The sequence below is a fragment of the Sminthopsis crassicaudata genome, chromosome 1, assembly GCF_048593235.1.
Source record: "Sminthopsis crassicaudata isolate SCR6 chromosome 1, ASM4859323v1, whole genome shotgun sequence".
NCBI lineage: Eukaryota > Metazoa > Chordata > Mammalia > Dasyuromorphia > Dasyuridae > Sminthopsis > Sminthopsis crassicaudata.
This window is the reverse complement of record NC_133617.1, coordinates 130,657,263-130,729,351: the sequence shown is the minus strand read 5'-3', so window position 1 is coordinate 130,729,351 and position 72,089 is coordinate 130,657,263. Positions and strand designations below refer to the sequence as shown.

The 72,089-nt window shown below is 33.3% G+C and overlaps 1 long non-coding RNA gene across 1 annotated transcript; it reads left to right on the top strand.

Annotated features, from left to right (window-relative positions):
* Positions 1–16,288: 16,288 nt before the first annotated feature.
* Positions 16,289–66,233, top strand: LOC141552913 (uncharacterized). Its single transcript, XR_012485254.1, has 3 exons — positions 16,289–16,917; positions 61,392–61,645; positions 64,229–66,233. It is a non-coding gene; the product is annotated as an uncharacterized LOC141552913 (long non-coding RNA).
* The last annotated feature ends 5,856 nt before the right edge of the window (positions 66,234–72,089 follow it).

Sequence of the window (72,089 nt, the reverse complement as noted above, 5' to 3'; positions counted from 1 at the left end):
CACAGGAAGGTGGTTAGAACCAGTGGCTAACCTACATAAGGAGAAAGCTGCCTTAGCCATGCCTAATCAATGCCCTTTGCATAGTTTTTTGGGATCACATGGTTTTTTTGTCACTTCCTCTTATCACTTGCTCTCCCACCCTACACATTGGACCATGGGGTAAACAACATGAAAAAGGTTGCTACATCATTACACCTCAATAGAAAGAATATTAGAATACTATGATCAGTCACCTTGGACAGGTCACTTAATCTTTCTTGCCTGAATTTCCTCATCTGTAAAATGAAATAATTGGGATAGATGGTTTCGAAAGTAATTTCAGTTCTAAACTTTGTAATCCTATAATAATTTACTATAGAGTCATTTTGCGCCAAATAGAAGTTGCTGCCACACCCAATATTTAGTTTCACAGATAATCAAATAACCTAAATATTTTCTTTCTTTCTACCACTTAGTTTAAAAGGGATGATGCTTTTAAAATACTAAATTTTAATTGAGAAAGTCAAGGAAATATTATGGAAATTCATATTAAGTCTATCTACTCAGTTCTGAGAGTAGTTCTTTATGCACATTTTGAAGTAGTGCTGGGGCAATAAAAAAGAATTCTTTTGTGACTTTGTGGTCTGTTTTTGTTTTTAGGTATATTAATGGGACTTGTCTGACACACTCTTTAAAAAATTAGGCATTAATTTTCTTCAGTGCTGATTTCACAGTTGGCACAAATGCAGGCCAATGTATTTTTTCTCTTTTTTTGCCCCCTTTCCTTCTAGCTTTTTTCTCTTTTTGTTATTTTTCACTTTCTTCCTTCCTCATCTCCCTTTTATCTTTCACCTTCTCCTCCTTATGTTTCTCATCTGTTTTTTCTTCTTGTTCTCCTCCTCCTTCTCTTCTCCCTCTTTCTTTTTCTTCTACATTAACTGTCAGCAATATTCATGCTTTAAAGTCCCTGCTAAAGTCAAATGTCTCTTTCTTATCTTTCTTCCCCTAGATACTAGATTCTTTTTTTTTCCCCTCTTCTCTCTCTTTATTCTATTTCACTTGACAGTCTCATCATTTTAGATCTATGCTGATAATTCTTTTTTAATTTTTTTAATTTTAATTTTTTATTGTAGCTTTTTATTTACAGATATATGCATGGGTAATTTTATAGCATTAACAATTGCTAGAGAAGTTGACAATCAAGCCCTGTACTTCTCTGAGCTCTCAGAGATGTTTGTTGATGGTTTGGATATGAAAAAGTTACTCATAATTGTCTCTGAACTCTTGAGACAAAATGTTCAAAGCTCTAGCTGGGGATGATATCATAGGCGGTGACATTCTCTTTGCAATAGAACCACGTGTTGGACCCTTTAGATAAGTGAGACATATAAATCAGACAATTGAGAATTAAGCTTTGGGAAATTCTCATGGATTAAATGAGTCTAATTTGGATTAAAAAGCCAATCAATTCTTTGATTTTACCAGTATTTGTTGTTGATGTCCTTAACCTTGAGGTGGGGATGTATAATTCTAATTGTCTTTAATAATCACTATGGCTCTTTGTCACTGAGTTCTTTCTAGCACAAGGTTGTCAGCTTCATTTTTATTTTGGTTGGTTAGATCACAGGAAAGATATCTGTGCCCTCTCGAAATAGTGCCTCACAATGGGAATTTGGGGAGGTTTCTATCTTTCTGGTATAATATGTTTTTAAGAGTTCAGGTTATAGCAAAAAAACCTGTTCTGAAATTGAATGGGACAGGCAAGAGATCATTCATAGGGCATTAATCAGGAGATATTGTCAAAGATCTCTAGAAATACAAGAAGCTGATGTGTTCAAGGGGGTTAGTCTTCAGGGTTAGGGCATATGACCTCAGAAATACCTCCCAAAATTCATTCTGTCATTGGACCACTTAAAAGAATTTTCTTAGCCAATTACTAGGACTTCCTGATATGATAAAATGAGATGTTCAGTGAATTTCCTACTTAGCAGTAGAAGAAAAATATAATGAAATTGTGCCACTATTCACATGTTTGGTCACAGGTTTGAAAGAAAATTAAGTTTAAATGCTTACAAGTTCCTCTTGAGTATTGTTATAACAATATATGACCATTTATAGATAGCTTTCTCAATCTGCAAATTTGGTCATGTCTTAATGCTATAAAACTGTAAAGTCTTTTAAAGCCATTAAGATTACTGGATCTGATTTCAGATAAGCAGAATATATAAATATTTTCTCAAGTAAGAACGAACTCTACTATTTTATTCTTCTTAATAAAATACACACTCTCAGATTTTTCTGATCCTAAAGTAGAAGACTTTTTAATGGATTTCACAGTCTCCTCTTAAGTGACTGGACCAAATACAGTCAATTTTATATCTCCATTGCAGTGCATGGACCTTTTAATTGGTTTTAAGTGTATCATAATGATTTTCTTTTTTTATTCAGGATTGACCTACCTATTTGCAGACAGTTACCTTTTTGCAAAATGACATGTTTCTGCAGGGGGCCAGAATACATTTTCTCTTTTTTGAATAAAATAGACAAAAACTGAGTTTGGAAGGAAAAAAATGTGTTATTTGCAGTATGTAGTAAGTATTCTCAGGTATTGTATAGATGCCTTATTGCTCACCGATCAGAACTTTTCTTTCAATGTCATCGCCTTAACAAAACTTGTATTACTCTTAGAGTAACTTTTTGATAAGCTATCAACCTTTTCCTTTTATATTTGCTGCCTCAATGACAACACATTAACAATACTAATTGCTATTATAGCAGACATTTATATGACACTTTCAGATTCATGAAATACTTCACATATCTAAACTTATTTGATTCTCACAATAATGCTATAACATAGAAGCTATTATCTACTTTTTATGGATAAAGAAACTGATATTTAAATAGATTAAATGTCTTGTCCAGTATCACATAGCTAAGGAAGTCTCTGAGACAAGATTTTAAATCATGTTTTTCTGATTTTAACTCTAACACTCTATTTACTGTCCCACATAGCTATAGGTCAATCTGTTGCCAAGTACTGAAGATTTTGCTTGCATAGCAGAGAGAAGAGATGTCCCCTTCTCTCCTCTAACATTCCTTTAAACCTCATCATGTCACAACTGACCTATTGAAAAAGCCTTCTAGTTATTTTTCCTGTCTCAAGGCTCTCCTTGCTATAGTATATTCTCTGCTTATCAATCATATAAATTTTAAGAGGACATCTTTAGTCATATCACTCTCCTATTTATTCAACTCCACTGGCTCTGTATCACTTCCAGGATCAACTATAAAATACTTGTATATGTATACACATATATATATCTATATTCACATGTATGTGTCTGCATTTTTACTGATATATTCTATAGCTTACATCATCAGTTACCCCAATATCTTATTTTTTCTCTCTCTCTCCCTCAGAGAACTATCCTATATAACAAACAGTATTTATTTTTTTAATTTACTTTTTATTAATTTTTATAATTATAACATTTTCTTTGACAGTACATATGCATAGGTAATTTTTTTTTTTTTTTTACAACATTATCCCTTGTACTCCCTTCTGTTCCGAATTTTTCCCCTCCTTCCCTCCACCTCCTCCTCTAGATGGCAGGCATTCCCATACATATTAAATATCTTATAGTATATCCTAGGTACAATATATATGTGCAGAACCGAATTTTGTTGTTGTTGTTGTTGCAAAGGAAGGATTGTATTCGGAAGGTAAAAATAATCTGAGAAGAGAAACAAAACAAAACAAAACAAAAAAACAATGCTCACAGTTTACACTCATTTCCCAGTGTTCCTTTTCTGGATGTAGCTGATTCTGTCCATCATTGATCAATTGGAATTGGATTAGCTCTTCTCTAGATTGAAGATATCCACTTCCATCAGAATACATCCTCATACAGTATCATTGTTGAAGTGTATAATGATCCCCTAGTTCTACTCGTTTCACTTAGCATCAGTTGATGTAAGTCTCTCCAAGCCTCTCTCTATTCCTCCTGTTGATCATTTCTTACAGAACAATAATATTCTATAACATTCATATACCATAATTTATCCAACCATTCTCCAATTGATGGACATCCATTCATTTTCCAGTTTCTAGCCACTATGAAAAGGGCTGCCACAAACATTTTGGCACATACAGGTCCCCTTCCCTTCTTTAGTATTTCCTTGGGATATAAGCCCAGTAGTAGTACGGCTGGGTCAAAGGGTATGCACATTTTGATAACTTTTTGGGCATAATTCCAGATTGCTCTACAGAATGCTTGGATTATTTCACAACACCACCAATTTGTTCCTGTCATCTTAGCCAATCTGACAGGTGTGTAATGATATCTCAGAGTGGTCTTAATTTGCATTTCTCTGATCAATAGTGATTTGGAATACTTTCATATGAATGGAAATAGTTTTAATTTCATCATCTGAAAATTGTCTGTTCATATCCTTTGACCATTTATCAATTGGAGAATGGCTTGATTTCTTATAAATTAAAGTCAATTCTCTGTATATTTTGGAGATGAGGTCTTTATCAGAACCTTTAACTGTAAAAATTATTTCCCAATTTGTTACTTCCCTTCTAATCTTGTTTGCATTAGTTTTGTTTGTGCAGAAACTTTTTAATTTGGTGTAATCAAAATTTTCTATTTTGTGATCAATAATGGTCTCTAGTTCTCCCTTGGACACAAACTCCTTCCTCCTCCACAAGTGTGAGAGGTAAACCATCCCATGTTCCTCCAATTTATTTATGATTTTGTTCTTTATGCCTAAATCTTGGACCCATTTTGATCTTATCTTAGTATGTGTTGTTAAATATGGGTCCATGCCTAGTTTCTGCCATACTAATTTCCAGTTTTCCCAGTAGTTTTTGTCAAATAATGAATTCTTATCCCAAAAGTTGGGATCTTTGGGTTTGTCAAACACTAGATTGCTATTTTTATTCACTATCTTGCCCTGTGAACCTAACCATGCCACTGATCAACTAGTCAATTTCTTAGCCAATACCAAATGGTTTTGGTGACTGTTGCTTTATAATATAGTTCTAGATCAGGTACACTTAGACCACCTTCCTCTGAGTTTTTTTTCATTAGTTCCCTTGCAATTAACGACCTTTTATTCTTCCATATAAATTTTGTTGTTATTTTTTCTAGGTCATTAAAATAGTTTCTTGGGAGTCTGATTGGTATAGCACTAAATAAATAGATTAGTTTAGGGAGTATTGTCATCTTAATTATATTTGCTCAGCCTATCCAAGAACATTGAATCTCTTTCTTGGCTCTTATTTCTGAGGCTAGAGTTTCTAGTACTATATTGAATAGTAATTGTGATAGTGGGCAACCTTGTTTCACTCCTGATCTTACAGGGAAAGGTTCTAGTTTATCACCATTACATATGATGTTTACTGAAGGTTTTAAATATATGCTCCTTATTATTTTAAGGAATAGTCCATTTATTCCTATACTCTCAAGAGTTTTTAGTAGGAATGGATGTTGGATTTTATCAAATGCTTTTTCTGCATCTATTGAGATGATCATATGGTTTTTATTAATTTGATTATTAATATGGTCAATTATACTAATAGTTTTCCTAATATTAAACCAGCCCTGCATTCCTGGTATAAATCCCACTTAGTCATAGTATATTATCCTGGGGATGATTTTCTGAAGTCTTTTTGTTATTATCTCATTTAAGATTTTAGCATCAATATTCATTAAGGAAATTGGTCTATAGTTTTCTTTCTCAGTTTTTGTTCTACCTGGTTTAGGTATCAGTACCATGTCTGTGTCATAAAAGGAATTTGATAGGACTCCTTCATCCCCTATTTTTTCAAATACTTTACATAGCATTGGAGTTAGTTCTTTAAATGTTTGGTAGAATTCACCTGTAAATCCATCTGGTCCTGGGGATTTTTTCTTAGGGAGTTGGTTAATAGCTTGTTCTATTTCTTTTTCTGAGATGGGACTATTTAGACTACTTACTTCTTCCTCTGTTAATCTGGGCAAGCTATATTTTTGAAGGTATCTTCCATTTCATTTAACTTATCGAATTTATTGGCATAAAGTTGAGCAAAGTAGCTCCTAACTATTGCTCTAATTTCCTCTTCATTAGTGGTGAGTTCTCCCTTTTCATTTTCAAGACTAACAATTTGCTTTTTCTCTTTCCTTTTTTTAATCAGGTTTACTAAGAGTTTGTCTATTTTGTTGTTTTTTTCATAGAACCAACTGTTAGTTTTATTAATTAATTCAATAGTTTTTTTACTTTCAATTTTATTAATCTCACCTTTTATTTTTTGAATTTCAAGTTTTGTGTTTGTCTGGGGGTTTTTAATTTGTTCCTTTTCTAGCAATTTTAGTTGTCTAAATGTCTATGATTTGCTGTTTTACCCAATCATTCTTTAGTATAAGATCATTTAGTTTCCAATTATTTTTTTGTCTATTTTCCCCTGGCTTTTTATTAAATGTAATATTGATTGCATTGTGGTCTGAAAATGATGCATTTACTATTTCTGCCTTACTGCATTTGATTTTGAGGTTTTTATGCCCTAGTATATGATCAATTTTTGTATAGGTTCCATGAACTGCTGAGAAGAAAGTATACTCCTTTCTGTCTCCATTTACCTTTCACCAAAGAGCTATCATATCAAACTTTTCTAGTATTCTATTTACCTCTTTGACTTCTTTCTTTTTTTTTTTTGTGGTTTGATTTATCTGATTCTGAGAGTGCAAGGTTGAGATCTCCCGCTATTATAGTTTTGCTATATATTTCCTCTTGCAGCTCTCTTAATTTCTCTTTTAAGAATTTAGATGCTGCACCACTTGGTGCATATATGTTTAATATTGATACTGCTTCATTATTGATGCTACCCTTTAGCAGGATATAATGCCCGTCCTTATCTCTTTTAATTAGATCAATTTTTGTTTTTGCTTGATCTGAGATGAAGATGGCTACCCCTGCTTTTTTGGTTTTGCCAGAAGCATGGTAGATTCTGCTCCACCCTTTTACTTTTAGTTTGAATGTATCATTCTGTTTCAGGTGTGTTTCCTGTAAACAACATATAGTAGGATTCTGACTTTTAATCCAGTCTGCTAACTGCTTCCTCTTTATGAGGGAGTTTACCCCTTTCACATTTATGGTTAGAATGACTAATTCTATATTGCTTGCCATCCTGTTAACCCCTGCTTATACTTTTCTCCTTTCTGTCCCTCTTATCCCCCTACCCAGTATTAAACTTGTGAACACCACTTACTTTTCATAGCCTTCCCTTTTTAGTATCCCTCCCCCACCTTAATGTTCCTCCCCTTATTTTACCCTTTTTCCTCACAATTTCTGTATTCCATTCCCCTTAGCTTACTCCTTCCTTCTCACTTTTCAATGAAGTGGAAGAAGTTTCACCATAAATCAAATATGTCTATTGATACACACTATGTGCATCTCCCTCCTTTCTTTCTCTCAGATATAATAGGTTACCTTTGCCTCTTCATGAGATGTAGTACCACCACTTTACACTTTTTTTATGATATAATTTCCTTTCCACCTCTAGTTTCTAGGACAAATTATACATATGTTCTTTACATATTTTTATGGCAGAAGTATAGTTCTCAAGATTTCTTTTTACCTTTTTAGAAATCTCTTGAGTTCTGTATTTGAAGATCAAACATTTTATGTAGGTCTGGTTTTTTCATCAAAAATAGATGGAATTCATTTATTTCATTAAATGTCCATCTTCTTCCGTGGAAGACAATGCTCATTTTTGATGGGTAAGTTATTCTTGGCTGCATACCAAGTTCCTTAGTCTTTCGGAATATCATGTTCCAGGCCCTTCGTTCTTTTAATGTGGACGCTGCTAGATCCTGGTTTATCCTTATTGTGGGTCCTCCATATCTGAATTGCTTTTTTCTAGCAGCTTCCAGTATTTTTTCCTTTGTCTGATGGTTCTTGAACTTGGCCACTATATTTCTTGGCGTTTTGATTTTAGAGTCCCTTTCAGTAGGTGATCGATGAATTTTTTCAATGTCTATTTTAACCTCTGTTTCCAAAATGTCTGGGCAGTTCTTTTTGATAATTTCCTTGAAAATAGTGTCCAACCTCTTTTTTTCCTCACATTTTTCAGGGAGTCCGATTATTCTCAAATTGTCTCTCCTGGATCTGTTTTCCAGGTCTGTTTTCTTTCTAATAAGGTACTTGACATTCTTTTCAATTGTTTCATTTCTCTGGTTTTGCTTGACTACTTCTTGGTTTCTCCTTGAGTCATTCATTTCCACTTGTTCGAGTCTAATTTTCAATGATGTATTTTCTTCACTCACTTTTTTAATATCTTTTTGTAATTGTCCAATTGTGTTTTTAAGTGAGTTTTTTTTCCTATGGAATTTTTTTCCATTTTATCCATTTTGTTTTTTAGAGAGCTGTTTTCTTTTTCCAGCTCACTAATCCTGTTTTCCTTGGAGTTGTTTACCTTTTCCAGTTCACTAATTTTGTTTCTCAATGATTTGATCTCTTTATCCACTCTGGATAACTTCTCCAGGCTCTCTTGCCAAGCTTCCCTTTCCTTTTCCCATTTCTCTTCTAGCTCTCTTGTGAGAGTCTTTTTGATTTCCTGTATGAGTTTCTTTTGTATTGAGGAGCAGCTCATATTCCCCTTAGGGGATTCCTCTGGAGACAGTCTGGTTTTGATCTCCTCAGTATTTGAAGTCTGCTCTCTCTCCATACAGAAGCTGTCAGTGTGTAGGGCCCTTTTGAATTTTTTGTTAATTTTGTCAGAGAGGAATCGAAGAAAACAAATTGACAAGAGAAACAATTGGTCTGTTTTGGGGGGGGGATGGGGCTGGATGGTGTTAATGGGCTTCCTCTACAGACTGGGAGGGAGGGCAGAGGTGAGCCCCTAACAGGACAACGATGGCTGTGCTGTGTCTGTGCTCTGAGGCTCTGAGAAAGCACTGAGTCACTCCAGGTGTGGGTGTTCCAAGAGAAGCTAGCTTTCCAGGGTTTTATTCTTCACCTCTGGTGTTTACAGCTCTCTCAGCTACTCCTCGCTTGCTGCCAAGATGGAATATCCACACTGGGGTAAAAGTCTTTTTGCTGAAAGGCAGAGATCGTACCCCTCCCCTCTCTGGTCTGAGCTGTGTGAGCTGTCTGTCTCACTCTCACTGCCTGCCCTCAGTCTGCACCCAGTCTGTTCTACCCTCCCCAGAGCAAACACAGACCTTCTCTGGTGAATTTTAAGGATGTCGTTTGTTGGTGATTATTTGTGGGTTTCTTTTCTGGGCAAGCATTAACTCTGAGCCTTGTCATGAACTACGTCCTGAGAGAAAACACGGACCTCAAGCAGCTGTCTGCCTCCACACTGCCATCTTGGCCGGAATTCCCCTCACAGTATTTTTTAAAGAAGAAAAAAATCAGCATAACTGACTGATACATTGAAAACATCTGAAAATATGTGCAATATGTAAAATTTGTGTGCTCCCACTTCCACGAAGATATGAAATGGGGATGGTTTCTCATATATTTTTATTCATGTCATATTTGATCTTTATAATTCTGGTATCACTTCTGATCTTTTGATACATGGTTGTTCTTTCCATTTTTATTTCAGATGTATTTTTTTGGCTCTGCTTTCTTTCCTTGTATCAGATCATGTAGACTTTTCATGTTACTCTGTATCTATCACATACATCTTACAGAAGTCATATTTTATTATATTAATCTGCTATAATTTGTCTAGCCATCATCCAATCTACTGTGCAGCTAATTTTTTGCTATCTCAAAAAGTGGTGCAATAAATATTTTGGTATGTATGGAGATTTTTCCCATTTATTGATGGTTTTCTTAAAATGTAATCTGAGTCTAGAGTCTCTAGTTTTGTTGTTGCTGAATCATTATCAGTTGTGTGCAACTCTTCATGACTGCATTTTGGGTTTTCTTAACAAAGATACTTGAGTGATTTGTCATTTTCTTCTCCAGATCATGTTATAAATGAGGAAACTGAACCAAACAGGGGTAAGTGACTTGCCCAGGATCACACAGCTCTTATTTTAAACAAGTAGGTAAGATTTGAACTCTTCAATGATGAATTTTCTTGACTCCAGGCTGAGTACTCCATCTACTGCACCACTTAGTTACCATTAGATGTCTTAGTCAATTTATTTGCATAATTCTAAATTATTTCCAAAATAGTTGTAAAATCCTATGATTCTGCCCAATAATATATCAGAGTGCTTCTCTTTCCACAAACCTTCTGACTTTGGTCATTCTTGGTATCTTCATCAATTTTCAGGTTTTGACGCAAAATGTCAGGATAATTTTTATTTTTATTTTTATTATTATTAAAGATTTGGATCATTATCACATTATTGCATATATTTTGCAATTATTTTGAGAGCTAATTGTTCATATTTTTGACTACTTATTCACTGAAAATGTCTATGAATACACTCACAGACATATATACACACAAACACACAGATATATGTACATGTATGTGTATATGCATATATGTGTATGTGTACATAGATTTATAAACACAATAGATATATGCATACAATTTGCAATACACACATATATGTATATTTATGTAAATATTGTATATATAAATATATATATATATATATATACACACATTGTGTGAGTATAATTTTTCTTGATATTCTAGATTTTTTTATTTTTCCAAGTAAAATTTGCTATTACTTTATCAAGTATTATAAAGTACTATCTGCTTGGTAATTTTATTGATATAACATTAAAAGTAGAAATGAACTTTGGAATTATTTCTAATTCTATCATATTGGCATAGCCTACACCTTAAGAATTGATTATTCTTCTCACTATTTGAGTTTTTCTTTATTTCTTTAATTGGTACTTTGCAACTGACTCAATGTAAGTCTTTTATGTGCTTTGGTAGGTCAATCTCCAGATATTTTATGCATATTGTAGTTATTTGGAATGGAATTTTCCATTCTATTTTTGTTTCTTGGATTTAAAAAAATATAATAGTAGAAATATTATTGACTTTTGAGGGCTTATTTTGTAATTTGCAAAGTTGCTGAAGCTATTAATAGTTTCAATTAATAACTTTGCTGATGGGAAAGCTAGGTGGCACAGTGGATAGAGCACCAACCATGAAGTCAGGAGGACCTGAGTTCAAATGTGACCTCAGATGCTTAATACTTCCTAGCTGTGTGACTCTGGGAAAGACACTTAATCACAATTGCCTCAGCAAAAAATAAAAAAAACAAAAACAGCAACAACAAAATAACTCTGCTGATTCCCTAGGATTTTCCAAGTATACCATCATGTCTCTAACAATTAAGGATAGTTTTATCTACTCTTTTCCTATCTTTTCCTCTTTGACTCTTATTAACTATTATATTGCTATTGTTAGCATTTTCAGAACTATATCAAATAAAAGTAGTAAGAGAGTGAACACCTCAAAAAATTGGGGGTAGCTAGTTGGTGTAGTGGATAGAGTACCAGTCCTGAAGTCAGGAGGACTTGAGTTCCAATCTGTACTTAGACACTTAACACTTCATACTTCTTGACTCAGGAGGACCTGAGTTCCAATCTGTACTTAGACACTTAACACTTCATACTTCTTGACTCAGGAGGACCTGAGTTCAAATGTGACCTCAGATGCTTAATACTTCCTAGCTGTGTGACTGGGCAAAATCATTTAACCTCAATTGCTTCAGGAAACAAAAAAGACTGAACATCTTTGTTTCAACTTCCAATTTGTTGGGAAAGGTTCTCGTGTATCCCATTGTATATGATGCTTATTTTTAGTTTTTATATGATATCAATACAAGGTCCTGCTATGCTAATACTTTGTGGGGGTTTAGCCTATTATTGTTTTTTTCTTTATCTATTGAGATTTTTAGGTTTTTTCTATATCTATTGAGATGATCATGTGATTTTGGATGTTTTACTTTTCAATATGATTATGTTGATTGTTTTCCTAATGTTAAATCATCCTTGAATTTCTGATAGAAAGGCCACTTGGTCAAAATGAAGGACTTCTTGGGTAAATTGCTGTATTTTGCTTTACAGGGCACTGTTATAAATTTTTGAATTGATATTCATTAATATTATTAGCTAAAGTTTTCTCTGTGTTCCCCCCCCCCCTGTTTTGATTATTAAGGCTATATTTGTCTCATAAAAGGATTCTCATAGTATGCTTTCTTTCAGCTTTTGAGAATACTTTGTGAAGAATAGGTACTAACTGTTCCCCAAAAGATTGATAAAATTCTCTCTGAATCCACCAGGGCCAGTTTTATTCTATGGTAGCTCCTTTACAACTAATTCTACTTCCATTTCTGCAGTGGGGTTATTTAAGAATTTTAACTATCCTTCTGATTGGGTATTTCATATTTTTAAGATTTTTCTCTATTTCTTTGTGTTCTCAGCTCAGTTAGCACATAACTCTGTGTAACATGATCAGATAATTCTTTTTCTTCTGGTTTTGTTGTGATTTTGCCGTGCTTACTTGTTTATTTTATTGATTTTAATAATTTATTGATTTTTGCCCTTTTCTTTTTAATCAGTCTATCTAAAAGTTTATCAATTTTATTAGTCTTTTTATTTTGTAATACTTTTCCTACTCAATAATAGAAAGATATCCTTAATTTATGGAGTCATAGGTCACTCTTTAGAGTGACACAATGATTACATATAGCTTTGTCACACTCATAAATTGCATTAAACTTTAAAATTGATGTGTGAAAGTGTAGCCTGTTCCAGGAGTCATCTACATAAAGAAAGCATTGTCTGCAGAGAATTCTAATGGGGTTGTAAAAAAAATTCTTTGTTGAAAATTTGGCAATTGAGAGTTTTTAAAATTAAAACTTATGCCAGATTTTTAAACTTGTAGAAGACTCAAGTTCATTAATTTTTAAAGATGCTTTTTTGAGCTCTTATAATGAGGTGTTTGATCATATTTTATATTGAAGTGGCTAATATGACTAAAAACATTAGTCTTTTCAAAAAAACAACTTTTATGTCAAAAGGAACTCTGCAGGGTAAAAGCTTGATGAGGAAAAATGAAGAGAATGATGGGTAAAGTATCAGAATTTGTCTAGACATTTCTCACTGTGCTGTACCATTGGAAAACTGAGCTAGACCTTATCTTGTATGATACTTGATGATGTGGAGAGAAGGAACATAGTAAAGTGTTACTGGCAATGCAAATATAATAATAATAATAATAACCAATATTCAGATAAAACTTTTAAGTTTTGTAAGAGGCTTTACATTTTATTTGATGCTATTCCAAGATAAATGCTATTATTAGTCCAATTTTACAGATGAAGAAACTGGAGAGAAATTAAATGATAAAATATCCCAGGATCATGTAGCTAGTATATATCTAAAGAGAGATTTGAACTCAGATTGTCCTTACTCTAAATCTGATATTTTCTGCACTTTGCTAAGTTGCCTCTCTCTATACATATGAAAATGTAATAATGAAATGTGAAGGCAATAACATTGGGTTTGCAATTTTGACCATATTTTAAAAAATTTCCTCAAATGTGTTCTTGCCATAAAGATCAAATCAAAATTCAATGAGTTAAACATTCTATACATTCATATGATGAAATCACAGTTAAATACTAACATATTTCACTCAAGTATTCCCTTGAAAGTGTTTTTATGCATTTTTCCAGTGCACATGTATCTTTCCTTCTCCTTTCTTAATGCTAAACATTCTTTGGGCTGTTCAGAATTTTTTTCCAAACAAAATATGAAATCATATGTTGCAGATGTGAAAAATACTGGGTGAACTGTTTTGAATAAAAATTGAGTGTGATTTAAAGGTTAAAGTAAAGCACTAGTTAGTAGTTAAAATTTATAGAATCTACATATGATTGAGTGAATGTTACTGAACATCCCCAAAATACACAGTATAAAAGAATGTTACAGACCATAAAAAATTCTATTGATTTGTTATAATCTTGGGGATTTTATTTTTTAGTCTTTATAGATTTGCTTATCCATTTAAGATAGATTTTATTGATTTCAGTTTTGATATCATAGTCATTTTTCCCACCCTACCCCCCTCATCATATTCAGTTGAATCCTTTCTCATAACAAAGAAAATCAATTAAAAATAGTAAGTAAGGTGATGCCTCTGATAATAGTGGTAATAGTGTCTAGTCTCCCACTTCTTAGACTGAATTTGTTTTTATTTTGTTCTCCATGCGAGAGTTCATTATATGGAGTGTTCTAAAAATCTTAGTGTACTTTAAGCTATTAAACCATTTAAATGTTTAAAGCTTAAATCTACATTGAAATTTTTGGGATACTTTGTGTGAGGAGCTTTGTGGAAAGAAAACTCTCTACTAAGAAAGATCAGCAAGTATTATGTAATTAGAGAGTCATCTGTGGGCACTAAGAGGCTTATTACTTGTTCATGTTTATATGTACAGAATATGTCAAAGATGAGACTTCATTGCAAGGCATCCTGACATTTAAAGCTAACTCTTTTTATATCCATTGTATGCTACTATCTTTTTACATTACATCACCCATCTTTCTCACTATGGAATTCCTTATATTAATTAAGTAAAAGATCCAGTCCATATATCAATCCTACTTTTCCTCAAAGCAAATATTAAGTATAAATTTAATTACATTTTCATTAAATTAATATTTATAGGAAGGAAAATTTTATTTTTAAGTGATTCATACACATGTATAATATATGTACATATCTGTGTCTGTATCTCAATATATTTCCTCATAGCATTAGATTTAATATATTTTATGCAATATACTCTGTACTTTATATATACTGAGAGCTACAGAAGAAAAAAAATAATACATAATAACTTGGTTACCAATGATTTAATGACTAGAATTGTAATTGGATTTTCTGAAAACAAAAGTTTTCTTTAGACTAATAGGAAGAGCTACTAAAAATATTAGACCTTCTGTTTAATCTATTCCTTTAATCTCAGTAGTACTCAAGGTAAAATTGTTCTCCTATCATGGAATCCTGGAATTGAAAAGCAATTAGAAGTTATTTAGTCTAATCTGAACTAGCTGAGGATATCCTCTACAATACCTTCAATAATTATAAATCCAGGCTTTGCTTAAAGACCTCTGTGAGAGGGAATCCATCTTAAAGCATTGTGTGTTCATCTCTACTGATCCTTTGGTGGAATCTATTAATTAGGCTAGTGTCTAATAGAATTAACTTTTACAATATAAAAATAACTAGTATTTTTGTTTTTGGTGTGAATTAACAACTTACTCAGGAGAGTCCAAAAAAAAAATACAAACCTTGTCAAAAAGCCATATTATGGTTTCCATTAATTATCGTTAATTTTTTTTTGTACCAGTAAACAAGAATTGAATAGAATGAATATTATTTTTTTTAAAATAGGAGCCATTAATCCATACATAAAGATCCCTGCCTACATACTGATTTATCTTAAAAATGTAATGTTAACTATATATTATTGAATTGTGTTTATTTTGTTAAACATTACTTAATTATATTTTGATCTGGTTTTTCTACCAGGAAGGAGTGTTGTCTGCCACATGCACAAAGGTGTGTTTGACACATCTGGTCTAGAATATTATGACCACTGCAAGTTTTGAGTAAAAGCAAAAGATCATTGCTAATATGTTTTTCCATTTGTTTAAGTTTAGGTAAGAAGTCAGAATTTTATGCTACAAACATATGATATAATATGATATAATCCACCATATAATATAATATGATATAGTATAATATAAAGTAATATAATTGCATATATACATAACCTCTCCATTAGTCATCTAATTAATTTTATTATCACTTCATATTTTATTTTTTTCTTTGGCCTTAGGAGTATTACCAAGGAATTTTAAAATTCATTAGTGTCTCTGAACACTCACAGAAAATCTATAAATGATTTCTTAATGATTATCACTAATCAGTATTAAGCTTTCTTAGTATGGATAAACATTATCCTATGAATATTTTTTATTTTAGTAATTTAAAAGAAAAATTTGATAAAACCATTTTCTTTTTAAAAGAAATATAATTTTTAAGATAAGATATAAAACATTTATTATAAAACAAACCAAGGATAATGAATGCATTAAATTAAATTAAATTCCTTAGATCTTTTGTGTTTGTGAATACAGGTTGCGGTATTACAAAACAAAGACAGTGAGAACTGCTCTAGCTTAGCCAAAAGCAGGGATGAGAACAACTTTGAACTGGTTTTGCAGTTGAAAAGCTACAATGACTAGGAGAAAACTTGGCAATTTGGATTTGAGCAACCTTAACCAGAGGCTATCGCAGAAGGGAAACATTATAATCACTTTGAGGTACCACATCTCATGCCAGCATTTGTATCAATTATGCAAATTCTTCTTTCTTCTGTCGAGCCTCTCACTGAATATCTTTTCCTGTTAGAATTCTTACAAGGTGCTAAGTCACCTTAATGGATAGAGACAATAATTATCTAATTTAGCATGGTACTTAACAGTTCTCTAATTCAGTAATATATTTCCTAGAATTCCACAAGATTCACACCTTTAAGAAAACATACTTTTAAGGAGCTCCCACAAGCCCAGGGAAAACCCACAATCCCACTCTTGGAGAAGGAGTCAAGATTCATTCCCACTTCCACCTTTGTGCTGAAGCTGGGAGAGACAAAGGAAAAGCAGCAAGAGCTCTTGGAAACCAAGGAGAGAGAAAGGCCTCCAGAAAACTAGCCGAGCCCCAAGTGAAGGAGATAAGATTTTGGAAGAGACAATAAAGGATTTGGACTTTAACTACTGGCTGCATTTGAGGTGATTATTGAAACTGAACTGAAACTAAGGCTGCCTCCAGAAGCTCCCCAAGAAACCTACTCCCAGAGAATGATTATATTTTTAAAGAGAACGACATTGCATTTTCTTGTGTCAATCTTATCGATTTATGGAATGGAGCTTTCAGGATATATTAAGGTAATATTCCAAAGAAAACAAAGTGAAGTTGTTTTTTTGTTGTTGTTGTTGTTGTTTGTTTTTTTTTTTTTGCCATCTTCCCTCTTCCTTCTACTTTCCTACATACTTTGTCTAGGGGTGCTGGCATCAGGACACTCACCAAGTTCAATGCCAAGACTCATATGCAATGTAACCACCAAAGGAAAATGGTTAAGACAAACTATTAACAGGAGGAACTAAAAAGGAGACAGAAAATTCTTCTGAAATCCTTATAGATCTAATGTTACATTGATGCTATAATGTTTCAGACTTTATTAAGCAACTGAAAGTTCTGCTATGTAGATTTATAGAAGAGGCTAGAAATTTGCTTCCAGAATTTCATAAATAGCCACACTTTATCAGCATAGAATTGTATTTGTACATGACTTAGACATTTAGACAAATGATTCTGAGCATTTGAAATGATCAACCTATATCAGTCTCAGTATCACAAAAAAACTTGTTTCAGCCAATATATCCATGGAGTTGTGAGAAGTTTTTTGCGCATGTTAATGCTCAAATAATAGAAGTGTAATGTTCAGACTAGCTTTCTGGGGGACCTCAAGATCAGCCCAAGTCCTTGGTCTTAGTGGAGAAGTGATGAAGGCAGGACAGCCACCACCAGCCGGTCAAAGATGGAATGTCTGTAATTGACTTTATCCTCAGTTTAAATACCCTATTACAATTACATCAATTGTAGAACTATTATATCACCTTGCTAAGTACTAAGTATATGTAAACTAGATCACCATTGTCTCATAAATTCCATTGAGTTAACACCTTGTTTCAAGTATATGTTTCCAAAGTTCCACCCTCTACATCTGCTTTCTTTTGTTTTAGAACACAGTTAGTCACACCCTCCCTGACTTCTCAGTAAAGGAGGTGAAAACACCGAAGAGGAGGTGATCATGCCCTCGCTGACTTCTCAGGGAGATGAGAACACCAAACCAGATATTGTTAGCAGGTTTCCTCTGGGCTGAATGGTCTTATTTGAAACAGGTATTAGTAATATAACTCAGGCTAGTAGTGATGTAACAAACAACATGAATCAACATGAGGAATTATACATGTCTATAAGTCCTAGAAGGAGGGTATAAAAATAACAATCACACATACACCTTCTTCAGCAGCCAAGAGATAGTCCAAAACCAATCTATTGTCCATTACTTCATGTATCAGGAATCCAATGATTACTGCAAAATTTGAAGTCCTGAAACAGTCTCATCATGTCTCAGGAAATTTAATGATTCCTGCTGGTTTTAAAGTCCTGCAGCAGTCTTATCATGTCTCAGGGAATCCATTGATTATTGAGGATTTTGAAGTCCTGCATCAGTCTCATTAACAATTTTTTATACTCATGAGGCAATTTCCATAATTGCCATGCTCTTTCAGTGGTGGGCACAGTCAGTGATGGAATCATCTGATGTTTCTTGGGACTTCTCCATCTCTCTCAGATAGACAAGGCAATTATGGCTCATTGGCACCTATCTGATTCCTTCTCTATCTGTAGAGATACAAGCAAATCCTCTCCCCTAAGCAGTTAACCTACCTGGTCCCTTCCTTTCACCACTTTCTGGATCTCTCTCTACATCACCTAGTGATTATCTAAAGATAGTGGGGCTGTTCACATAAGACACTGCCCTTCCAGTGAGTTATAAAACCTATCTGCCAGAGCCAGAGCATTTTTATCAAAAATCAAAAAGTTAATTGTATAAAGAGCCAAATTTAGAAGTCTCTAGGGTTTCCTGTAGCTCCCCTTTCTTTTGTTTTTGGAGGAGTTTCTTGATGTCTCTGTTCTCCTCTCTACTATTTCCTGTCCTTGAGGATTAAAAGATATGCCAGTGGTGTGTAAAATCTGATACTGTGCAAAAAAGTGTGTAAAATATTTAGAAGCATATGCAGGCCCATTATCTGTTTTTATTGCTTGTGACATACCCATAATTGCAAAAGCTTGTATAGGGAATTCAGTGACCACTTGGGCTGTCTCCTTTTGCTGCTGGTATTGCAAAAGTAAATCCTGAAAAGGTATCTACTACAACGTGGATAAAAGATAGATGACCAAAAGATTTCTAATGGGTCACATCCATTTGTCAAATTTCATTGGGTTTCAAACCATGAAGATTCTTCCCTGGAGGGAGTGTAGGAGTGTAGAAAGGAAGGAAAGCTATACAGGCTTTTACTATGCTCCTAGCTTCCTCTTTTGTTATCTCAAATTGCAAATGCAAAACTTGACCAGACTGATGATATTTAGAATGAGATTCTTGGGCTGCTTGAAATAAAGGAGTATTGGCTAACATGATTAGAAGGCTATCTGCCTTTGAATTTCCATCAAAAATTGGACCTGGAAGTCCACTATATGAATGGACATAGAAGATATAAACCTTACCTGGATGCTTTTTCACTTGTTCTTGAAGTTCCTTAAAGAGTTAATATATATTAGAAGCTACAAATTTTATATGGGCTGTGGCAATTCTTTGTACCACACCCACTGAATAGGCTGTATCGGATATTATATTTACATCACCTGGATAATAAGTAAGAGTTAGCATGATAGCATACAATTAATTCTGCTGAGTGGACTGAAAAGGAGTTCTGACTACTCTCTTTATAGTTAAGTCACGAGAGTATATAGCACAAATGTCATGTTTGGATGCATCTGTAAAGATAATTGGTCCTTTTGAACCTTATAAACCTTTTCTTCAAGACTCCATTGCCAATTATGTAATAGTCAGGTTATCTTTAATGGAGACTCATGTGTAAAATTTGTAGCTGTGGCCAATAAAATTTGCCACTATAGGATGGTTTCTCAGCATACATTAATTTATTAGTATAAAAGGTGTATATCTTGTTAGGTCTTATCCCAGGTACTACTCCCTTAATGGCTTTTAATAAAATTCTAGCCACAAGCACTGGATAAGAATTAAGGCTTTGTTATGGTTGTGTTGGGAGGTTCATCCACTCTATCATACTGTGTCCTTCATGAAGAACTGCTATGGGTGCTTCTTTTATAGCAAAAACTGATATTTCCAAGGGTTTCTGAGTGATTCTTTCAACCACATTGGATAAAGCCAGTTCAACTTCTCTCAAAGCCTCTGGAGCTTCTGGTGAGTTTAAATCAGTGTTTCCCCTTAAAATGTCATATATCAGTTATAATTGTTAGATAGTTAAGCCTAACACTGGATGCATACATTGGATATCTCCTATCAATTTCTGAATATCATTTAAGGTATTCAACTTCTCTGTTCTTAAAAAAAGCTTTTGTACTGCAAGCACTTTAGGGTATACTTCATACCCTAAATATTGAAAAGGAGCATGCCTTTGAATTTTTTTCTGGAGCTATATGCAATTTGTAGTTTATTGGTGTTTCTATGGTCTTTTGGAGACATGCTTCTAACATTTGCTCGTCAAGATATCATCCATGTAATATAACAACATAACTTTTGGAAATGTTTTTCTTACTGGAGTAAGAGCAGTAGTAACATACATTTGGCACATAGTAGGGCTATTTTTCATTTCCTGTGGCAAAACTGTCCATTCATAACTTTTATAAGACTCAGTTAAATTAATTCTGGGCACTGAAAAGGCAAATCTTTTCATATCTTACTTATCTAGAAGGATAGAATAGAAACAATCCTTAATATCTATAACCCAAATAAGTAATTCTTTAGACAATTGAGTAGGAGATGGAAGTCCAGGCTGAAGAGTTCCCATAGTTTCCATGTGTTCATTTGCTTTTCTCAAAAGTCCATTTTCCAGATTTCTTTTTTTTTTTTTTTTTTTACAAAAATACAGGGGAATTCCAAGGATTTAGAAAAGGTTATAAGTGTCCTTGGTCAAGTTGCTCCTATACTATATCTAATAAGGCTTGAATTTTTTCACTTGTTAAAGCCCACTGTTCCACCCACACTGGTGTATCAGTTTTCCATTGAATGGAAACAGGTGAGAGTCCAGGCTGGCCTTCAATAGCAGCCCTGCCTAAAAAGCCAAAATACTCATTTGTAATCTTAAGTGTTGTAAGAAGTCTCTCCCTATAGATTGATGGGGATTTTTTCTACTACAAAAAGAATTTTGCCTTCAAATATCCATGCCAAAGGGGTAGCACTAATTTCAACTGCTATTGATCCTCCTCTGCCAGACATATAGGTGTCTGCCTTAATCTTTGGCCAATGACAGAGCCAGCTGGCACCTATAATGACTGTACAATCTGCATCTGTCTCTACTAACCCTCCAAATAGTATGCCATTTACATAGATAGTGAGCATAGGACGATCAGCTGTTACAGCTGCATTCCAGAATATTTCTGGATTCTGTTGCTGGGAGTCAAAATCTGGATAAATATTACCAAATTGCCTATTAGGAGTATGTATCAGTAAATCTGATGCTACTACTTCTCTTAGGTGATAAGTCACACATTATCTATCTGTATTAGTGACTGGGATATTATCTACACCTATCCCAGTTTCCCAAATCAGTATATGGATAGATACTGTTTATAAGCACTCTCAGGAGGTGAAATGGTCAAGCCTACTGTGCCTGGAGGCAAAGGGTCTATAGGCCAGACAGATTTCACCTCTCCAGGGGATATCTCAGTAGTCCCAGCTGTATACAACTTGATTGTCTCCTCTTGTAATACCTTTCTCTCATCAGGTTGCTTCTTGGCTCATTGATCATGTTGGAGTACTGAAGTTCTAGAGACTCTCTGGGTGTAACTTCAGCTGCCATCATGCCCCAAGTGTTTTTTTTTTTTTCTGAGGCCCTGAAGTTGGGCCCCATTTCCTGTTTCCCTGAGTCAATATATATTCTGATGCCCAATGGAAGCCTCTGTTGCATTTAGGACATAGTTTTGGATCTTGTTCTCCCTGTCTTGAATGCCAACACTGAGCTTTCAGATGACTTACTTTACCACATTGAAAGCATCTATGAATCTCTCTGAAAGTCCCTTGCCAAAAGGGACCCTGTCTTCCCATGTTCAGATCTTGAGAAGTCTGCATCATAGTCTGGGTATAAAGGGCATTTATTCCCACTGTGACACAGCATCTTGAGATCTCAAAAAAGGAGCATCCTTGTGTAGTCCTTGTATAATTCTTCAACAAACCTTATTAACATTTTCTTTAGCAAGCTTTCTTATAATTTCTGTTACTGCATTTTCACCAATAGTTTGTATGACAGCTGTCTGTAGAAATCTCATGATGTCTGGTTCATTTGGGCATTGCATCATTTTCATGAAAGCTTCCCTTCTATCTTGTCTTCCTGGAAGGGTACCCCATGTTTTGATAGCAGCAGCAGCAGCTATTTACTACTATGCTACTATACGGTAATTAATCTGTGCTAAAGTTTCACATAAAGACCTAAACCTGCTAGTTGATCAGAGGTGATTGGTATATTAACTCCAGATTGACTATTTTGTTGGGATTGTATTCTACAGAGTTTACTATACTCAGAAAGCCACAACAAATTTTGTCCAGGTTCTAAACATGTCCTTGCTATAGATTTCTAATCATTAGGGATTACAACTTTAAAAGCCAAATTATCTAATAACATCTTAACATAAGATGATGTAGCTCCATAAAGAGTGCAAGCCTTTTTCAGATCTTTTATAATTTCTAGATTAAACAGAATGTATTTTCTTTTTTCTTGACCTGAAGAGTCAACCTCTTCAATCACAGGGTACATTTCTATTTTAAAATCAGATATAGCTTGTCCTTACTCTTTAGCTTTAATTAGTGTCTCATGTCATAGGGGATGGACAAAGCTGCTGCATGGATGGTGCTGATTGTGTCACTGTCCCTCCCACTCCTCCTCCTCCCTCTACCCACGAAGGGGAAATTGAGGGAGGAAGGTCATGAGCTGGGGAATGCCCTAATGGCTCCTGCTGTGAAGTAGCACACTCATTAATTCCATCAGCATTGTACTTAACTCCTTTCTTGTCTAATTCTTCATGCTTTTCAGATACTTTGTCAATACCATCCCTCTCCTGCTCTTCCTTCTTTTTCCTTATTTTAGAACTTATGTAATTCCTTATAGCCAATTGCATTAAGATTTATATACAGATATATAGAATGTTTCCTCAGGAATTGAATCAGGACCATTATTATTGTAATATTCAATTAGTTGTTCTCCTACTAGTTCCCACATATCTGGTTCTAATTTTTAGAGAGCCAAGGAGACATGCACTCTAATATATTTAAGAGTCCATTGATCTGTTTCCAAGTTACCAATGAACCTTGCTTCTTTATTAATTTAATTATGCATTCTATATGCTTCCCTTGGGATGGGGGACACTCTTTTCTTAGTATTTGCCCCATTTTAGCTACTAAATAAAAGTAACTAATTTGAGCTCTTACCAAAGCTTCCTGCTTGTCTATTTTTTATACTCAACCTATTTCTGAGTCACAGGGACTTCTCTACAATCTTGTCAGTCAAACTGCTGAAAAACATATGTCCATGTTTGGATGCCAGGATGTAATGTCCAGGCTAGCTTTCTGGAGGGTCTTGGGACCAGCCTTGGTCTCAGCAGAATAATCACCACAAGAATAGTTAGGAATAAAGTCCAAAGTCTTTATTGTCTCTTTCATTCTCCCAGTCTGAACCAGCCTGCTCCAAACCCAGCAGTCTGACTCACAGTCTGACTCACTGTCCTCAGTTTCTTCCAGCAGTCTAACAGTATGCCAGTCTCCCCCATAGTTCAGGAGGGAGGAAAGCCACCACGAAGCTAGTCAAAGATAGAATGTCCCTGGCTCACTTTATCCTCAATTTAAATACCCTATTACAATTACATCAAATGTAGAACAATTATATCAACATGCTAAGTACTAAGTATATGTAAATTAGATAACCATTGTCTCATCAGTTCCACTGAGTTAACCTTCTTGTTTCAAGTATACTTCTCCAAAGATCCACCCTCTACATAGAAGGATAAAGTAGAAGAAGCAGCATAATACTAAAACAATACTAAGAGATATTCGTGGGTCTGATTCTAATACTAGTTGATACTGAAGCTTTAGTTTTTACAATTTTTTTTCCAACTGGGGTAGGTTTACTCCTTATTAAGGAGCCTAAAGTTCTTCCATTCCTTGGAGCTCACCATATTGGTACTTAATGCAAACACCCAATCAGAGTTTGCTCTGTTGAAGCTCAGAGCTTCTGAGCTCAACTAATCCCTGAACCCCAACATCCTTCAACAGTAATTATTTTGGATGAACGTCCCATTATATGTCTTCTCTTAACATAGATGTTTCAATTTCTTCCTCGATAAAATAAAGAATTTGCTCTAGAATTCTAACCTAGGGTCTGTGAATGTACGTGTGTGTGTGTGTGTGTTTGTGTGTCTATTTGTGTGCATATATATGTGAATGTATGTGTGTGTATATATATATATATATGCATATAAGGTGTGTATATATACATACATACATACATACATACATATACATATGTATACAAAATCTGAGAATGTGTCCATAAGCTTTATCAACCTGGTAAAGAAATCCATGTCTCATAATCAATCAATCAATAAACATTTATTAAACATCTACTATGTGGAAACATCGTGCTAAGTACTAAGCATATAAATAGAGGAAAAATAAAATCTCTTTTCTAATGGAGTTTACAATCAAATGGAAAAGATAAATCTCTCTTGGTCTAAAAATCTATAAGAAACTTTCAGTTCTAAAATTCTGTGCTCTATGTTTATCTGATAGACAAAAGACTTCTGTTCAGACACTAAGACAGGCATTCTGTACAATAAATAGATTAAATAATATAGAATTCAGGAAGTACACTCTTGGACCATTTCAACATTAAATGTATTAGATGCCTACATTATATTTTGATTTATTTGTATCATAAAGCAACAGGAGTTTGAAATAAATCAATGAATAAGCATTTATTACTAGTATTGAACATAGTATGGAGCTCTCTATGATTTTCTATACTTAGATGTTTCTGTGATTAAACTAGCAGAAGATAACTATCTCTAGCATATCAAGATGGCCTTGAAAATATAAAGTCACTTCTATATACAATATAGTCTGAGTATTACTGAACTTATGAGATTATGGGAACCCTAACATAACAATCACAAGTTTCCAAGCCATGTTATATTTCCTTCATTCACTCAGAACAAGATGCTTTGTTTTATGTGTAATTATGCTTTACATATAAAGAGTAGGGTATGAAATGGCTTTGTGTATATTAATATTTAATTATGGATAATATTTTCAAATATCTTTTTCAGGACTCTGTGGTATATCAGGGAAAAGAAAAATCTAATAGACTACAAGGAAGTAGATCCTATTATTTTCATTGTGATTAAAAGTTTAAAAAGATTTAGGATGTTCTAAGCATTAAGGGATGCAAATAGAAAAGTGAAATAATCCCTACTCTTAGAAGCTTTCTCATTTTGCTGGTGCAAATAACGCATTTCAGAAAGAAAAACTGCAAGTCAAATGGAAAGGTTCAATGGTCTTTTTGACACAGTGTCAGAGTAGATGATAATACACTCTTTAATATTAAAATACTTGGTGTTGATGTTGATGAGTAATATCTACTCCTTTTCACCACAGGGGTTGTTCCTCTTAATAACTGTGAAGCCCAAGATAGAGACAAGATTGGTGGTCTGGGAGGCACTGCTACACTTAGTAAAATTGGGTTTGGTGTCCTGAGTTATCTTTATTAGGGTCTTAGGGGAAATGGTAATTGAAGTGATAGTGGCTATTTTTGTTTTCCCTGGCATATGCTGTATATAGTCACACCCTATGACGCCTTGCCATTTTGTTTAGATGAACACTTAATGACATCTAAATAATAAAACTTAAAAATAAAACCTAAAAATAGGTGGTTTGTATTCTTGAAAATTGGATACCATTTAAGGGGTTATATAGGATAGTTAAGTGTCCTGGAAAGAAAATACACATTATCTATAGGGAAAAAAACAACAACAAAAGATTATGGACCATATAAAATTTGGAGTATGTTGTTTTATTTTCATATGGCAATTAGGAGAGAAGGAAATATGAATACAATATAATAGACTCAGAATGTTTTTGTAGCTATATGACTTGAGGTCTTTAGATTAAAGAATCATAACAGAAACAAACAAGGAACTAATTAAGGAAATCACAATAATAAACTTTTTCCCCTTAAAATGATATTTTACAATTATCAGCTGATGAAATAAATTCAGAAACCAGTATAAAATTGGAAAAGAAATACACATCTTGGCTTACTCTAATTCAGTTTGGCTTCAGTTCTGCAGAATCTTACTCTTTTTATTTGCATTTTACAAATCAAATTCTTTCCTTTGAATATACCATATATTAGCTTAAAACAATGAATCCCTTTGGGCAGATAGTCAGATATCAGTAACAAGTAATAAAAGATGAAGAACGAATTCAAAATTACTGAATTACTATAATGCAGCCCTATTGTCTCAATTACTGGGACATTATCTGTAGAAATTTAGTACAGACCACCTCAGTGGTCTCATTTGCCTTGACATTATAGGCAAGTAGGGTATTGGAAATCCTCTGCTATGTGAGGTTACTGAGGCAATTGAAAGGGGTCATATTTAACTTCTTCAAAGTTCAGAAACAGTCCATAGAATTTATAGTTGTCATTCTTTTCTCTGTCCTTGTGATATTAATTTTTTTTTAGCTTTTTCTTTATTGCAAGGACATGGTGGACACTGACAAATAGGTCTCCAGGAATGGGCAGAAGGATCATAGAGACTGTAGTGTGATTTCTAGAGCCCCCATGCTGGGCTGCCAAAATATACTGTCCACACTAGGTCTCTGGAGTTTCTTGGGACCAGCCCAAGTCCTTAGTCTTAGTAGAGGATTGATGAAGCAAGAGACCCACAAGGATAGTCAAAGATGGAGTCCATTTATTTCAAGTCCTCTCAACCCCTAAATACCTTGTGAAAGTGCTAACTATAAGCACCCTGCTATTAATATGTAAATGCCTCTCTTTACTGTAAGTATCCCTTGCTTCAAGTAGAACACATGTGGTCACACCCCCCTTGACTTCTCAGGAAGGATGAGAGGCCACAAGGGGAGATGAGAGCTGAACCAGACATTGTCAGCAGGTTTCCTCTGGGCTGAAGGGTTTTATACCTCACAGAGAGTTCCCCCACTGTCTGTGACTCTCTACAGACCTCCAATTTAGACCTTGAATGGACTTGAAAGATTATGTAGTCTATTCTTTTATTTTTCAAATGATTCATGTCTCCATTCATCTTCAACTAGTTACCAAGAATGATTTATTCTACTTCCATAATATTCCATTATATTTTCTCCATTCATACTGGAATAGAACCAGAAAATGCAAAGTATACTGGAAGAGGTGTATAAAGTGTAAGAATACTGGAGATGTAAGAAAAGACCAATTACTAATAGTTTTAAATACCATACTGAGGAATTTTAATTTAATACAGAAGTAATAAAGGGACATTGGGGTTAATTAAAAGTGTGTATGTATGTATATTCCTGTATGTTCATGTGTATGTATGTGTATTGGGGTGAGGGAAGAGCATGTTTAATAACAAGAATTATGGTTTAGGAAGATTACTCTGTCATGAGTAAAGGATAGAATGAGAAAAGGCTTGAGTCAGAGTGCCCAAGCAGAAAACTATTAAAATAGTCTAGGACTGAAATAATGAAGACTCTCACCAGAGTGGTGGCTATGTGAGTGGTGGGAAGGGGACTATATAAAAGATATTTTGAAGGTAGGAATGACAGAATTTCCAAACATTTATTCATCTCCTACCATATGCCAGACATTTAATAAGCACTAGGTATATAATTAATAAATGAAAGAGATTTCCTGCTCTCAAGAATCTTACAATCTAAAAGGGGAGACAACAAACAAAAAGAGTCAGGAAAGGGTGGGGAATAATCTAGGGGGTATTTGGTTCAGGGGCATCTTGTTCTGTGGAGTTGAAACCAGGCAGGACAAGAGATACAAAATGGAGTTTCTTCTTCCTATTAAAAAAAAGTCATTGGGGGAAGTTTGCTCTCATTTCCTCCAATAATAGAAGAGTATTGACTGAGGAAGGTGATGCCAAGATTTAGCCATATGGTGGTGAATATAGACATGATGAGCTTATGCTGGGTCATATTGTTTTATGGAACTGAAATAGAGTAGCAGATCAAAAATGCGAATGTATAGAGTGAATGAGAATGAGCAGTTTGGATGATACTGAGCTTATAAACCTAAGTGAATGAAAGTTGGTAGTTCCCTAAACTAAGCATAAGGAAGCATAAAACCTTCAAAAATAGGGTTTTTTTTTGAAAGGAGAATGATCTTTTTATTAATTTTATAATTATAACTTTTTTTGACAGTACATATGCATGGATGATTTTTTACAACATTATCCCTTGCACTCCATTCTGTTCAGAATTTTCCCCTCTTTCCCTCCACCCCCTCCCCTAGATGGCAGACATTCCCATACATATTAAATATGTTATAGTATATCCTAGATACAATATATGTGTGCAGAACCAAATTTTTTTTTATTGTTGTTGCAAAGGAAGAATTGGATTCAGAAAGTAAAAATAACCTGGGAAGAAAAACAAAAATTACACTCATTTCCCAGTGTTCCTTCTCTGGGTGTAGCTGATTCTGTCCATCATTGAGTGATTGGATCTAAGTTAGATCTTCTCTTTGTTGAAGATATCCACTTCCATCAGAATACATCCTCATACAATATTGTTGTTGAAGTGTATAATGATCTCCTGGTTCTGCTCATTTCACTCAGCATCAGTTCATGTAAGTCTCTCCAAGCCTCTCTGTATTCATCCTGTTTGTCATTTCTTACAGAACAATAATATTCCATAACAAAGAATAGGGTTTTATTGGAGAAGGTTTCTCTTCAAAAATCCATTTCCTGAGATATTCATTTAGTCATCAATCATCTTCAACATAATGTTTCATTCATGGGGATCAATTAGGAATTGTTGGGTCATATGGAACTTCATAAAGAGGTCAACATGCTTGTCCAACTCCACAGCACTTTCCCCAGACCAGAAAAATTATAGAAAATTTGGATGATGGAAGATCATGGAATGAAAGATACTGAGTTCTGTTTTAAACATGTTGAGTTTGAAATAGTTATAGAATATTTATTGGAGACATCCAAAAGACAGTTGGTGATATGAGATAGAAACTCTGTAGAGAGGTTAAGGCTCTCTCTATAGAAACAAGAATAATTTGCAGAAATGATGGGAGAGGATGAGATTAACAAATGAGAAAGTATGGAAAGATAGATCAAGACTGACCATTGGGTGTATAGATAGATAGATAGATAGATAGATAGATAGATAGATAGATTGTGAATGTGACCAGGATGAAGATCCACCAGGAATGGATTGGCATCTAGGAGAACAAAAGGAACAATATCATAAATACATAGAGAGAAATGACTATCTGGGAGAAGAGAGTGATAGTGCAGAAAGTACAAGAAAGAAAAAGATTGCGGGGTGGGGAGAGACCACTATATTAGCACAGTTCTCTATACAGAGTTGGTGTTTAATAATTGTGTGAGGGGATAATCGGGAAAATTTCCGATTTTCTGGTATGGGGAAACTCTTGTGGAATTGGACAAGCATTTTGACTTCTTGCTGAGAGACATGAACTTAGACAAAATGACTCAACAATTCTTAATTGATCTTCATGAATGAAGCATTGTGCTGTAGATGACTGATGATTGAATGAATATCTCAAGTGATGGATTCTCGTAGAGAAACCTTCTCTAATAAAACAATGACAAATAACTTTGACCTTATTCTTGAAGACATTTCTTTTGGAAAGCTTTTCTAGTACTTTCTGCTTCTTGGATTTTCAGCAAGGTTGGGAAAAGTTTTATCTTCCCTCCTCAACTCAGCAATAATGAAGGCTTGTCGGTCAAGCATATAGGAATGACAACATATACTTGCCTAGATGAGTCTGACTTCTGTATGCTTTTGTTTCCTTCTCTGAAAATAGATTGGTGAATAGAAATCCAGAAAAATGGTCATTTGCAATCTTGGTAGCTACTTTATCAGGCTAAGAGTTTCTGATTTGGATGATAAGGTGATTCCTGCAACAATAAGTTTCTCAGAGGAGATTTAAGCACCACCAGGAAACTCCTACATAAGAGATGTGAAATGTAAAGTGCCCAACTGGCCAGGAGATCTAGACCTTGTGAGTTGTTCAAATTGTAGCTGAATGTGAAATATTTGTCTACCTGTTTCCCAAAGAACCTTTACCTTTTTAGAGATGTAATTAGTGTAATGTGCTATTGGAAAAGGTTTCTTTCATTTTCTAGAGTTATTGAATACTTTTTAGTTCTTTTTGACTTATTTTCTGTACTAAAAAAAAAAGAACAGCTGTGCTGTTTATGATCTGCTATTTATACTTTACAATGAGTACATTGAATAAGAGACTCTTTAACCATATTTTGAGCAAACTCTAAATATGAGCTATATATGTTTTACTTTAAATATTTGCACATCGTTTCACTCTGGGAAGGAGCAAAGACAGAGAACAACCTGTTCCTATGCCTCTTGGTATCTAGGTCCATTTAATCCAAGAACCCTTTCTTTTTCTTGTTCTTCATCTTGCTCCATTGGTTAGGGTTACAAACTTTTGTCAAATTGAATTTAAATCCAATTCTAATATTCTATGATTTTTGATGTGGGATACTGCAGTTGGGAACTTGTATGTGTTGATGATTTCACTTTGAAAATCTCCTTTGCAGAGTAGGAAAAGTTAACTTGAAGATCACTGAGGGAATATACCAGTTTGTATGGAGAAATTGTTCACTGAGTCAAAAATGCTCATTAGCAATACAGAGAGAAATCTTGTGACCTAGGTCACATAATATCCAATGATGCATTGTCTAATGAGGACATTTGTAAGAACATTCCCAGTACTATAGTTCAAACCACAAAGGAATCTCTCCAACCCACAACTTCATACTTCTCTCAAACTGACAATGCATTAATACAACCACTACATTGGTATAGTTTTTCCAGATGATTAGAGGATCATTACTCAGACATTAAATTCTCTTCATTTATTCCTTCCCAACCAACCGTCCACACTAGTGGAAGACTTTGCATTCTCTTCTCTTCCCTATTCCCAGAAAGGAAAGTTACTGGGTCTTATCCTCTGAGATTTTATATTATTTTTGACATGCTAATATGCCACTAAACCCTACCAACATTCTAACCAGAATTTGAACTGAAGGCTTAGTTATGGTTTTAGTCTAGTACCTTCTTCTGTCTTCTACATAGTATGTGTTGTCTGCTATTTTATCATTTAGAATACAAAGTTTTTTCTTTATCCAAGGAAACATTGCATTCATGTGTATATTAGAATATATTTTATGCACATATACATATATGAGTGTGTGTTTCTTATTGCCTATATCATTATTTCTATTTTTTGAAACAATAATCATGCACTCTATTTTGTTTTGCTTTTTCTCCCTCAATTTGGATGTTAAAAAACTTAGAAGCAATATGATCTCCTTTTTTGCTAGATCAAAGTAATAGGTAATGGAGATGTATTGCAGTAGTTAGATCATAGGAAAAGCCAAAAATTAAACAGTGCAAGCTGATTTTACACTTGTTGTGCTACCTGGAACCATTCTACCATAATTTTTATCTTATTAGTTTATACAATTATTCTTTTCCTAAAGAAATTCTAGAACTTTAAAAAAAATTAAATCTAATGACATTTAGCAGGTAGAAATTAATAAAACAACTGACTCACCATGTATATGTTTTTCCTTTTTAAGAAGGAGTTCTAATATACACATAAATGTAATGTTTCTTTGGGTAAAGAAAAGTTCTTTGTATTGTTGTACCAGTCCCCAATGATATTGGTATGGCTAGATAAGTTGTTTGAATTCTTGTAAAAGTCAGCAATAATATTTGTATGGCTTTGGGCAGTCATTTGGGTTGTGCACTCGTATCTAAAATGAGAAAACTAGCAGAGATATCCTTAAAGGCTTTTTTCAAATAACATTGCATAATTTTGAAGATTAATTCCATACTGGTGTAAAAATTACATAACTAAAATTTCAGAACTATTTTAATGATGTTTGGGCCCAAAGGGCTTTGCTCAGTGGGAGAAATTCTTTGACATCATCTATCTAGGTACAGTGAGATTACATCATTAAATGAGACTTCTTATTTAAATGTCTTCTAAGAGGACAGGAACTTTAAGAAGGAAGAGACCAGCAGTCAAAAAAGCTTAGTTAAAAGGAAGAAGTAAGGCAATTTTTGAACTTAGAAGTGCTAGTAGAATTGTGACATGGGGCAGACGGAGATTAATGCCTGAATAGGGGAGGTTTCAACAAATTCTCATATTAGCTACCATGCATGAAAAAGAAAGGAAAATAGAGCCATGAGAATACAAACAGAAAACAGAAGGAGTTTTCAAACTATGATGCAGGGAAGAATTCACTGAAGCCTAATCTTATTCCCACTGGTCCATGAGTTTGTAGGAGAAAGTCCTAGTTGAAGAAATGTATGCTAAGAATGTTATGAATATCTTATATTTTCTTTTTTGTTCCAAGTTAAATACATTTATTGGCTCTTTTTTAAAAAGTAGGGTTTGTGTTTGTGTTTTTGTTTTGTTTTGTTTTGTTTTGTTTTGTTTTTGCATGATAGTAACTTGCTGTCTAGACTTGAGGTGATTTTAGAAATTCTTTGTTTCATACTGGATGGAATTTTAAGACAAGAATGGTCCACTTTCCAGAAGAAATGTCAACACAAGAAGGACATGTGATTTCATCAGGATCAGGGATTTCCTCAATAGAAACATTTTTCACAAGAGCAGATCAACAACCTATCTAGGGATTAATACATGTCAGGGTTGTTATGAGTATTGAATTAGATAATATATGCTTAAGCACTTTGTCAGCGGGAAAAGTTAGTTGCTTGCTATTATTATTACCTAGTTCAAGAGATTAAAGTATTAAAGTTGGAGGTCACCTAAGGCACATGGAGAGACACATGGCAAGCTAAACATATTACAAACCAAGAATTTCATAAGATAACTAACATTAAGGACTTCATCAGAGATATATTAAAGAAAGGGATGATCTTTTCATGTAGAAAAAGAGAGGAATGACCAAAGAACAATAGATATAGCCTATTGGTATTCTTGTAATATCAGGAGATCTAGACACATCTACATCTTGATTTTTGTGGGGAAGTTTATTCTTAGGAAAAGTTTCAAAATGCATAAATTAAAATACATAGAACTATAGAAAAACCCAATTATGTTGAAATATAGCTATCAAATTCACAGAGCCCAGGCTAAGAAGGCTGATCTAAAAAAGATTGCATACACGTTGAGTGAATCCCAAGCAAAAGATTAAAGGAAAAACATGGACAACAGCTGCATAGTACAAGAAGGCAAAAAAATATGATCTACAATTTTTGCTATGGAAGTATCTACATCAATGAAATTACAGGCCCATCAGAATATTGATACATTGTATATATTGTATATATAGTAGTTGTATATATAGTATACATTGTATATATAGTAGTTGATCTTTAAAAAAAATCAAAAGGGAAAAAATTACTGTGAAACTGTTGTAACACACTATACTGACTAACTAAACAAACATGCATAAGCATACCCAGATCCTAATATGAAGGTGCTATGGGTCCTCCTTTGATACGCTATGAAGTCAGAATAGACTAAAACTTGAAAATTGAGAAAGTCATTTTCTTTTTCAACATCCTTTCCTGCTATAATCCAGAGAATTAAGATCATAGTTCATCCATAATGGAGGCAACATAAACTGAACTGTTGAGAAAGAAGGACATTTTTTTCCTTATTCCTTCTTTTATCCCAGTTCTAAGAAATAGATTTGAGTTCCAGGTACCCTGGCTCCTCAGAGCTTCCCTTCTGTGTTGACTGACTAGCAATATTCAGTCTGAATCCTAACTCTAAGGTCTTGGCTTAAATTCCCAAATCTGGTAGGATTATTGCCCTCAAATGAAACCGAGAGAGACAAATGAACAGGAACAAGAATAAGAACAAGAGAAATACTACCACTTATTTCTTGAAGCTGGGATAAAAGAAGGAATAGAGAAGCGTCTCATTGATTAAGTTCTTGCCACATATACTATGTATGAACTATAATCTTCAATCTCTAGGTGCAACAAGAAGGAGAAATTAAGAATTTCTGAGTCGTGAAGAAAATAAATAACTCAGACTGTCTAGTTTTTTAATTGTAGTTTGTTCTAACTACACAGTCCATTAAAGGACGATACACTCACCTATTTGACAGGGTGTATAGGACATTTCCATGTTAGGCTCTGAATGTATGCAGGTGAGCTCTTTTACATTTATAAAGCACTTAGTATACTGTCTGGAACATAGTAGGCACTTCATTAATGTTTGCTTTTTTTTCTGCTATCCTAATATCTTATTACCTCTTTCTATTGCTACATTTATAACCCCATAACAAGTTGGTTCACTATCAGCTACAGCCAAATGCGAGATTTATGAAATATGTTAATGAGGATATATAGTGACTGCCTTTGAGTAGAAAGTATTTCATTTCAGCATTTTCCCCAGTAAACTTTACCTCTTTGAAACTTTGCTGAATCAACTCTGACTACCTCTAGTCTCACTGACAGTCTCTAGCACTTACAAGTGTAGTTTCACAATTTTGTTTCACATCTGTCTCCATGAATACTTGATTTATATAGCTTTTTCCTTTTTATGAGATCATTATGTTTCTTTTCCACCTTTTCCCCATTTTCCTATTAAATGTTTAAGCACAAAGTGATGATGTCTTTTATTTCCTTAGTGATTCATCATTCAATATGTAGTATATGTAACTATCTCTGTTGATGTCATTCCAAAAATATATAGAATGATCATGTCTTATTTAAACTTTCTATGTCACCCCAGTGCCCAGTATCAGTTTCTGTACACACATGAATTTAATTTGCTCATTTATTCCTTTAGAAAACAGTTGTTAAGCATCTTGATACAATAGAAAGTGCATAGGACCTGGAATCCTTCCCAAAATTCAGATCAGAGCTTTATCAATTACTATCTGTGTGATTGTGGACAAATCATTTACTTTCTCTGGGCCTTGATGTCATCATCTATAGGACAGGCTAGGCTAGGTCTATTTGGGGCTCCAATTCCCACACACTATCCACAGTACCACTGAACTTCCCAAATATTTATTTGCCAAAGTTATGCTATTTGCCAAAGAGAACTACCCATGAACTTGATCATTTGTCTAGATTGTCCATGGGTTCATCAGAGTACTATAGGGCATGAGTGCAGTTTTCCCTCACCCCTTCTTTTAAATTGATCTCCCATCTGTCAAATCCCTCAATTTTAAGTTTCTCATTTCTGAAAAGATTCTTCCACTAAATATGATCCTCGATTCATGATATGACCAGTCTGACTCTAGTTACAATCTCATGGGACATTTAATCCTAAAAAATTTGCCCTTTGAGCTAGCTACTTGGGTTCAAGAATCATGAGAATTCTTTAATAATTCATTTCTACCTGAGGCATCTCAGTTCTTTTCTGTGTATAGTTCTTAAATTAATTCAGATGGAAAATACTCTATGATTTAGTAGACTGTTTTTGAATTTCTAAGGCCCACAAATTCATCCTCCAATGGGTAATTGATCAGACCAAACATTTTAGATTTTAATATATTGTTCTATTTTTTATGTGGAGATCCAGGAGGTTTTTACATCAGACATAGTTAAAATTAAATCAGAATGTTTTAAATTAAGTATGAAAGAAATGCAAAACTTTTAAATATGAACAAATTTTCTTTAAGTACATCTTTTCTTTTTGAAAAAATAATATTTTATCTCCTCCAATTACATGTAAAAACATCTTTTAACTTTTTTTAAAGTTTTAAGTTCCAAATCCTATCTATCCCTTTCTCTCCTTTTCCCCCTTCCTAAAATAGTAAGCAATCTTATATAGATTATACATATGCAATCATGTAAAACATTTACATATTAGTCATTTTGTATAAAAAAACTTGAGCAAAAAAAAGAAAAAGAAAGAAGAAAAAACAAAAAAGAAAAGAAGAAAAGAAAGAAAGAAAAAGAAGGAAATAAAGAAGGCAGACAGACAAACAGAAAAGTAGAGCAGATTATATTAAGACAAGACAATATCAGTTTTTTCATTGGGAGGTGGATAGCATGTACCTGTATTATGCTATATTCATTATTAAATAGAAGAAATTTTAATAGAGTTCTTAATAGAGATATTCAGAGCTTAAAAACAATAATTCAATATTAATTAATGCTCATTGTATCTATGTGGAAGTTCTTTATTTCCTATTTGGATAGATGTTGAGAGATCTGACACTGGGCATCCAGAAAAAAAAAAAACAAAAACCTTTGAGCTGTCCTAAAACAACTAGAGAAATCAGGAGTAGGAAGCAGAGTTTTGATGAAATGGAATCCAAGAATAGTTTATGTGGGCAGGTGGGATGATTATGAGAATAATTATGATAGTAAAGGATTTGTTGTAATGCCAAAGTCATTAGTGCTTATCAATGCACTAAAATCTCTTAGATTTTAGATATGAGGGGACAGGCATCAATATCAAAATTCAAGTCCATCTAAACCATCTAAACCAGTTCTTCTAAGAAGAGAGAAGCAAAGTAAATAGTGAAGAAAACTAGAAATGAAGGAGGCCTAGATCAAGAAGCATGGTGAAACAAAGTAGACACTGAGAATGGTCACTGATAAGATGAATAACCCAGTGACAGGACCTAGTTTTTACCTTACTCTTTTTGAGGGAAGATGATATCCTACCTATTCCAAAGACATAAAGGATCCATTAATCTTCTAGTTAGAAGTTTCATGTAGTGAGGAAATAAGTCAGAGAAGCTTCTTATCATTTTATTCTACCTTGGAAATCAGAATCCCAAAAATATACTAACTGTAAAATCTGTATATTTGTCATAGTTCCAAAGGAAAAAATTACCTTTAATAACTTCAGGCTCTGAATTATTTTATTAGAATCCATTTTTCATTTTCCCATCGGCACCTCCACATATTTGCAGCTATATGCTGTAGAGAAAAAAATGGGAGATTCAATGTCTGCAAGTTTATGGAGTGGCTGGTATCCTACTAGATATGTCACTGTTACCTCTCCCAGTCCCACTGTAATTTCACTGGTTTCAGCATCTTCTGATAGCAGTGACTAAAATTCCAGCAACCTCTCCCTTTGTTTTCAGAGGGAATCCAGAGTTTAGAAGCTTACATCAATAGAGTATACAGCACACTGTCATCTGATACAGTGGAAGACAAGATTCAAGTTTAAAAATGTTTTTGTTTTAAGAATTTTACTTGCTATGCTGTCTTCATAGTACCATAGATTTTATGTGTTATGAAAACTAAGTATAGTCATGGAAATATTTTATATGGTTGCATACGTTTAATCTATATTAGATTACTTACCATATGGAGGGTAGGTAAGAGAGAGGAAAAGAATTTGAAACCTAAAACTTAAAAAAAAATTAAATTGTTTTACATATAATTGGTAAAATAAAATATGAAAAATGAACATTTTCTGAAATTAACATTTATTTTTAAATTGAAATATTAGCATAAAAGGCCACAGACTATAAGGGAATTACTAGAAAGAAAAAAAATTGCACATTACCAGTTTTATTTTGTGTACTGCACTTTCTGAGTTATTTTATGATTACAATGTTAGTATAAGTTCATATTATCAGAACTAATGTTTTGTTATAAAGAGTTATATGCAAAAAAAGTATATTTTCAACAATCTCTAATGAAAGCTTAGTTTTTGGTGATTGTAGGAACCTAATCTCCTTTTCCCCATATGTTCAATGTATCAACAATTATATATTTTTCATTTTTGTGTCGTTTTCTAAGAATGTTACCCCTGCAGAAGTTGAGAATTAACTCTGAGAAGTTGTGATCTAATTCAAGTTATGGTTAACCATTGGTACTGGGCAATATTCTATGCATTAAAAATGACAGTTACAATTATAATGGCAATTATACCCTGGTATTTTAATCTATTGCTTGATTATTTTTGAACTACAAAGCTGTCTTTCTTCATTTTTGTCCACAGTAAAAGTTGGACTGTTTATGAATATTCATTACTGGGGATTAAGCAATATGTGGCCCACTTTTACACTTACTTCAAGTGTGGTCTATTGGAATATTATGCAGGAAAATAAGACAGGAGAGACTTCTTTTGAGATTATTCCATCATAAAATATACTAACATACCTTTTCATAGCCTTTTCCTTATGCTAGCTTTCTTGATCACATCCATCTAAAATATTCTTTCCCCATACAATTTCTGTTTCTTATAAATTTCCACTTTCCCATTCCCTTCTTTGATTCCTTAATTCTGACAACAATCTGGAGCAAGCTGATTTCCTTTTGTTTGGTCTCTATTTCTGCAATCTTAGCCCTTGAGTCATATAGTTTCTGAAGCCTTTGCTTTCTGTCTTTAATGTTAACAGTAATCAGGCATCCCGTCAAGATTTTTTTGGATTCATCCCCAAAATACCTAAGTTTTTACTTTGTTATTAGTTTAAGGGAATTCCAGTCAAGCTAGCAAAAGTCTCTTAATTATGGCTGGCCACCCATCTGAGAATAACCACAGAGAGCTCAAGTCTGGCAAGGTAGCATCTCTGGCTATGATATATATTTCCCATTTGTCACAACATAGATTTACAGTATTTAACAAAATCACAAACCAAATTTTAATCTCATTGGTGAGTTTATTAAGAGTAACAGTTTATGCTACTGACTCCTTTCTATCATATTTGGTGGGAAACCTATAAAACATTGAAAATGGAGGAAATTTTTAAAAAATCATAAAATTAAAGGAACATTATGAAAGTTACTCTGCAAGTTCTACAAGTTCTATATATATGTGTGTATATATTTAATATATTTTACATAAGTTCCAATCTATTATATATATATATATATATATATATATATATATGTATACACACACACATATATACATTTTAATGAATGTTCTACTTTAAGTATTGGAAATACAAGCAATGGCTTGGAAATAAATAATGTCCATGAATACCTTTTTAAAAAAATTGTTTAACATGTCTGCCATCTTAATTACCACTCTTTTTTGTTGTTAATAATTCAGATAGACATCTGTGAGTTAGAATTAACTATTATTGTAGCAAAGCAATCATATTGCTGACAGATAACACTATAAACTGATTGAAGGAATTCATGAACATTATTACTTATGAGCTACCACCTGGGTTTCCTAGATTTAAAACAAAACAAACCCTTATTAAAGTGTTTCTTATGTATATAAGAGAGAACATACCAAGAGATTTTGGCAAAATCTGGAAGTTTGTAGAGGCTAAAAGAAAGAAAGACATTGAGAAATAAAGGTAAAGGCCCTTTGATGCAAAATGGATGTTGCCTTCCTCAGAAAGGGTGTAAGATTTTTTTTTATTAAAGCTTTTTATTTACAAAACATATGCATGGGTAATTTTTTAACATTGATCCTTACAAAACATGTTACAAATTCTCCCCTCTTCCCCCTAGATGTCAGATAGTCCAATACATTAAATATGTTAAAATATATGTTAAATGCAATATGTGTATGCATATTTATACAGTTATCTTGCTGCACAAGAAAAATTAGATCAAGAAGAAAGAAAAAACTGCAAAAGAAAACAAAATGCAAGCAAACAACAGAGTGAGAATGCTATGTTGTGGTCCACCCTCAGTTCTCACTGTCCTCTCTCTGGGTGTAGATGGCTCTCTTCATTACTGAACAAGTCAAACTGGTTTGAACCATCTCATTATTGAAGATGGTCAAGTCCATTAAAATCAATCATTGTATAGTCTTGTTATTGCTGTATATAATGATCTCCTGGTCCTGCTCATCTCACTCAGCATCAGTTCATGTAAGTCTCTCCAGGCTTCTCTGAAATCATCCTGCTGGTTGTTTCTAATAGGATAATAATATTCTATAACATGCATATACCACATTTTACTCAGCCATTCTCCAATTGATGGGCATCCTTTCAGTTTCCAGTTTCTAGCCACTACAAAAAGGGCTGCCACAAACATTTTTGCACATGTGGATCCATTTCCCTCCTTTAAAATCTCTTTGGGATATAAGCCCAGTAAAAACACTGCTGGGTCAAAAGGGTATGCATAGTTTGATAACTTTTTGAGCATAGTTCCAAATTGCTTTTCAGAATGGTTGGATCCATTCACAGTTCCACCAACAATATATCAGTGACCCAGTTTTCCCACATCCCCTCCAACATTCATCATTATCTTTTCCTGTCATCTTAGTTAATCTGAGTTGTTTCTAGTAATACCTCAGAGTTGTCTTAATTTGCATTTCACCTTTTCATATGACTACAAATAGTTTCAATTTCTTCATCTGAAAATTGTCTGTTCAAGACAATTCTCAGACGAAAAAATTGAAACTATTTCTAGCTATATGAAAACATGCTCTGAGTCATTATTAATCAGAGAAATGCAAATTAAGACAACTCTGAGATATCACTACACACCTGTCAGATTGGCTAGAATGACAGGGATAGATAATGCAGAATGTTGGAAGGGATGTGGGAAAACAGGGACACTGATACCTTGTTGGTGGAATTGTGAATACATCCAGCCATTCTGGAGAATGATTTGGAACTATGCTCAAAAAGTTATCAAACTATGCATACCCTTTGATCCAGCAGTGTTACTACTGGGCTTATATCCCAAAGAGATCTTAAAGAAGAGAAAGGGATCTGTATGTGCAAAAATGTTTGTGGCAGCCCTCTTTGTAGTGGCCAGAAATTGGAGAATAGCTGAATAAATTGTGGTATATGAATATTATGGAATATTATTGTTCTGTAAGAAATGACCAACAGTATGATTTCAGAAAGGCCAGGAGAGATTTACATGAACTGATGCTGAGTGAAATAAGCAGGACCAGGAGATCATTATATACTTCAACAACAATACTATGTGATGATCAATTATGATGTACATGGCCCTCTTCAACAATGAGATGAACCAAATAAGTTCCAATAGAGCAGTATTGAACTGAACCAGTTACACCCCGTGAAAGAACTCTGGGAGATGACTATGACTATGAACCACTACATAGAATTCCCAATACCCCTATTTTTGTCTGCCTGCATTTTTGATTTCCTTCACAGGCTAATTGTATACTATTTCAAAGTCCAATACTTTGTATAGCAAAATAACTGTTTGGACATGTATACATATATTGTATTTAATTTATACTTTAACATATGTAACATGTATTGGTCAACCTGCCATCTGGGGGAGGAGAGTGGGGGGAAGGAGGTGAAAAATTGGAACCAAAGGCTTGGCAATTGTCAGTGCTGTAAAATTACCCATGCATATATGTTGTAAATAAAAAGCTATAATAATAATAATAAATAAAATAATAATAAAAATTTTGAAAAAAGATGTCTGTTCATATTTTTTGACCATTTATCAATTGGAGAATATCTTGAACTATTATACATTTGAGTCAATTCTTTATATATTTTAGAAATGAGGCATTTATCAGAATCTTTGAATATAAATATGTTTTCCTGGTTTATTGCTTCCCTTCTAAACTTGTCTGCATTAGTTTTGTTTGTACAAAAACTTTTTAATATAATAAAATTATCTATTTTGTGATCAATAATGACCTCTAGTTCTTCTTTGGTCACAAATTCCTTCCTTCTCCACAGATCTGAAAGGTAAACTATCCTATGTTCTTTTGATTTGTTTATAATATCATTCTTTATGTCTAGTTCATGAACCCATTTTGACCTAATCTTAATAAAGGTATGAGATTTAAATAGCTTAATTATATTTGAACTTGATTCAGAATAAATTCATACTTTTATCCCTACCCACTCATCTGCATAAATTCCCCAGTGGAGTATGGGAAGTGCAACTGATTGAATCAAAATTGATTACTCCATCTTAAACAAACTAGAGGAACAAGAAAGAGATTATGTTTCAGATTTATACATATTGGAAGAGTTCATAACCAAAAAAAAATGATGAGAGGAATATAAGTGATGATATAGATTATTTTGGTGATATAAAATTTTAAGTTTTAAAACTACATTGAATGAAGAAGTAATCTGATAAAGATTTCATATACAAATTTATAGAATTATTCAAGTTTATAAAACTCAGAGCCATTTCCCAATAGATCATGGGATATGATCAGGCAGTTCTGAAAATAAGAAATCTAAATTGTTACTATATGGGGGGAAAGTTTCAAATCACTAATAATTAGAAAAATAGAATTAAAGTAACTCTGAATTTCTACTTCATATACAGCAGATTAGCAAAGATGACAAAACAATAAAATTGCCAAGGTTAGAGTAGTTTTGAGAAAACAGACATATGAGTGCATCAGTGAAGTTTTAAAATGTGCCAGACATTCTGAAAAGAAATTTGGAATTATGCCCCAAATATTACTAAAATGTTCTTATCCTTTAAACTGGCAATACCCACTACTAGGTCTATTTCCCAAAGAAATCAAAGAAAGTAGAAAAGGGCCGATATATAAAAAAAATACTTATAGTAGTTCTTTTTGTGATAATAAAGAACTGGGGTGGGGAGGGAATACTCATCCATTGAAAAAATGACTGAACTACATGAAAATATACATTATATCTATCTATCCACATAATAGAATATTGTATTCTAAGAAATAATGAAAGGAACAGTTTCATAGAAACCTGGAAAGACTTATATGAACTGATTTAGAATGAAGTAAGCAGAACCAGAAAATAATTGCAGAAGGTGCTACCCAGTCCAATCCAACAGCTGAGCTTGGCAAAGATGGAATATAACTACCAAGTATTCTGTTTGACTCAGCTTAGAAATATATCATCCTATCCACCATAGCCTCTTTTGCTATTCCTCACACAAGTTACTCCATCTCCAGACTTTGGGCATTTTCATTAGCTATATCCCATATCTGGAATACTCTTACTCCTCATTTCTACCTACTGGCTTTCCTGGCATCCTTTTAAGTTCCAGGCAAAATCCCTCATTCTATAAGAAATCATTTCTGTTTCCTCTTAATGTTAGTGTTTTTATTCTGTTTATTAACTTCAATTTATCCTGTACATAACTTATTTGCACATAGTTGTTTTCAGGTTGTTTCCCCCATCAGATTGTAAATTCTTTAAGAACAAGACTTTTTGTCTTTTTTAAAAAAATATCCCCAGCACACAGTACAATGCCTAATAGTAGCTGTTTAATATATGTTTGTTGACTGACTGAAATTACATCCTAAAAGAAGCAATCATGATTCATTAACAAAACAACCTCATTCACTTCAACATCAGGACCCATAGCAAATGTGCTAAGAACTCTTCAGAAAGAGAAAAGACAACCCTGAAAGTTGTTATAACCACCTCTTTGGGGATCCAACCTGACATTGCCTGTGCAAGTTGAATGACTAAATTCCAAGATAACAAAAGACATGAATAAAAACTATCCTGGATGCATAAACATGGATTGGCTGGCTTATATATCACTGGAGAGGCAATTTATATGAAAATTATCACAGATAAATTCTAGTTAATAGCTTACATTTAGATAACTACATAATGCTTTTATCACAACAATATAGTGAGATAGCACCCTAGGACATATATTCAGAATTACAAAAATTAGAAGGATGTTCAGCTGGTTTTCTATACTTCTCTGAAGCCTCCAACTTGAATCTTGCTCATTTATTCATCCAGAAAATATTTGAGTACCTACTATGGACACAATGCTGTACCATGCATCATGGAGAATAGAAAGAAAATTAAGAAAATGTTGCTTACTGCTAGCAACTTATAATTCACATGACATGAAAAGTTAAATAATAATTTAAAGTTTAGATAGAAATACCAAACAGTTATATAAGACATGTTATAAGGGAGAGCATGATTATGTGGCAAATGAGATATACAGATAATAAACTATTTAAATCCACAAATATTTAGATATCCTGTTATTGTTCAGGAATTTTCAGTTGTGCCTGAGTTTTTGTGATCCCTTTTGGGGATTTTATTGGCAGAGATACTGAAGTATAAGGTTTCTTACAAGGTGCTAAGTCACTGGAATTGATAGAGACAATAATTATCTAATTTAGCATGGTTCAGTATGATTGATCTGATCCTACAAGGAGATGTTATGGGCCAGAACTTGAAACAAGGTACTAAGTGGAATTGAGGAGACAATGGTTAAATCTAATTTAGCATTGATTTAATCCTACAACAAATAATGGTTTCCTAGTAACATAATGATTTCTATATTCTCAGTGTACAGCATATAAGCAAGAAGCTCTCAGGGCCAGACACTTAGAAGCCCATTAGAAGCTCTCAGAGAAGTTGACAGATTCATTTCATCTTCCACCTTTGTTCTGGCTGGAGGCAGAAAGTGGAAGAGGCAAAGGACTAGCAGAAGGAGCTCTCAGAACCAAGGAGAGAGATAGGCCTCTAAGAAAACTAACCAGGCCCAAGGAAGGAGACAAGATTTGGAAAGACACGATAAAGGATTTGGACTTTAACTCTCGACTGCATTTGGGGTGATTACACTGAACTGAAACTAAGGCTGCCTACAGAAGCCCACACCTGCTCCCAGAGAAAATTACATTTTAGAGAAGAATATTACAAAGTGATTAGCTTTTTTCTTCTCCAACTAATTTTACAGATGAGGAAACTGAGGTAAGCAGGGTTAAGTGACTTGCTCAGGGTCATGGAGTCTGAGGCTGAATTTATTTCAGGAAGATGAATCTTCCTGACTTCCAGCTTGACCCTCTATTGACTGAAACACTTAGTTGTTCATATGGATAGTTTATTATGTGTAATACACTTCTATATGAAAAACAAAGAGGAAGCATCTTTGGGAATTTATAATTTAGTGGGGGAGAAGCATTTGATTGAAATAAAATAAGTGAGAAGTGCCAAATAAAGGTATTCAGATGATAAATCTGAGAGTAAGATAAGGAGAGAGTAAGTTCTGATTGAGATTATCAAAAAAACCTTTCTATCAAGGAAGGTATTTTTCCAGAGACTTTTCCAGTTCTTTTAAAAAATAGTTATTTTTTTCCAAATACATGCAAAGTTAGCTTTAAAGTTTGCCTTTACAAAACCTTGTGTTCCAAATATTTCTTTCTTCTCTCCTTCCCTACACCTCCCCAAGACAGCAAGCATTCTGATATAAGTTAAATATGTGCAATTCTTCTAAACATTTTTCCATATTCATCATGCTGCACAAGAAAAATCTAATCAAAAGGAAAAAAAAACACAAGAAAGAAAAAAACAAACAAACAATAAAAGGTCAAAAATATTATGCTTTGATCCATATTTAGTTTCCATAGTTCTCTTTCTGTTTGTGAATGACTTTCCATCACAGGTCTACTGGAATTGCTTTGGATAATCTTATTTTTTAAAAGAGCCAAATCCAACACAATTGATCATTACATAATCTTCTTGTTACTGTGTACAATGATCTCTCAGGTCTGCTCACTTCACTTAGTTCATGTAGAGACTATATCAATTCTGAATGTAATGGGAAAATTATTTTATTGTTCCTATTTGTTCTATATCTCTTATACATTACTTTTATTAAAATATGAGTGTTATGGGCCAGAATTCTGTATTTGAAACAATGATTTGTGGCAGGGCTCTCCTCTTTAGCTTCTCCACTGAAACCAAGACTCTGAAAGTCCTCTAAGAAAGCTAGCCCAGGCCCCAGGCAAAGAAACTAGATTGTGAAGGAGATAATAAAGAATTTGGACTTTAACACCTGGATATTCTTGTGGTGATTACTCCGCTGAAAAGAAGGCTTCTCCAGAGACCTACAGAAAACCACCAAGAATATTACATATGAGTAAGGTAAGAAATCAAGGCAACTATATGACACAGTTGATAGAGCAACAGGCTTGGAGTTGGGTTGGATCTGAGTTCAAATACAGCCTAGGATCCTTACTGGCTATGTGACCATGACCAAGTCACTAAACCTGGATTTACGCCAATTTTCTTAATTGTCAAATGGGGACCATAATACTATCTATCTCCCAGGGTTATTTAGATAATATTTGTAAAGTGCTTACCACAGTGCCTGGAACATAGTAGGGACTTATTAAATTTCTTTCCAAGATTTCTCTTTGTTAAACTTTACATGATTTAATGCCATAAGAAAGATATTATTATCACTCTAAGATCCTTGACCTCTAAAATTCTTTTCAGCTTTAATATACATATCTGATCTTATGTAGTTCATGAAAAGAAACAATTATGGGCCTTAACCAATATAAAAAATTTGGCTATATATTGTAATATATGTATGCATATATACATATATGAATGTATGAACAAAAACAGAGGAGACTGGAATTATTTATTGTCTTACTCTATTCTCAGCCCAGTTCAACTCAATTTTTTTTAATTTTGTGAGAGAATATTCTATCTTTTGTTAAGGGATCTAACTGACTACAATTATATTATTTTGCCTAGGTCTATAGAAAAAATTTCAGAGAAAAGCAAAAAAAAAAAAAAAAAAAAAAACAAGGGATTTTGGACAGAATAAAGTGAAGCCATTTTAAAAACAAGGGTACAAAGAAATTTTGAGTATTAAAATAAATTTCACAATTATTTTTATAAGCCCAATTGCATGTCATAGTTTTCTAGTCTTGTTTCCTACAAATATCAATGTTTAAATTACATAATGAATGGGAAAATTAGTTGATTCAGGATATTGTGGAGTGTAATGTGCTGTTGTCTCCAGAAGCTGCAGATAGCTCTCTGGGAGGAGATCTGCTGGGTCAACTCAAATCTCTTGGATAGATTCTTCTTCTGTAGAGAACCGTTGTCTCCAGACAGTTGCCGATAACTCTCGTCCAGAGTAGTGACTTCCCTCTTTTATCCTCCCAGAGAATGGGCGTGGGATAATCCAAGGGCTTCTGGGAAAAATTACTTCAACCAATGAACTTGCTCCTCCTAAGCATGCAAGCTCTTCCCCAGGAATTCAAAGGGGTTGAACTCCTAGTAAAGAGCAGAACTAGAAAATTGTTCAGTACTGATTTAGCACTTAGTAAGAACCTAACAGTGGAGGAAGTCAAAACCCTAGTTTATAAATGAGTCAATCATGCAATACTTCCTATTAGCCAAAAATTGGGGAAATAAGTACAAAAAAAGAAAGATTTTTTTCTAGTGATGAGCTTACATTGTAATGGGATCAACTTCTTATTTTATATACACTTAGCCCTTTTTCATAGAAAAAAACATTAAGTGATGAAATTGAAATTAAGATAGCTACATAATATAACAGAAAGTACATTGAACATGCAGAGGTAAGACACCTGAACCAATGTTCTTTGAGCACTATCATTTTATGTCTCAAATGCCAAGCAAAAGATGTAGCATGAAGGATGTACTTAATTAATGTTTGTTGAATGAATGACACCTGAACTCTAGTCTTTTGCCCATATGTTTATTATTAAACCACAAAAATAACACTTACTTCCTGCTTGAGAAAGAATGAACTTCAAAGGCTTCTTGGGAAGACCAAACAGGTGAATTAGTTTTGCTGAACTACTCATGTTTATAATTAGGATTTCTTTTTTGTTGTTGTTGCTTATTTGTTTTTTATGGTTAATCAATCAGTAGAAAATTAGGGTTATAGATTGCAAATTCATGTGAAAATAAAGCAATCAATGCATTATTAAAAATAAAGGAAAAATGTTAAACAAGGTATTCTCAAAAAATGTCTTTCACCTCTTTAATTCTGTACTCAAATTACTTTCTCTCTGGACCCCTGAAACCTTGTTGTTATTCAAACTTTCCCTTTATTTTCAAAGGACCAAACAGAGTCAGTTTCTAGCTGAAACTCATTTACTTGAAAAAAAATTGTGTCTTAGATTATTCCAAAGTATTAGATAATAAAATTCTTATGTTTCTTTAAAGCCTCACTACTCCTCTAGAGTTTTCAGTGAACTAACTGGGTATTTTTTTTTTAAATCCCTACACTCTAGGATTTTTTTCCAGGAACCATCCTCATCACAAAAGGAAGTCTGAAATTGGGCTCAGAATCAATTTTTTTAAAAAGAAAAGTTTTTCTCTGGAGGCTTTTTAAACTCCTCACTGCCATATAATGGTAGTAGACTGCCTTCTTAGAATATTCACTTGAGGATATTAAAATCTTAACATGTTTTACAGACAATTCAAGTAAGCATCACACTTTTATGAGTTAAAGAAATGTTGAGTCAGCTCAGGTTATTGGATGAATTACTGGCACAGCCAATGTATGACCCAAGATTCTAATTTCAAATTTTACATGACCAAATATAGTATTCAATTAGCAAACTTAACATTTTTTCATTCTCCAGTGGATGAATGGGGTTCCCATAAGAGGAGGAAGAATATGGAAAAAGATGGTACAGAAGGTAAAAAAAAAAAAATTAATCACATACAATCTAAGAACTTAAAGGGCCCTCAGAGATCATTTAAACTAACTCATGCCTAAGTAAGAATCCCTTTTATACTACAGGTTAAACAAAAATACATCCAGCCTCTGTTTGTAACCCTTGAACAATAAGGAACTTACAACCTCTGGAGGAAGTCAATTTCTATATTTATTGTTAAGAAACATTTTCTTCACTTCAAGCCTATAATTGACTCTCTATGATTTCCACATTCTGTTCTTAGTCCTACCCTTTGAGACCAAGCAGAGCAAATCTAATTTCTCTTTCATATTTAACATTTTCAAATACAGACAAAATATCATTAGCATTACCAATGCTTTATTGATGGAGAGACATTATGATGTAGGGGGGAACTTTGGATCAGTTGCCAGACAACTGGTTGCTCTGACAACTTGCTAGCATGTGACATGGACAAATCATACTTTCTCTGAGTCTCAGTTTCTTCATCTATAAAATGAGAATAATTAAGCTTATTTTTCAACTCTGCAAAGTTGTTGTGAAAATTAAACAAGGTAACACATGTGAAAGTATTTTGAGAACTAGAAAGCATAAAACAAAAATAAAATATCCTGGTTATTATTTCCTGAAATATTGTTTTTATACTCTTGTCTAAGTATTTTGGGATTGCCATGACCTATCAATAATTATATAATATAGATATAGAAAATCAACCAAATTAATAGGTAGCTCATTTCTGTAATTCACGTCATTAAGATAATAATGCATTATGTTTTACTTATTTTACATATTTATTTTCTGTATTATGTACAATTTGAAGCATAAAATTCATGCTATAGATACTCTATTAATATATCTGTATTTGTGTTATTTTTCAGTTAGGAATCTATTCTCCGGTTAATATTTGAAATGGTTTATAAGGAGGAAAATGGAATAGGACAGACACATGGGAAAAAGTTTCAATTATTAAGGTGTGGAGTGATGAAGGGCTACACTTTGGTAATGGCAGTGGGAATGTAGATATAGAGTTGATTGCAAGAGGCACTAAAGAATAAGAATGGAGATCTGATGCATTCCACCTATAAGAATGGAGCTAAAATGAATAAAATATGACTGAATTTTTTAGCCTTAAAAAGAAATGATTATAATTTTGATAAAAACAAAGAAAATGAGATCTGTTGGAGAAGAAACTGGTAAGACCGTGTTTTGACAAAGTGAAATTTCAAATGTTGGGCTATATATGAGTTAAAATGTCCAGTGAACATAGGGAAAAGTTTGGATTGAAGATACAGATTTGAGAGGTAATCATAGCAGTCTAAAGCCATCATTATGAATGAGCTAGCTCTATATTATAGATATTTTAAAAAGAAGAGGTCTTGGTCTTAAGTAAATATCACAAGTAGGGACAAGAGGATGAAGAGAGTATAGAGAAGTAAGAGAAAAACAAAGAAAATGCAGTCTTATCAAAACTGAGACAATGAATGCAAAATAAATTAAGAGAAACAAGGATAAAAAAATTCCATGAAATTCAGTACAAAAAAATGAATAAATGGTAAAACATTTATTAAGTACTTACTATATATAATAAGTGCTCTGCTAGGTATTAGAGTTACATATAAAAAAGATAGTACTTGATCTTAAGGTACTTATATTTGAATTAGGGAAGACAATGCTAAAAGTGAGTTCTTATGCAAAATGTGGAAAGGCTTTGTATTTTTAAGGTGTAGTAGCAGATCAGATGACAATGCCTAGGACACAGAAGTATGATGAGTGAAAAGTCTAGGAGACAATTTCTGAGCAACTAACAATCAACTTATTAGTTATGACTAGCTATTAATTAATATATTGATGTTGCTTTCTCTCACATACCAAAGAGAAGCCTTAGAGTCCCCTGAAATCTTCAATATCCCTGGAAGAGTGGGTGTTCCCAAAAGGCAGAAATTAATTCACATTGATTAACAATTCATAAAAGAATGAATATTATAATAAGGGAAGGCTTATTCTAATGAAGGACTAGGGGAGGATACTCTGATTATGTCACTCTTAGAACAAAGAAACTCATCTCTACTCCAGTAGTCTATATGAAAGGATCCATCTTCCACCCAAACCATTTATGTGTAAAGTTCTGTTGTCTCCAGAGACTGCAGATTGCTCTCTGGGAGGAGATCTGCTGTGTTAACTCAAATCTCTCAGACAGATTCTTCTTCCTGTAGAGAGCCCTTGTCTCCAGACAGTTGCCACCAACTCTGCTCCGAGTAGAGAGTCTTCTTTCTTCCAGAGAGCCGCCTCAAGTCTGGTCCAGACAAGACTATCTTTCAAGTGCCGCCTCTTTTATCCTCCCAGAGAATGGGTGTGGGATAACACAAGGGCTTCTGGGAAAAATTACTTCAACCAATGAACTTGCTCCTCCTAAGCATGCAAGCTCCTCCCCAGGAGTAAAACTTCCAGTAAAGGCCGGAATTAGAGAATTGTTAAGTACTGACTTAGCACTTAGTAAGAACCTAATATCTCATTATATCATTAGCACTCAGTAAGAACTTAACACTTATGTATTTGAACAATGGACAGCAATTCACCTGGATAAAATGGTCTTTACTTTTTAATCAAAACTAAGCTTTCCAAGTTGGGTAGTGTTCCACCAAGGATTGAGGAGAATGTTAACCCAATCTCATCATCAACCCTGTCCTATAAATGAGGAAATAGAAAGGGAAAAAAAAATCATGGATCCCCAATATTAACTGGTTTTAATAATCATTTATCTCAGAAGAATTCTGACATCATGGCACATGGTAATGGTCACTGGACTAGATTGTCATCAGTAATCTACAGAGATAAATTTAAGAAATGCAGTGGAGTTACAAATCACATTGAGGGAAGTTAAGAGTGAATAAGATGAAGAGAAAATGAATATAGTTAGTATAGAATCCTTTTAGTTGATCCATGAGCAAAAAGGAAAAAACAGAATGGTAGAAAGGATTACAGAGTCAAGTATAAGATTTTTTAAAGGGATATACCTATGGTGACTTAAAAAAATTGGGGGGACTTGTTTCTATAGGAGTAATGAATGATTATGGAGAGAGTAAATACATGTTGAAGATCCAGATCCACATCCAGATCAAGAGCCAAGAATAGGATCTAGAACACAGGTGTGAAATGTTATGAATCTGATCAAAACAGTTTTAAATTGAAAACTAAAGAAGGAAAAAAATCTATATCTATATTTTTTATAATTATGTCTATTTCTCTCTTTATCTCTACATCCATTTATTTAACCATCTAATTCCAAATGCCTCTATGAGTAGGAAGTAGTATAGTAAATAGAGTAGCTGACTTAAAATCAGAAAGAGCTCCATTTAAATTTGGCTTCATAAACATACTTTTGATCCTGGGCAATTCATTTAGCTTCTGTCTACTTCAGTTTCCTCATCAATAGAACGAGGATATTAATAGCACCTACCTTCCAGGACATTTAGATGTCAGCAGATAGAAGACCATATCTGGAGTCAAAAATACTCACCTTCATGAATTCAAATCTGGCCTTAGACATTTCATAGCTGTGAGAAATTCAACAAGATTTTTTTTCCTATTTGCCTCAGTTTCCTCATCTGTAAAATGAATTAGAGAAGGAAGTGGCAAACCACTCTAGTATCTTTTCTAAGAAAACTCCAAATAGGATCATGAAGAATCAGATACAACTAATTTTATAATTTTCAAGGGTGCCTGTGAGGATAAAATGAATTCAAATTTGTAAAATGCTTTGAAAACCTTTAAACTATATACAAAAGCTACCTGTTATTATTTTTCATTAGGAAGAATAGCATTAGAGAATGCTAATAATTTAATGAATACAATATGGAAGAGAAAGAGAGTTAATAATAAAATGCATGATTTCTGAAGGCTACGTACAAATACATAAAGTATAGTGAATAAAATATATTAGTAATATTAAAATAGATGATTTTATCTAGGTAAGGCCATAGCTTATTCAGAATGAATAATGGAATAGCATTATGTATTAATATTTAAAAGGAAATTCATGAACTGGAGGGACAAGCATGTAGATGAGGATTAACAGAAGGAAAAGCAGAAATATATTGTGTGAATATTTTACAAATCACTTGAAAAGTGCTTAGAAGTACTCAGAATGAGATAAGACTAGTAGTGAATTTCAAGAGAAATGAAAAAGATGTTTTTTTAATTCTAGAGGCAAACATATTAAAGAAAAGCTTGGATCATCATTAAGGGAGGAACATTTTTTTCCCTGATAGATGAGATATTCACAAAAATAGTCTAAAATGAAGTTGTGGGCCTGGATAACTTAGAAGATGGTGGTACAGTTTGGAAGGATAGAGAATTTGGGAGGGAAATTAAAGAATTCTGTTTTATGACTGTAACTTAGCAGAGTGACTACTAGGATTAGATATATAGAGAGATGAGAATTATTTTCATAGAGATGATTATTTAATCATTAGGAACTAAGGAGATCCCCAAATGAAAAAGCAAATTAAAAGTATAATGGAATTTAGGATAGACTCTTGGTGGACACTCATAGCTAGTATGTGTATTTGTTTACATATTTTTCTCTTTCCTTTTTGAGTTTTTCTATTGATTTTTATACTTGGGGACTGAATTCAGCAACATATTTTCTTTTTTGTACTTTATGTTATCCATCATTACTCTACCAATTAATTAACATTATCTGGAGCTTCTGTACTGTTTGGTCCTTCCGCTAATCACTGTTATATATGTTCTCCTGTCAAAATCCTCAAGAAAACACAATGGACCAGAATTCCTGAATTCACCTAACTTCATCTTTTGAATAGATTTTAGTTCTTCCTCTCAGTATCAGCCATGAACTTCAAAGTCTTCCCAAAAAACCTATCGTGGCTGATTTCTGAATGGGGGAAGTAGAAAAAGAGAAAAACCTTGGTTCTAATTCAGTAATTAGTTATTCAATGTTAAATTAAACATTAGTTATTAAATAATTATTTATTAAATATTAACTAGTTATTAAAGCAATCTTTTCTCTCAAATGTGTTACAGGCTTCAGTGTATCAAGTCTTAAGTCATATTTCTAAAGTCAAGTTTATCTACTTGTATTAGTATTCTCTATTTCCCTATATTTGGTGTTTATATTTTATTCATCTTTTTTCTATTCTTCTTATATTGTTACCATTTTTTATGTTATTTTTCATTCTATGCTAACCCACACACAAGTGCTGCAGTGAATATTATGGTGTATATGGAGATTTGTTTTTGTCATTGACTTCTATGCATAACATCACAAATAGTGAAATATCTGAATCACATTTTAGTCAGTTCATATGAATTTATCAATAGCTTACTACGTGCTTAGGCACTGTGCTAAGCAAGGAGGATTCAAAGAAAGACAAACATGCAGTCCCTAATCTCAAGGAGCTCACTTTATAATAGAGGAGAAAACATGCAAGTAACAATATACATACATACAATATACATACAAAAATGCACAGAATAGATAGAAAATAATCTTAGAAGGAAGCCATTAGCAGAGGGATCAATCAGAAGAGGCCTCTTGTTGAATATGGGATTTGAGTCATGAGCAACAGCCAGTATTAAAAAAAAAAGATAAGAATTAGAAGATAAAGTATCACTTTCAAATAATATCAAGAAAGATTTGAGTCTTATACTAAAGTTTGAAGTATTTAGATTGGTATAAATTATAAGAAGAATAAAAAGGTATCAAGGGCCCAGATGTTTCAAATGCCAAACACATTTTGTAGTTAGGTTATTTGCATAATTTCAGATTATATTCAGATTGCTGTGTCAGTTTATAATTCTATCAGCCATAAATTAATATGCTCATCTTTCTATGATCTTACATTATTGACTCTCAACTTTTGTCATCTTTGCTACTTTATTAAGCATGAGATAAAATCTCAGAATTAGTTTGATGTATATTTCTCTTATTATTAGAGGTCTAGAACATTTTCCTGCAAATTGCCATTTTTCTTTTGAGAATATGTTAAGATACTTCAATTCCTTCTGTACTTTGGAATAACTTAGCTTAACACATTTTTTGTTAGTTGTTTATATGTCTTGTATAAGTACCAAACTATTGAGGGATTTCAATGGAACCTCATCATGCTTTTTACTATAGCCAACCTCACCCCTATCACCTATATCTATGGATTGGATTTGTTGAGTAAGAAAGATAAGGCAAAGAAAGAAAGAAGCAGAGTGAGTGATGCTTTAAAAATGGTTTTAAGCCAAACCTCATGTCTCAGATTAGATTTAAGAACCTCAAGCTCTAAAGGACTTTATCTCTTCTATATATAAAAAGAAGAAGCCTTGCAATACATTACCAGTGGAAGGGAATAACAGCATCATAAATTATTCAGACTAAGTGCTATTCATCAGAGTGAATGAACTGAAGCTATTTTATAGTGCCAACTCTCCAATTTTGATCATGTTAATTTTCTAATTCAATCTTGGTTCATTTGTAATGGGGCTCTTAACTATTCCTTTTAATTAATAAGATTCTTTCCACAACCCCAAAATAACAATGGCAATTTCCAAAAGTTGACACAAAAAAGAATGAAAAAAAGAGAGAAAAGAAAACAATGGAGTTTGATTTACAAACTCAAATTGATTTTTACAGTGAAAAGGATCTTTGCATTATTCAAAGCAGATCATGCCTTTACAACTGGAAGGGATCTAGTTCCCTTACATTAAAAACAGACCAATGTAACCTGTATACCAAACATTTGTCCATACTGTGTGACCTTTGGTTATTCCTTCATTTCTCTTGCTGATTAATAATACTGTTATTAATACTGTTAATTAATAATACTATTAATAATGCTGTTCTATCTTCCAAGGGTATAATGAGAATGAATTAATACAAGTTTTCAAAATTCATTTGTCAAGGTTATAGACCTTACTTTATATTTGTCTCTATTCATTATTAATGATGACAGTGGATAAAATAGTTCACCCTTCTCAACTGTTGTACTAATTGTTTACCCTACAAAGTGATAACTTTTTTTTTGTCATAGAAATATGGATACTTTGGAAAGTAAAATGCTAAGAAAAATCTCATCCATTAGCATGATGCATTGATATTTTATCTGAATCTCCTACCAGATCTGAATTTGAATTTTGCCACCTATGTAACCTTGGACAAGTCACTTAACTTCTCTTCAATATCCTCAGTGATAAAATGTAGGACTAGATCAAGGATTCCTAATATTTTTTGTGTGTATCAGATACATCTTTGGCAGTTTGATGCAACTCTCCTCAAAATGATGTTTTATTTTAAAATTTTATAATTGAAATAAATGCTAAATTTCAGCTGACGCTGAATAAAAATTAAAAAAAAATTAAAATCCCAAGTTCACAAAAGTCCTGAAATCAGTCCAAGAAATCCATGTCCTTAAACCCCTAGTTAAGAATCCCTAAAATCAATGACTTCTGAGGTGCCTGCAAGTTGTAAATCTGATTCAATTTGGGCTTAAAATTAGAGTTCTTTCTACAAAGTAATCTTTGGATAGTGATATTTTATTCTATATTTTTCAAAGACCATTTTACTTTTTCAGTCAAAAGGAAACTTTGGATTACTACCCTCCTCATTTGTGGGTTGTTAGCATGAGTGAGAAGGATATATAAAATTTAGATATTTAATAACAAAAATTAAAATAGCTGAGATAATTCTATAAAAATAATCAATACAAATCTTAAGTGCAGTTTGAAAAATTTAAAAGATAAAAACAGAATTTGGTGGGCTGTGAATAAATCTTTTGAAATAAGTTATATTTGTAAATGCAAAAAATTGGGTAGGTTCACAGTTTTTGGAGTTCTTTGTGACCTCTCATAGATAAGATGGTCTGCCCAACTCAAATTCTTTGATCATTCCTATCCTCAAATTAACTTTTGAAGTTATTAACAAAATTACCATCATATAAACTTTGGTAATCTTGTATATATAGACTTTCCAAAAAAATTATCAGAAGAAGGAGAGGGAAAAGCCAATTTTAAGTATGTGAAGTGAATTGCCTGCTGGGAATAGAAATACCAGAATTTTGCTAAAATAAATACACTTTTTAAAATAATGTAATTGAAGGCTAGAGAGATCCAAGAGAATTTGAAAAATTATCCAAGTTTTTAACCTAGTGGAAGAATTCATTATCCCAAGCTTAATGTTGTATTCATAGGCTTTTCAGGCTGCTCATGATGTGTTCTTAGCTTTGAATTTAACTTAAGTAAAGTTGTTTTTATTTAATAATAAGTTTCTTTCATCTTCTATCAAAATTCCTGTAATTTCAGTTTATATATATATGTATCATATACATAATTCACATATATGTTACATACATATCTTTATATAGGGTATGCATGCATGTACACATATGCCCAAATATGTACATTTGTGCATATTTTGATGATTACAAACTTTTTAATGTTTTCATAATCATTTTCCTTATTTGGTGATGACAATAATTGTTCTTTTTCAAAATATACTTGGTCCTTGAATCAATAACATGCTTTTCACTTCTACATATAAAGTTCTTGTCTATTATACATAAGACTATTGCCTGGTGTAGTGAATTAAATGCTGTGCTGGGAGTCAGGAAAGCCTATATTCAAATCAGACTGAGATACTTACTGTTTGGTTCCATGCAAGCCACTTAATCACTGTCAACCTGAGTTTCCTCATCTATAAAATGGGGCATTAATAGCACATATCTCTGACATTTGTTGTGAAGAATATAAGAGATATTTGTCAAGCACTTTGAAAACTTTAAAGTTCTAGATAAATGCCAAATATTATTATACGTTATCATACTGAATAAGAAAAATCAGATCAAAAAGGAAAAAAATAAGAAAGAAAACAAATGCAAGCAAACAACAACAAAGAGTGAAAATGATATGTTGTGATCCACACTCAGTTCCCATAGTTCTCTCTTTGTGTGTAGTTGGCTCTCTTCATCATAAGATTGTTGGAAATGGCCTCAATTATCTCTTTGTTGAGAAGAACCATGTTGTGACTCAATTTTGGAATTAGCTCAGTTCCCTTTCTATTCAATTATGGGTCCAGTTCCAGCCCCAATTTTTTCTCTTAAGAAAAGTTCATTCTATTGTAGATAGTGAGAGAAAATCTTAGTGCATTTTTTGAACCTAGCCTTGAAGATTAGGAAACTGGATTATCTCTACCTGTGGTTTAGAGACCATTAACTAAAGATTTATGTTATGCTAATCAGAAACTGGGTCAATTCCAAAGATTGATACAAAGAATTTTTTTACAGTTTTACATCTCAATCAAGTCATATATCTTATCTGAAAACTGGTTCCATATTGACAAATCAATTAATTTTTCCATGTTCCTTTGATTTTTTTAACAGACATTTGGGAAGTAAGAGACCTCCTTTTCTGATTCCTGTTCATTCTCATCTTCAGTTTGGGCCTCCTGGAACAGGAAGAAACTAGAAGCATCTAGCCTGTGCTAATTTCTTTTTGCTTTTATTATTTTTTTCTTTGTCTTCTTTGATTATGAGTAAAGGAACTTTATATGGTCAAGCCATATTTATGGAGTTGACTTATGATTAGATTGTTCTGTGAATTACATCAGATCAGATAAGATCTACCAAGATTCTAACTGAACAAAATTCTTTTATTTATTTATTTTTCATTTTTAAAATTAATTTTATAATTATAACTTTTTTTTGACAGTACATATGCATAGGTAATTTTTTTTTTACAACATTGTCTCTTGTACTCCCTTCTGTTCTGAATTTTTCCCTTCCTTCCCTCCACCCCCTCCCCTAGATGGCAGGCATTCCCATACATATTAAATATCTTATAGTATATCCTACCTGAACAAAATTCTAATTGGATAAATTCATACTTATCACACACCATTTCCACCACTTATAAAAAAGCAGGGGAGAGATGAAGATATCTTAAATAGAAGTATCAGCTTTTTGAGAAACATAAAGAGATTAATATTTTCTACAGTGGGTGGTCAGATCAATTTCCAGGATGACTGAACTTTCAGCCACCAGGGATCTTATTACAAAGACGTAACCAAGTAGAGTGCCCCCAGTTGCTAAATATAAGTATGAAAGAACAGAAGGAGCAATTTTAATCATATCTTGATTGCTATAAGAACCAGAAAAGGAATACCACCTATATGTTCAGAGTTTTCTCTTCCAACATGATTTATAAAGCAATGTTTATTTTAAAAATAAATAAAAATTTAGAAAAAGAATCTAACTAAGACTGCACTTAACTTAACTCCTAATTGTTCCTAGATTCCTTGTATATAGGAGAGGGAAGAAAAAAAACAGAAAAAAGATGTGAGCATGGCATGTATTGATTTACATTAAATATCTATTGTTCTTTTTCTATCCAGGGTTTATTGGTATTGCTTTAGATTACTGAAACACTGAGAAGAACCAAGGCTTTCATAGTTTATCATTGCCCATTCTTGCTGTTACTTTGTATAATATATTCCTGGTTCTGTTTGTTTTGCTCAGCATCAGAGTCTTGGTTACAATCTACTTGAAATAGAATAAAGTAATTTATATTCTTCAGTTTGAGAGAGTATGGTATGATGAAAAGTAGACTGAATTTGTAGTCTGTATATCTGTACTGGAATTCTGGTTCTACCTATTCCTACATGTATATGAACAGATTTTTTGACCTTTCTAGGTCTCAGTTTTCTCATTTGTAATATTAGGGAGTTGGACAGATCAGGAGCTCTTAACCTGGGATCTAAAGATTCCTTCCATAAATAGATTTCAAAGCATCTCTAACTTGGAATAAATAAAAAAATACATATACATATATGTATTCATACACACACACACACACACATATATATATAGATATATAAAACTGAGATTTAGCATGTACTTCAATTATGAATATAGGCAACAAAGCACTATTCTGAGAAGAGATTCATCTGCCTTAAGCACATTCACAACACAAAAAAGATAAAAGAATTCCATGTATTGAATGATCTATAACATCCCTTCTAGCTTTAGAATTCTGACTCCATAATCACCCAGTTTCTTCTATTAGTTTGTCTATTACCATATTCATTTTTATCTTCATGCCTTTGCTATCTGTTTTACAGTTATCACATTGACTTTTCTGTCTTTCCACCCTTACTTTGAAAAGAGTATTTTTAAAGTTTTTTTTTCCCTTGTGCAGTCTTTCCCACTTTTCCCCCTTTTCTGACTTAAAATAGCAGCTGTACTACAAGGATAGGTTTCTTGATGTAAAATGCATTTATCTTTGCCAGAGAAAACAAAGAATTGAAGGGAAGGAGGAGAATTGGCATTTGATATTCCATCCCTGGCCAACTGCCTCTAGTCCTCCAGTCTTCTAATTTCTTACTCTCTCTTAGCTCCCTGGACCTTTGGTCTCAATTCAGTTCAATTCCACAAACATTTATTAAACAAAAGAGAATACTGTGTCTCCTAATATGTCTTTATTTTGTGGGTTGCAGTAGTAAACGTGTTTCAACAATTTCTTTGTCCTATCTAGCCTGAAGGTGATGAAATTCCAATCTAAAAACTGAAAGGAAAGGAAATATTAAACAAAAACATTATTTTTAATAACTAGTAAATCTTTTCCTTGCCAGACATGTGAAATTTATTTTTGAATTGTCTTACTTATGGTAGATAGAAATTTCAGCAGAAAGGAAGTGTTACAAGAGCTAGAGCCTAAGGACCTCTGCTGTTTATAGCATTCAGCATGGCTCCCTCTACTTTAGGAAGAAAAGGAAAACATTTATCATATACAATGTGCTAAACCATTTTAAAATATTCCACTTGATCCTTACAATAGCTCTCTGAGATAGGGCTATTGAGGCAGAGAGGTTAAGCAACTTGACCAGAATTACATAAGCTAGTAAATGACAATGGCTAGATTCATACTTATGTCTTCCTTATTCCAGTTTCAGTATTATATCCTTTCTATCACCTAGTTTCCTCTAGGGAGATGGTATGAGAATTCTAAAAATTAGTGAAAGTTACCAGAGCAACATGATACTTTCCAGCAAAATTCCCATTGTTACACATTAGTACTTTTACAATGAAACTTTGATGATTTGTGGTACTGCAGCAACTTGAAAATATTGTGTTGGTAAATCTAGGGTCAATTATATGTTCTCTCATTTCATTATTATTCATTTTCATGACAGTTTATTATGAATAAGTAAACATTAATTTCTTAAAATTATAGTATTGGTTTTAAGATTAATATGATATACATTTTTCAATAGTTACATTTTCCTTGTGTATACATAATTCAAAAAAATAGTGCTCATTGTTCTCATTCTTTGGAATGTAAAATGATCTTTTTTTAAATTATGGTATTACATTTTTCATTTTTTAAGTTATGAAGAATCATAAGCAATTCTTTTCCAGTATCTCCTCTAGTTAAGAGTGGGAAAGCAGGAATTTTTTGTCATCTGATTCATTTTATGGGTGGTGGGAATTTTCCTAAAGTGTAATAGTTAATTTTTTCCATGCTTCTCTTGGGTCTGCTGCCATCTGCAGCTCTTGCTTTTTTGATTCAAGATATCTAAGTGGCACAGCGAATAGAGGACTTAAATTGGGAATTAATGTTTAAAATCTGGTCTCAGATATTTACTGGCTGTATGATTTTGAGTAAGCCATTTAACCCTCTATAGACACTAAAATGGGGATAAAAATAGCATTTATCTTCTGGGGTAGTTGTGAAGATCAAATGAGATATTTATAAAGCATTATGTGATTATTGTTAATACTGTTACTGACTTGAAGATCAAGCATTGTCTGATGTTTTAGGTAACTCAAGAAAATATGATGCCCAAACCTGGTTATTCACCAAAAATTACAATAATGATAATAATGTATGATGTGTTGCAATTCACAAAACATTTTCATTTATATTATTTCATTAGAGCTTCACAATAATCATATGATGCTTTTATTTGCAAGTCTTACTATCCCTTTTTTTTCTTATAGCATATAAGGTCCAATGAACCTCCCACTCCGGAAGACACAACCTCCTGCTTCAGAGGCCAAACACGCTTCTATCTCCTGGGTCCACCATACCAGCTGACATGGCATACATGGCAATTCTCAGAAGAACAGTCTCTAACAGTCCAAGATGGCTAAAATTATTTCATTTTATTTCATATTTCAAATATATAGCAAAATGCTTCACATTTATCAAGTCTTAATAATCTTTGCAGAATTGAATCTAATCTTACAATAAGGTAACTGAGGCTCATGAAAATAGATGTTGTTCAGTCAATAAATCACTTCTTCATATTTCTTGGGTCCTGGGAATATGAAGAAAAAGAAAAACAATGAGCCAGTCCTTGACTTAAAGGAGTTTCCATGTAAGCTGTGGAAAAAAAACCACATAAATATGTGCAAAAATTATTCAAAAATTCTTTGTGATTTTTGGTCAAAGTCATTAGCAGCTACGAGACTTGGGAAATGGTTTCTTATGTAGAAAGTGGCTCTTGATCTGAACTTTGAAAGAAAATAAGGTTTAAAGAGGTGGAGGTAAAAGGGGGCAGATTCCAAGTATAAAGAATAACCAGTACAAAGATATAATGGCAGAAGATTTGAATGTCCTGCATGTAGGACAGACAGTAAGAAGGTCAGTTTGAATGGACCATAGGGAAAAGGAAATAACAATGCTTCAAAGTATAGAAGGATAGATTTAAAACTAGAAAGGACCTTAGAGAATATCAAGTCCAACTCTAATTGATTGATGAAGAAACTGAGTCTTGAGGAAGTTGTGGTTTAGCAAGGATCCCAGAGCATTAGTGTCTGAGACAGGATTGGGACTGAGGTCTTAATTTTAGTCCCAGCATTTTATCTATCATGTTACTTAACTGCTTCTTTTAAGAGGTATGGAGTCAATTATGAAAGGCTTCAATTACCAAGCAAAGAAGCTTCCATTTGATTCTCAAGATAATAAGAAGCTAGTAAAGTGTATTAGGTAGGGAAAGGACATGGCCAAACATGTTTTAGGAAAATCTCTTTTACATCTGTATGGAGTAATGAATTGGAATGGAGCTAGATTTGACTTGAAGCAGAGACTCCAATTAGGAGATTATTTCAATAGTCCCCTATGAAAGGTAATGAGGTCTTAGGCATAGATGATAGATGTATGAGTAGAAAGAACGTACTGAAAGTCTTATGGAGAAAGAACTGAAAATACATGAAAACTGATTGAATATGTAAAGTTTAAAGAAAATGAGGAGTTAAATAATACTGTTGTATATTTGGGTGAATATCTGTGTGTATGGAAGAATGATCATCTATTCAATAGAAATAGGGAAGTTTGGAAGAAAAGTATATTTTGGAGGAAAGAGAATGAGTTTAGTTTGGGGAATGATGAATTTGAGCTGCCTATGAGTAATATGTTATTGGAACTCAGGAAACAATATATACATATAGATAGATCTATGAGTCATATATATATATATATATATATATATATGTATATATGTATATAATAACTAATCCCATGGGAGCTGATGAAATTACCAAGTGAGAGAATTTAGAGAGAGAAACTAAATGACCTCAGACCTGAATTTTAGGTTATAGCTGTGGTTGGGGAGGGGGAATGGAATATGGATGACAATAAGTGGTCAGATAGTTAGAAAGAGACCAAAAAAAGAACAGTGTCACAAAAACATGGAGGATAGAGTGGTAGAATTTATGAGTTCAAATACCCAAAGGACTCTGAAACTGTTTATTCACTTTAATCCAGCAATCCAGTACTAGGTCTGTATCCCAAATAGATATTTTAAAAAATGGAGGAACAAAAATATTCATAGTAGTTCCTTTTGTAGTAGCAAAAAATTGAAAATTGAGGGGATGCTCATCAATTGGAGAAATGACTGACCAAGTTGTAGTACATGAATATAATGGAATACTATTATTATATAAGAAATCTTGAGCAGGCAGATTTTAGAAAAATTAAGAAAGACTTATATGAACTGATGCTGAGTGAAATGAACAAAACCAGACAAACACTGTATACAGGATTGATAACATTATGCAATGATCAATTTTTATAGATTTATAGCTCCTTCGCAATGCAGAGTGATCCAAAACAATTCCAACAGATTTGGGATAGAAAATGCCATTCCCATCCATGGAGACTGAATAAATCAAATCATACTATTTTTGCATTTTTCTCCATTCAAGTGGGTTTTCTCTTTTGTTCTGATTTTTTTTCACAACATGACTAATATGGAAACATGTTTAATATGATTACATTTTTAACCTATATCAGATTGCTTGCTGTCTTGGAAGGAGGAGACAAGGGAAAAAAGGAGAAAAATTAGGAACTCAGCATCTTACCAAAATGAATGTTGAAAACTACCTTTATATGTAATTTGAAATAAATAAGTGAAAAAGTAAAAACAAACAAACTTATGAATTCAAATCCTAATCTTAAGACCATTTAGCCTCTGTCTCAGTTTTATCATTTGGTTTTTTGTCATTACCAAAGTGTAGCCCTTCATCACTGCACACCTTATTTATTGAAGCTTTTTCCCATGTATCTGTCCTATTCCATTTTCCTCCTTATAATCCATTTCAAATATTACAAGGAGAATAGATTCCTAACTGAAAAATAACACAAATACAGATATATTAAAGAGGGTCTACAGCATGAATTTGGTTTGTTGTTGAGGAACAAATGACTTAAAATATATAAAGCACTTTGCAAACCGTAAGGACCTATATAAATAAATTCTTAACTACTGTTATGTTGAACTACTTGATAATGCCCAGGTATTCAATGGTACTAACTTTCTTTTCCTATTCTTCAGTTGCTGTGACTGTTGAAGAGTCAGGCTGTCAGGAACTATCTGGAAGACATGTATAAAATAGAGCTTCAGGCTCTTAGACACACTCTCTCATCCACAGACTTGCTCAATCTTAAAACTCTTCTGAATGGCACCAATTCATGGACTATTCCACTCTAATTAAAGCTCTTATGTTCTACAAACCAGTTTATACAACCAGGAGATGGTCTCTACCTTTATATCTTTAAATTACCAGGATCAAGAGTATAACCCAATGCCCCTAAAAGTTTCTGGAGCATAATGTGGGTCCACTTTGCATCCCTTGCATAATGATTCTCTTTTCTATCTATTATGGTGTATCATCTAGCAGAAAATTTTGTATACAATGACCCTGTGGCTTTGTTTTACTGCTTATTTTGGGGGAAATAGTTCTAGTTTGTCTCCATTACAAATGATGCTTGCTGATGTTTTTAAATAGATGCTATTGACTATTTTAAGGAAAGTTCCATTTATTCTTATACTCTCTAGTATTTTTAATAGGAATGGGTGTTGAATTTTATCAAATACTTTTCTGCATCTATTGAGATAATCATATGATTTTTGTTAGTTTGGTTATTGATACACTCAATTATGCTAATAGTTTTCCTAATATTGAACCAGCTCCACACTTCTGGTAGAAATCCTACTTGTATGTATGTCTGTATGGTGTATTAATCTGGGGATAATTTGCTGTAATCTCTTTGCTAATATGTTATTTAAGATTTTTGCATTAATATTCATTTGGGAAATTGGTCTATAATTCCCTACCTCATTTAGATATTAGCACCATTATCTGTGTCATAAAAAAAATTTAGTAAGACTCCTTCTTTTCCCATTTATCCAAATAGTTTGCATAGTATTGGAATTAATTGTTCTTTAAATGTTTGGTAGAATTTGTTGAGGTACAGGTCAATTCTCCAAGAGCCTCCACAGCTGTGGATCATAACATCTGAAGGAGTTGCAGGGCAGCCTTTGCTGGAGCAGGTTATTGTGAATTGGGAATGAGATACATCAGAGACAGAGGGAAAAGGAGAAAGGTCAGACAACTCAATGGCCTCTCAGTCAGAGAGGTCAGAGTACAGCAACTGCTTCTCAGTCTCCTTGTATCATTCTCTCACAAGAGGAGATCCATTCTGGTTTGGATCTCCAGCAACCACTGTCAGGTGGCTCCCATGTATCTCAACAGCTCTGATGTGTATTACAACATATGGCACCCGAACATGGGGTATAAGAAGCATAAGAATTTCAAGAAGAACCAGAGCTGTTCATGAAAAGGATCCTTCCAGACTTAAGGAAGAAGATCCCTTGCTGGAACTCTGTCTTCCCAGAAATCAGCCAGAGTCAAGATCACTAAACGTCTTTATTCTTGATCTTTTCTGGTCAAGGTCAGAGGGTTAGGTCTAGCAATCTCATACACACCTTCCTCCCTCAAATGCCATGAGAGACTGACCAAGCATCAGTGTCTCAATTTCCTCTTCCTCCTCCTCCTCCTCCCACACAGGTCACTTCCCCCTCTTTGTTCCAATCAAGTCAGCACAGAACAGCTGGGGAGGGTCAACCTTCAAACAAGTTAATATGGAACCATCCAATTGGCAATTAGTCTCACGTGCTCCATTATCCAAGTGCATTTGCTCAGTTCTAGCCCTTTACAAGCCTTGGTAAGACTTTTTTAGTTGGGATAATTAAATGGGCCAACACAAAAAAAGGGCCAAGCCAGAAGACTGATGAGAGATATGCCTGTTCTGACTACAGTCCTCTTCTCTATTTGAAAGTTTGCCTCAATCAACACCTGCTACAACTATCCAGAAGTGATAGTGCTGCTTGCATCCCTCAGTATGCAAACCAAGCTGGGGGGAAAATAACAGTAAAAAAACAAAAAAGGGGAGTTGTTGAGGGACAGGTCAATTCTCTAAGAGCCTCCATAGCTGTGGATCATAACATCTGAAGGAGTTACAGGGAGCCTTTGCTGACAAAGGTGTTGCAAACTGGGAATGAGAAAAATTGGAGGCAAAGGGAAGAGGAGAGAGGTCAGACAACACAATGGTCTCTCAGTCAGAGAAGTCAGAGAACAGCAACTGCCTCTCAGTCTCCTTGTATCATCCTTTCACAAAAGGAGATCCATTCTTGGTTGGATCTCCAGCAGCTACTGTCAGGTGGCTCCCATGTATTCCAATAGATCTCCTGTGTATTCCAACAAGAATTTACATGAAAATCCAACTGGCCCTGGAGATTTTTTCTTAGAGAATTTATTAATAGCTTGTTCTATTTTTTTCCCTAAAATGGGACTATTTAAGTAATTTATTTCCTCTTCTGTTAATCTGGGCAATCTATATTTTTGTAGGTATTTCTCCATTTCACTTAAATTATCAAATTTATTGACACAAAATTGGGCAAAATAACTCTTAATTATTACTCTAATTTCCTCTTCATTGCTGGAAAATTCTCCCTTTTCATTTTTGAGAAAAATGATTTGATTTTCTTCTTTCCTCTTTCTAAGCAAATTAATTAAAGGTTTATCTATTTTGTTGGCTTTTTAAAATAAAAACCAACTCAGTTTTATTTATTAATTCAATAGTTTTGTTACTTTCAATTTTATTAATCTTCCCTTTTATTTTTCAGAATTTTAGATTTTTCATTTAGTAAGTTTTTTTAAAATTTGTCCTTTTTCAAGGTTTTTTTTTTTTTTTTTTTTTTTGCTATAAGCCCAATTAATTGATCTTCTCTTTCTCTATTTTATGCAAGTAAGCATCTAGAGATATAAAATTTCCCCTTCAGCTTTGGCTGTATCCCACAAATTTTGGTATGCTGTTGTATTATTGCCATTGTCTTGGATGAGATTATTGATTTTGTCTATGATTTGTGGTTTCACCCATTCATTCTTTCAGATTAGAGTATTTAGTTTCCATTTGTTTTTTGGTCTATTTTTACTGCATGTAATTTTTATTGCATTATAATCTGAAAAAATGCATTTACTATTTTTGCCTTTCCTCATTTGATTTTGAAGTTTTTATGCCGTAAAACATAGTCAATTTTTGTATAGATTCCTGAATCACTGAGAAAAAAAGTCTTTCTGTCACCATTCAATTTTCTCCAAAGGTCTATCATACCTAACTTGTCTAAAATTATATTTACCTCCTTAACTTCTTTCTTATTTATTTTGTGGTTTGATTTCTCTAATTCTGAGAGAGCAGGGTTGGGATCCCCCACTAGTATAATGTTGCTGTCTATTTCTTCTTGCAGCTTTCTTAACTTCTCCTCTAGGAATTTGGATGCTTTACCACTTGATGCATATAAATTTAATATTAATATTGTTTCATTATCAAAGGTACCCTTTAACAAAATATAGTTTCCTTTCTTATCTCTTTTAATTAGATCTATTTTTGCTTTTGCTTGATCTGAGATCAGGATTGCTACCCCTCTTTTTTTTTTTTTCTTTTTTACTTCACCTGAAGCATAATAGATTCTGCTCCTTATTTTTATCTTTACTCTTTATGTATCATTCTGCTTTAAATATGTTTCTTGTAAACAACATATTGTAGCATTCTGATTTTTAATCTAGTTTGCTATCTGCTTCCATTTTTGGGGAGAGTTCATCCCATTCACATTCACAGTTAAAATTACTAATTCTGCATTTTCTGCCATCTTACTCCAAGTTATGCTTTTCTCTTTCCTTTCTCCCTTTCTCTCCTTCCCAGTATTTTGCTTCTGACCATTTCCTTCCTTAAATGGTCCTCCTCCTTTATAGTCTTTTCCCCTTTCTTATACATTGCCCTTAACTCTTCTGTTTTCCTTTCTATTTTCCCTTTCCCTTCCCACTTCCCTATAACATTTTTTCAAATCTATTGTGTAAGGAATTATATGTTTCTCTGTGAAACCAAATATGTCTGATATTCTCTCTTTGAGCCAAATCTGATGAGAGTAAGATTCACACAATATCCATCCCCCTCCCTTCTTTCCCTCAATTATAATAGGTCTTTTTTTGCCAATTCATGCATTGTAATTTCCCTAATTTTACCTCCATTTTCCTCTTTTTTCTGTTTTTTTTCTTCTCTACTTTCTTCTTTATATTATCACAATAAAATCAAATTATACCCATACTCTCTAAGTATACCTGTAATAGAGATATAGTCCTCAAGAGTTATTTTCTTTTTACCTTTTTTATGTTTCTCATGAGTTCTGCATTTGGAGATCAAATTTTTTGTTCAGTTCTGGTCTTTTCATCAGAAAAAACATGAAATTCACCTATATCATTGAATGTCCATCTTCTTCTCTGAAAGATAATGCTCATTTTAGCAGAATAGTTAATTCTTGGCTGCAATCCAAGTTCCTTTGCATTAATAACATCAGATTCCAGGCTCTTCAATATTGTGGTTTCTTAATATTTGAATTGTTTCTTTCTGGCTGCTTGCAATATTTTTTCTTGATCCAATAATTCTGAAATTTAGCTAAGATTTTCCTTGGAGTTTTCATCTTGGAGTCTCAGGAGGTGATTGGTGAATTCTTTCAAAGGTTATTTTACCTTCTGATTCTAGGATATCAACACAGTTTTCCTTGATGATTTCCTGAAAGATGATATCTAGGCTCTTTTTTCCACCATGGTTTCCAGGAAGTCCAATAATCTTTAGATTGTCTCTTCTAGATCTATTTTCCAGGTCTATTGTTTTTCTGATGAAATATTTTACATTTTCTTCTATTTTTTCACTTATTTGGTTTTGTTTGACTAATTTTTGATGTCTCATTGAGTCATTCATTTCTATTTGTTCAATTCTAATTTTTAATAAATTATTTTCTTCAGTTACCTTTTTTTAGCTCCTTTTATATTTGGCCAATAAAATTTTTAAATGAATTGTAGTTAGGATTCCTGCAGATTTTGTTCTTAGCCCCTTTCTTTTGATTCAGAGATTTTAACTCCTGGCTGCATTTTGGGGATTATTGAACTGAAACTAAAACTAAGGCTGCCTCCCCAAAAGCTCTCCAAGAGATCTGCTCCCAGAGAACGATTACAATCTAGAGACAATAGAACATTAAAAGTTGTTTTGTTCAATGGATTGGTTTTTTTTTTTTCCATTTTGCAAATTCTATTTTTCAAGGATTTTTTCAAGTTTTCTTTTTCTTGGTCTATATCTTAAGTCTCCTTAAGACTGTGAGTCAAAAACATTTTTTCAAATCTATTGTGTAAGGAATTATATGCTTTTTCTATTTCCCTAAATCTATTTTGTAAGGAGTTTTCTTCAGATGATTTCTGTTTCCTTTTCCAACTCCTCTTGCAAAGTTCTCATTTCCTTTCCCCATTTTTTCTAACTCTCTTTTAAGATCTTTTTTGAATTCTTCCAAGAGAATCTTGTGAGAAGGGTACCAATTCATATCTCCCTTTGGGGCTTCATCTGGAGATGTAGCCCACACTGCTAAATTCCCCAGTGTGTGGAACCCAGATTGCTCTGGGTTTCTATACTGCCTGACTCAACCTGATTTCCTCTGTGCCTAATTGAAACAGACCTTTTCTTCTGCTGGAAATTTAATATTTGTGGGTTCTGTCATTCCAATACGAGTTCAGAAGCTTGACTTGCAGCTGTTTTGAGGGAATGATGAAGTCTGTCTTCTCTCTGCCATCTTGACAATGCCCCCTTAATCATTTTCTCCAATGTAATTATTTTTTTTTACCATACTTTTAACAATTGAAGTACTATACAGCAACTAGATCATAGCAAAGGAGATCCATATGCAGAAGTAATAGAGCTTCTAAATGGATAGATGAAGTTCTATCTCTATTGTGATTCTTGGTCTACTATCTTGGGTCCCTTTAAGACTGTAAGTCAAAAGCCTCATAACTATCATTTGGACAACAGCTACATTCATACATAAAAATATCCTTTCAAGTGTTCTCTTTAAGAATCCTATATACAAGACAAAAGGAAATAAGAATCATTTTGTAGACTTTCTCATTTTATAAATGAGGAAATCAAGATATAGTGAACTAGTTGAAATGAATTGCCTATTTTCCACTGAATATCTCCTATTAATCTCAAAGTCTCTGTTTTTAGTTTCCTTTTTTCCTCTATATTCCATTAGGATGTTGGCTTATGACACCTGATCCTATATTTTCTAATACTACAGGTAAATAAGTAGTAATCTGTCCATCTTGTATCTTTATCCTCTATATAGGCCCTGTCTTAGATGTTTCATCACCAAATCTCAGAAAAATGAAAAATGCCAAATTCTTATTCTCTGGTCAACATAATTTACTAATTAGCTCCTGAATATAGTTTGAGCTTTTCAGTGTCTGAATTCAGATCCTGCCTTAGGCACTTATTAGATATTAAATGGGATCATATGAGTCAAGTATTTTGTCTCTAAGGTGGTGAATAAATGTTATTCACTATTATAATGATGTATATATCACAAACACTCAATAACTGTTGATTATGTTGACAAAGTGGAAATTAGAAAGAGGCAGACTTCTCCACAACATGTTACAACTTTCTAATTTTTAGAATTTTCCAAAAAATAAATTTAACTGGTTTAGAAGGTAGTAATTTTTTCACTCTTGCAGGTCTGTAGTCAGGAACTGGATGATCATTTGTCAGGGATAATGTAGAAGACATGAATGAGAGTAGACAATCTATGAGGTTTGTTCCAAATCTGAGACCCTGTAATTCTGGGGAGAAGAATATTTTGCACTTTCTTTCTGATGTACTTGTAAATTTAAGAACAATTTTTAGATAAATCAGGAATTTTGTTTCTATTGCACCTTTGCCTCTTTTCAAGTAAGTCAATTTGTTATTTTTAAGATTTGCTCTAAACCCCCAATTCGCTATAAAATGTGCAGAGTTTTTTGCTTCAACTGAGTTATTTCACTTCTAATTACTAAATGACACTTCTGACCCAGCTAAGGAGATTTCCCAGAAATTATTTGTTATGCCACATTTCTTCAAATTGACCTTTGAATGTACTTATGCCTTATTTCTTTTGTGTACTTCATATCATCTCACCAAAAATCAATTGTTACAAGCTCCAGCTCCTTTTTAAGAGCTTCCAAAAATCAGTTCAAGGTATTCTATAAAAGAGAATACACTCAATGTGTCCACCAAGATCAGGAAAAAATCATAGCATAGACATTATTTTTTCTTTTTTTATTATAGCTTTTTATTGACAGTACGTATGCAGGGGCAATTTTTTACATTATCCCTTGCATTCACTTCTGTTCTAATTTTTCCTTTCCCTCCCTCCACCCCCTCCCCTAGATGGCAGGCAGTCTTTTACATGTTAAATATGTTATATTATATCTTAGATACAACATATGTGTGTAGAACCGAACAGTTCTCTTGTTGCACAGGAAGAATTTGATTCAGAAGGTAAAAATAACCCCCTTTCCTCACCATTTCTGTATTCCCTTCCATTTAGCTTAATCCTTCCCTTTTCACTTTTCCACTCACACTTTTCAATGAGGTGAAAGAAGTTTCACCATGGTGGTGAGGAGCTAATCTGAGAGGTGTGTAGTAGTATCTCAGAATTGTCTTAATTTGCATTTCTCTGATTAATAATGACTTGAAGCATCTTTTCATATGGTTAGAAATAGTTTCAATTTCCTCCTCTGAATATTGTCTGTTCATATCCTTTGACCATTTATCAATTGGAGAATGGCTTGATTTCTTATAAATTAGAGTCAATTCTCTATATATTTTGGAAATGAGGCCTTTATTAGAACCTTTGACTATAAAAATGTTTTCTCAGTTTATTGTTTCTAGTTGGGAATTCTTAATGTGGAAATTCCTTCCATTGATGTAAATTAGCAAAATATTTGTAATCTGTAATCTTAGTGTTGCACTAAAAGGGGCACTAAGTGGTT